Raw genomic sequence first — 72,089 nt, 5'->3', positions numbered from 1 at the left:
AGGTCATGATCTCATGGTCCATGGGTTCAAGCCCCGCATCAGGTTCCAAGCTCACAGCATGAAGCCTGCTTGGGAGTCTCTCTTTCCCTCTCTCTGCCCCTGTCCCGCTTGTGTGTGTGCGCTCTTGAAAGGAAGGAAGGAAGGAAGGAAGGAAGGAGAAAGAAAAGAAAAAGAAAGGAATGTTAATGGTGAGGTGATAGTATATAGAAAAAAAGAAAGACAACAATAGAGCCACACAATATCAGAGTGAATTGGGGTAATAATCAGTGATCATATATGTCTGGAGTGTAGCATTGGTGTATGGAATCATTCAGTGGGTGATGAGACTAGAGGAACAGTTCAGAGCCACTTTGTTGGAGCACAGAATGTCTCCTTAAGAACTTTTAACACTTCTGGAAGTCAGCAGAAAGTAGGGAAGTAAAATGGTCATATCTGCAAATTAAAATCTTACTCTAGAAGAAATATAAAGAATAAATTGCATGGCACAAAAACAGGCACTCAGATCAATGGAACAGAATAGAGAACCCAGAAATGGACCCACAAACATATGGCCAACTAATCTTTGACAAAGAAGGAAAGAATAAACAATGGAATAAGACAGTCTCTTCAGCACGTGGTGCTGGGAAAACTGGACAGTGACATGCAGAAGAATGAACCTGGACCACTTTCCTACACCATACACAAAAATAAACTCAAAATGGATGAAAGACCTAAACGTAAGACAGGAAGCCATCAAAATCCTAGAGGAGAAGGCAGGCAAAAATCTCTTTGACCTTGACCGCAGCAACTTTTTACTCAACACATCTCTGGAGACAAGGGAAACAAATGCAAAAATGAACTATTGGGACCTCATCAAAATAAAACACTTCTGCACAGTGAAGGAAACCATTAGCAAAACTAAAAGGCAACTGATGGAATGGGAGAAGATATTTGCAAATGACATATCAGATAAAGGGTTAGTATACAAAATCTGTAAAGACCTTATCAAACTCACCACCCACAAAACAATAGTCCAGTGAAGAAATGGGCAAAAGACATGAATAGACACTTCTCCAAAGAAGACATCCAGATGGCCAACCGACACATGAAAAAATGCTCCACATCACTCATCATCAGGTAAATACAGATCAAAACCACAATGAGATACCACCTCACACCTGTCAGAATGGCTAACATTAACAACTCAGGCAACAACAGATGTTGGCAAGGATGCGGAGAAAGAGGATCTCTTTTGCACTGCTAGTGGGAATGCAAACTGGTGCAGCCACTCTGGAAAACAGTATGGAGGTTCCTCCAAAAACTAAAAATAGAGCTACCCTACGACCCAGCAATTGCACTACTAGGTATTTATCCGAGAGATACAGGTGTGCTGTTTCGAAGGGGCACATGCACCCCAAAGTTTATAGCAGTGCTATTGACAATAGCCAAAGTGTAGAAAGCATCCAAATGTTCATCGACTGATGAACGGATAAAGAAGATGTGGTATACGTATACAATGGAGTATTACTCGGAAATCAAAAAGAATGAAATCTTGCCATTTGCAACTATGTGGATGGAACTAGAGGGTATTACGCTAAGCGAAATTAGTGAGTCAGAGAAAGACAAACATCATATGACTTCACTCATATGAGGACTTTAAGATACAAAACAGATGAACATAAGGGAAGGGAAGCAAAAATAATATAAAAACAGGGAGGGGGACAAAACATAAGAGACTCTTAAATATAGAGAACACATTGAGGGTTACTGTAGAGGTTGTGGGGGGGGGGGTGGGCGAAATGGGTAAGGGGCATTAAGGAATCTACCCCTGAAATCATTGTTGCACCATATGCTAACTAACTTGGATGTAAATTTAAAAAATAAATTAAATAAAATGGTAAAAAAGAAACAAAGAAAAAATTGCAAAGGTAGCAGAAAAGATACGAGGTAAGAGGTTGGTACAATGTTAGATAATACTACTTGTCACAGCTGCACCCCTTTATAATGTATTCTTTGTATTGTACTTGGCAGCATGCCTGTCATGCTGTGACATAACTTGTTAAAGCCACTTAAAATATTTTTGCAAGTAAATATGTGTACATAGGTGTGTAGATATAGATATCCATATATGCATTCAAGAGTTAATATTAAATATAAACACAAACTATATAATACACTGAGGTACCCTAACATCTAGAAATATTCTTTTTACTCTAATTATTAAAGGATTCAGATATATTGTCTGGAAAAGAGACAATATATGTCTAGCCTCACTGAGGTGACAGATGATGAATTAATATGATATATGTGCTTTTGGTCCTTTGAATAACATTTTCATAAAAATAAGTTAGTACAATGCTGTTACAAAGTTATGACCATAATCAACCACATTTATGAAAGTTTATATAAAATAAGCATGTACAGAGGCAGAGCAGCAGGAAGAGCTAGAGGCAAAATATTTTAATGAAAAAAGGTAAAATTGAAAATGCTCATAAAAATAGTTACTAAAAACCATGATAATATCCATTGCCCTGGGACCAGTACTCAACAATTATCTTCCCCAAACTGGAAACTGAGATTATTCCCATAAGGACAACTTAAAAAAATTCTAATTTATGGAGAATCACTTTGGAAAGGACACTTAATTTATTTGTAAGTTTAAAGGAGATTGATTTCTAGTGTGATTATTTAAATGGGAAAAATTATGGAATTTTTAGATTTCAGAAGTTTTTATTTATGAAATTCTAGTTACATTGCTTTCTTTCCACTTCACACGTTAAAAACTAAAGTGGAAGCTCATTCTGAGTTACCATTTATTCTAAGTTTGGTATACTATTCTTTCATTTTATAAAAAGAACATGAATTCTATTTTACTGAAGTATTTCAATAACACAGAAAAGACTTTTATCTATATCATTTTCCATTGTGCTACTAATATTATAGCAATGTGCCTTCTCAATGAGAATCCAAAACATTCTCTTCAGAATTAACTTGGATGCCATACATGTAAGATTACGATTCTTGGTAAAATATCCACATTTTCCCCACTTACATATGAATGGATCAGTGACCCTGAACCTATGGCTTTAGGAATGAAGAGATATTATATTACTCCTCTCCTAAAATTTAGAGTTGAGATACAGAAGGTGGAAGGAAAAATAGATAATAAAGATATGTAAAATGTTCAGACCTTTGTTCCAGTTATATTTGCTGTGTCTGTAAGAAGCCACTTCCCAAGCAAGCCCATTGTTCTAAGATGACTCTTCCCTCCTTCTAAGTTGGGAATGTCTCTGATTAAATGGGGAAGGAGCTGAAGGATAAAACTTATAGTAAATAAAAAATGTAATAGTTAAATATCTGTAAAATTATCTCCCTTTTAACAATAAACATCAATTAGAAGTAGCACCTATATGGAGCACACTTAATTCTTTGTGTTGATCAGATGGAGAGAAATACCCAAGAAGAGCTGCCACGTCCTTCCTGTTTGGGAAAGACTTGTCTTCTGACTTGAGTTTTAGGAGATGAAAGACGACATCTTTCTTATTTGTTTTTTCTCTAATGCATTACTCTGGGATGAACTTAACATTATTTTTAAATCATACAAAAATGGGGGAAATAGGACCATGATTTTAGACTGTGAATCTGTCAAGCTCTCCTACTTGACATGAGGAAGTGTGCTCTTCCAGAAGGCTGCAGTGAAATGTGGTAGGCAGAATTTGACAGATGGCCATAGGAGGGACTCAAAGATAGCCTTGATTGAAAAGGTTGGAACACTAGATAAGGTGCTTAAGAGGATTGTCACTTTTAATTAGTAACTCAATATGAATTTTCAGAAATGATCGAATACCAAATCATTTTATTATCAAAATAAGGACAAACATCATTTGTCAATTCATGTCATTTTATAAAAAGTGCAATGACATGGGTGCCTGGATGGCTCTGTTGGTTAAGCATCTGACTCCTGATTTCAGCTCAGGTCATGATCTCATGGTTTGTGGGATCCAGCCCCACCTCGGGCTCTGCACTGACAGCACAGAGCCTGCTTGGGATTTTCTCTCTCTTCCTCTATCTCTGCCCCTCCCTCACTTGCTCTCTCTCTCTCTTTCTCTCTCTCTCTCTCTCAAAATAAATAAATAAATAAACAAATATTTTTAAAAAGTGCAATGACAATCTAGAGGGTTGTTGCTTTCTATCACAGGCAGCTGCCTTCAAAAACTAGATGAACACACCACAATCATTTCTATATCAGTTATTTTTTGCAGCATAGCAAATCAGCCCAAATGTAGTGGCTTAAAACAATAGCATTTAATATTTTCATATTTATGTGCTCTTTTTGTTCTTATAGCCTGAACCACTTTGTGGGAACTGGATGGTTTATGAGGACCACATTCAGATGCCTGAGCCCTTAACTACCATGGCAAGGATGGCTAGTATACATGGGTGGCTGAGGCCTCTCTCCATGTGCTCTCTCATCCTCCAAGAGTATAGCCCAGCTTGTTGAGATGTTGACGGAAAAAAGAAGCAAGAAAGAGGAAGTCTCAATGTCCATGCCCTTTGCAAACCTCAGCTTGTGTCATGTTTGCTAATGGCCACTGGCCAATACAAGTCACATGCCCAAGCCTGATGTAACAGGTAGAACAATAAACACCATTTTTTATGAGACTCTTCAAATATGACTACTATCTTTTTCCAGTTTACCACAGTGTCCTAAAGTATAAAAAAATCAAGTATATGGTTTCCAAGTGTTGTAACAATTTTAGTAATTTGAAGGAGAATGTATCTAACAGTTCAACACAGCACTTGTTTTAGGCATTGCCCACCCAGATTTGACATTATTCTAAACTCTCAGAAAAAGGACATCATATTCACCAAAATATTGAAATTTTGGGCTAATGTGCTTTTCTTCTTGGGTATTTGCCATACTGTTGGCAGAATAATGCCTGCCCACTCCCCATTTCAGGTAACGCAAATGTTTTCTGGTTCTGCCCCAATCAAAAAGCAGACTCTGACCCTCTCCTCCTCATTGAGTGCTTCAGCCTCCAAGGGGACCCCATGCCACCCTCCTGGGATATCACTGGGACCTGCACCAAACAAGGATCGTAAGACTAGGCTAGATGTCATCTTCTCTCATGATCTCAGGTGATAACTGGATCCAGGGCTGATCAGGGGATCTGCCTACAGCAACCACATCTCAAAGTGGACAGCGGTTCATCATCCTGAGAGCTGTGGCTTGGGCATCTTATTTTTATTTACTTTTTTAAGAGTGAGATTTCACAGAGTTTAGAGGGGTTTTTATTTCCTTTATTAACATGTTTTTCCAGGTTGTTGTATTTGGGACATAGCAGTGACCTCAGCCTTAACCTTTTTTTTGTTTCTGCTCCCATTTGCAGAGACCCAGGTAGCATGGTGGGAATTTGGCCACTCCCTGCTCTGCTCTGAGTCAGGCACTACCACTGTATAAAAATTCTATCATAAATTGAACTGGTTTCTCCAAACAAACAAATAAACAAACAACGTACACTTGGCTTTTTGTTTTTATTTTTGTTTTTTGCCACCTGCTTCAAAGTGAGGTATAAAAGTATGTTATAGTCATCTATCTGCACATGGGACAATAGTAGGGGAAATGGGCTCATCTGCCTAGAAAGGTGAGCAGGGATTTCAGAATATAAAACTGACTCAGATCTAATTCCAATGGGTGCATATGCCTGTGAAGTGAACCATTCAGCTGTTATGATGTGTAGTTACTGCAGGTGGCCAGATTATATTGTCCTGTCGTCACCAAGGTCCCACAGGTGGAAGGGGGCGGTGCTGGTTTCTGGTATAGCCCCAGGGTTAGACTAGGGCTTCTTTTGTCCACTTCTTAGTCCCTGGAATTTATGAACGTGTTTATTTATATGGCAGAAGTGACTTAGATAATTAAGTTAAGGATCTTGAGATGGGAAGCTGATCACAAATTATCCTGTTGGACCTAATGTAATCAAGAGTTCTTATAAAAGAACAAGGTAGGCAAGAGAGTCAGCGTGACAGTTTGAAGATGTTTACCACCATCTTTGAAAAGAGAGGAAGAGGCCATGAGCTAATGAATATAGGTAGCCTCTAAATGTTGAAAAAGGCAAGGAAACAGATTCTTCCCTAGAGCTTTCAGAAGAAACCTAGCCCTGCCAACACTTTGATTTTATTCTAGTGAAACCCATTCTGGATTTCTGAGCTCCAGAAGTATAAGGTAACACATTTATCTTATTTTAAACCACTAAATTTGTGGTGATTCATTACAATGGCAATAGGAAACTAATACATATATCATATGTATTAACACAGTCTTGTTATTTATTCTGCCCTTGATAAAACTTAAAACATAAATTTCAAAACAAATAAAATGCATTGTCTTTCTGCTAAATCTACTATTCATTATATGCTCTATTGTTACAAGCATTCAAGAGATACTATTCTGATGCACAACCACTAAATCATCTTTAATTCTCCCTTTTCCCCTGCCATTGAAATCCAATCCTGCTGCTAGTATCATCCCCAGTGACTCAAGAATTCATCCTTTCTTTTGACATTCTAAATTTACTAGATCAGTCCCAGTCTCATTATGTCATGTTATGACTATGGCAACAGCTTTCTAAATGGTTTTCCTCTGCTTTTCTCCAATTCTATTTATTCCAAGCAGTGTTGTTATCAAGTTTTCTCCTGTAATTAGTATGATTACATCATGTCTCTGCTAAAAAAAGACACCAATGGTTATACACTGCCCGCTGAAATAACATTAAATTATTAAGACTGCCAAAGTGCTCCATAATCTGATGCCAAACTACTTTTCTTAGTCTATACAATTTTCCCTTCAAATTCCCTAACCAGACGGTAATGTTTCCTAAGCATCCTTCACTTTATTTTCTTTTTATCTTTGCCCACTTCCTTCAGTTTCTGAGAAGGTACTTTCCCACGTCACTATATTTCAAAGTTCCTCTTGGCCTAACTCAAATACTATCTCCATGATGCCTTTGCTCAAAACTATCTTCTTCCACCTTTGAACGTCCATAGATTCGTCTTTCCTTATGACAATTACGTCATATACCAGGTATCTAACCTCTTGTTGACATATATCTATCACCCTTTTTTTCTGGCAATAAAAAATCCAATTTTCTTCTATGAATTTACTGTTTCCCCTCTTCATTTCATTTACTTCAACTGGATTGTTTTATTCCTGACTCCAGAGGTATGTGAAGTTGGCTTAAACAAAGGTAACTTTTTTTTTTCACAGTGATTGGTTCATGACTGACCACATCACTCAGTCAGAATCAGAATCATCACTCAGTCAATGAGACTCAGTATGAATTTTGCTCAATCTATTAAGAGAGAAGTATGGGACTATAGTTTCTGGTTGCCTTGCCATTCCAGAATCTCTGAGAATGAAATAAACAGTGCAGAAACCAGAGCTGAGTGATGAAGCAATAGCATGTCTACTGACAGATTTGAATTAAAACCACCAGAGCCGGGACTCTTCAGTGATTTCAGCCAAGTTTCTTTTTATTTTTCATAAGCAACTTTCTCAGGTATTCTAGCACCTGTAACATAAAGAACTGAACTGTTACACACAAAATATAGTACCTCATATTTTATCTACTTAGGAACACAGATGGTTTCATCCAATAAACTAAACATCTCGAAGGTAAGGTTTATATACAATATACACTTGTATCATATTCCCTTGCTTATAACAGGAGTATATATATTTAGTGAATCAAGGGAGGACTCCATCAATAAGGATGACTTCCTTACAGTTAGCAGGTGTATAGGTTAAGGATATTAGAGTCAGAGATCTGAAAAATGATGTTTCCCTATCTGAAGATAGAAGAGTAGTAAACCATCCAACAGACTTAAACTATCTCTTGCTTTTAAAGATCTCCAGAGAAAGATTATATATTAATATCCTCTTACTAAGCAGAGTATTCCTAATAACTCATTTCGATGTGCAAATTTTACTATCTATAAATTCATCCCATATCTAATTTATAGTCCTTGTGCTACCATTTTAGATTACTTTTCAATTAACTTTATCGTTACATAATGTGATTATTAAGCTACTGTCTCCTAGCTCCATATTGTCTCCTTCATATTTTGCTTTGTGATTCTGTCCTGGGACTTTGTAAACTATATCTCTGCTTTGCCAGCTGGCTTCCTTTTTAATTCAGCCAATATGAGACATTAGATAAATTGGGCAGAAGGGGATATTAGACCGGAAGATGAGAATAGAGACAGAATCTTCTCCTCCCTCTCTCTATGCTGCTCCTGTCAGCATCACCAAAGCAGCACTGTAATAAGAATCTGGTGGTTCAAGTTGCTTAGATCATGTACTTGACCAGGTATACTATATACATACATATACAATTAGTCTAGGGCTGTGTGGCTTCAACAACAGAAATTTATTTTATCACAATTCTAGAAACTGGAACTCTGAGATCAAGGGGCTGGCAGGATTGCTCTCTGGTGAGACCTCTCTTCCTGGCTTTCAGACGGAGACCTTCTTGGTAAGTCCTCACATAGCCTTTTCTCTTTATATGCACTCTCTTGGTATTTCTTCCTTCTATAAGGAGAACAGTCCTTTTGGATTAGGGGTTCCAGTCTATGACCTCATTTGACTTTAATTACCTGCCTAAAAGCCTGATTTCCAGAGTAACATTGGGGGTTAGAGCTTCAACATATGAATTTGGGGCAAACATAATTTAGTCCATAACATATACATGAAGTAAAGAGATATATAATGTGTGTGTATGTGTGTGTGTGTGTGTGTGTGTGTGTGTGTGTGTGTGTGTGTTTACTGGACAATCTATGTATATAGTCTGCAGAGAAATAAAATAGTGAAATTATTTTATAGTCAAATGTTAAAAATTATATTAACTGTGCTACTTGCAGAGTTACATCTTTTTTTAAATTAATACACTCTATTTTATTTTTTTTAACGTTCATTTATTTTTGAGACAGAGAGAGACAGAGCATGAACAGGGGCGGGGCAGAGAGAGAGGGAGACACAGAATGGGAAGCAGGCTCCAGGCTCTGAGCCATCAGTCCAGAGCCAACGCGGGGCTCGAACTCACGGACCGCGAGATCGTGACCTGAGCTTAAGTCGGACGCTCAACCAACTGAGCCACTCAGGCGCCCCAATACACTCTATTTTAAAGAACCCTTAGGTTCATAGCAAAACTGAGAAGAAGGTACGGAGTTCCCATGCACCCCCTGACCCCACACATGCATGGCCTTCCCCACTGTCGCCATTTTGCACCAAGTGGTACATTTGTTCCATGAGAAGAACGCCTAAAGAGAACCAGCAGAGGACAGCGACTGCTGAGCAGTACTAAAACTATCAAAGTAACCATATCAACAGGGAGGAGGACTTGGATAGTTCAACTGTTGGACAATACCCTCAGATTACTATGACCGATTCAGAGAAGAGGTTCACAGAGGACCACACTACATGAAGGTTCATCAAGGATAGGGAGTAGGAAATTTTCCTCGCACAGGGACACTGGGAATCGGTGGCATATTCGAGTTTCATTTCACTGTATTTTTCCTGTTGCAGGATAGAATTACCTATTGAACATCTTTAATAATAATAATGTTCTGCCACATTATTAACATATTTGCAAGCTAAGATTCAGAATTTTGCCATACATAGGACTGTCAACTGGTAAAACTATTCTAGCTTTCTGGACAAGGAATTGATATAAAGCACCTTTCTAAACTAATCTGGTTTTATTTATTTCCCTTGTTTGTTTGTGGGTTTTGTGTTTGTAATATTGTCACTTTTGATGAAGATTCCTAAATAGTGGCTGCAGGTCCTCAAAGATATGAGTCCATTTTACTTTTTTAAGTTTATTTATTTATTTTAAAAGAGAGAGAGCAGGGGAGGGGCAGAGAGAGGGAGAGAGAAAGAGAATCCCAAGCAGGCTCTGCACTGTCAGCACAGAGCCCAATGTGAGGCTGGAACCTATAAACCACAAGATCATGACCTGAACTGAAATCAAAAGGCCCAACTGACTGAGCCATCCAGGTTCCCCCAGAGTCCCTTTAAATAAGATGTGTTAGGTGTGCCTGGGTGGCTCAGTCGGTTGAGTGTCCTACTCTTGATTTCAGCTCAGATTATTATCTCACAGGTTCATGAGATGGAGCCCCACGTTGGGCTCTGTGCTAAGAGCACAGAACCTGCTTGGGGTTCCGTCTCTCTCTCCCTCTCCCTCTCTCTCTGCTCCTTCCTCTCTCTCTTTCAAAATAAAACAAACAAACATGAAAAAAATTAAAGAGGTGTTTTAAACTACACCAACAGACTATGCTACAGAACAAAATTTACTTTGTTCTGTATTTACAATACCCAACAAATAGCTGAATTATGTGACTTCCTACCCAATGCAAATATATTAATGTGCAGGGCTGAAATCAGTTTCCAAAAAAAGCCTACCATAATTTGGGAGTAGGCTGGCATTAGAATAATTTCTCTAAATACATTGAATTTATGCTGCACTCTTCGTTCTCTGTTCATAAAGCTGACTTATGAGAAACATCATCTAGAAAACACTAACAGCCCTCCCATTTTACAGATTGAAAACTGGAATTGTGAGGAAATAAAATGCTTTGCTCTAATTCATCTTGCAAAATGATACTGAAATTGAATAATAAATATAGGTGTCCTAATTCTCATTTAATTTCCATTGTACCAGGCTCTCTTTGCTTGTGTATTACAATAAACTTACTCAGAACTGCTGGCTCAGGGAAGTTATTTCAGAATATTTTAATATCTGCAAAGAAAATTAATATTTCTATCCTACTAGGTGGATTTGAAAGTGAAAAGACCGAACAGACATGTACTGAACTAGTCACTTGAAGGCTAAATTGAAAGTAATAGAAGTGTCTATCCAGTACTTATGTTTATTTACTTCACACCCTCCATTATAATCTTGCTAAATGCACAAACTCTGCCTTCATTATTAAATTTTTGTTTCCTTTAAAAATAAGACTCCACTATCTTATTATATCTAAAGAGCAGTAAATATGGTTTGGATAAATGGAATATTCATAAGAATCAGAGTTGCATTTCATAAAGCGTGGCCCATGGAAAATTGATCCTCTGTAGTGACCTTATTATATTCGACAGGAGCCCTGTCTCTCTTAAGTAACTTTTAGGCTATTACTCATAAGCGGCTTGAGAATGTGGGGGCAACTCTGTGATACAGAAGTAGAAAATACCATGTTTGTTCACATAAAGTTGCTTAGCAATGCTGGATTTAAAGCTGCTGAAATAATGTTACCAGAATGGGAAGACGTAAGATTGGAGCAAACATGAAGGAGACTGGACAGAAAGGTAGGAATGGCTGACTGAAACTGAAAATCTACAGGAGGTTTCCATTGATTAAGTAAAGCTACTAAAACCACTGTCCAATAGGCGAGAGGTGGCTGCCGGAGCGGCTTTAAGAGATGCAGTCTTTCTGCATTAGTTTATCAAGTACTTTCCCCTACATACCTACTAAAACTGAAAAAAAAAAAAAAAAAAGAAAGGAAGAAAAAAGAAAATAAAAAAAAAACTATTGCCAGGTATCTAGTATCATTGAGTGACAAGAAGAAAAAAAAACAGAATTACAGCAAAAGTGAATTAATGGAAGGGTAAGTTAAATAAATTGGGAAAATAAGCTATCTATTTTAATGCATATAATTAATGAAAAGAAATTGAAGGCTATGGAGGGTCTAGTGCATTTTTTCTCCAATAAGAATGTCCTATAAAGAATTTCAAAATCAGGTTCTAGTTCAAAATGGTGATGTAAGAAGATCCTAAAGTCATCCCCCCTCATGAACACACTGAATGTATAGCTACATACGGAAAAATTTCCTCTGAAAAACAAAAACTAGCACTAAGTTAGTGGTACCTACCCATCGGGCAAATGAGATAAAACCCACACTGGAGTGGCTGAGAGAGGCTGAGACAGTCTCACCACCCACTCCACCCCCGGCACAGTAACCCACAATTGGATGGAACTCAAAACCCTGGGCTTTTCCATGAGGAGCAAAGGATTTGAACTTCATACAAGGCACCCCAACTTTTAAGACCTGCACCTGAGAGATGAGCCTCCAAAATATGTAGCTTTGAAAGCCAGTGGGGCTTGCATTCATGAGACCACAGGCGATAGCAAACTAAGAAACAATGAAAGGTTCTTGCACAGGGACTCATCTGACCCAGAGGCCAGTGCAGAGGCAGCTAATCGAAAAGTACCCAGACTTACTGTGAAAGAGGCTCATTTGATTTTCTTAAAGCACTGGCCTCTGAGGGACAAGCATCTAGTTTAACATACATCTAGGGGTTTGCCAAAATAATCTCTGGGGACAGAGGGTAGTGGACACCATCTTTGTGCTCCCTCTGCCTCCCTTCGGCTCGCTTGTATCTCCCAGGAAAGTGATATACAGTGGACAAGTAAATTGTATGAAAATATAAGCAACATCATTTGTCATTAGGCAAGTTCACATTAAAACAATGTTTTACATCATTTCATACATAATAGAATAACTAAAATCCAAAAATTTGACAATGTTAATTGCTGGCGAGGATATGGGAGCAACTGGAACTCTAATTCGTTGCTGGTGGGAAGACAAATGGTACAGTCATTGGAAGACTGTGTGTAGATTCTTACAGACCTAAAGATAGTTTTATCATGATGTTAGGTATTTACCCAAATGATTTAAATACTTACCTCCACACAAAACTCTGGACACGAATGTTTATAGAGCAGCTTTATTCATAATGACTAGAAATTGAGAGTGTCCGAGATGTCCTTCAATAGGTGAGTGGATAAACAAAGCATGGACATCTATAAAATTAAATATTATTCATCAATGGAAACAAATGTGTTATCAAGACACGGAAAACATGGATGAATCTTCTATAAATATTGCTAAGTGAAAGAAGTCAGCCTGAAAAGGCTACATACTGTAGAAGTTCAATTATGAGATGTTTTGGAAGAGGCAAAACTATAGAGATGGTAAAAAGAACACGTTTACAAGAGTTCAGAGGAAGAGGGGCACCTGGATGGCTCAGTCAGTTAAATGTCCAACTTTGGCTCAGGTCATGATCTCACGGTTTATACGTTCGAGTCCCGGATAGGGCTCTGTGCTGACAGCTCGGAGCCTGGAGCCTGCTGTGGATTCTGTGTCTCCCTCTCTCTCTGCCCCTTCCCTGCTCGCACTCTGTCTCTCTCTCTCATTAAAAAAATTAAAAATGAATAAACTTTTAAGAGTTCAGAGAAAGAGAGTTGAATGGGCAAAACAAGAGATTTTGGGGAGTGGCTTAACTATTTTGTATGATAGTGTAATGCTGGATACACGACACATTTATCAAAACCCACAGAAGTTTGCAGCATGAGAAATGAATCTTACCACATGCAAATTTTTAAAGGTATTCTGGATGTTGGAGAATTCCAGAATGGAATGAATAATGCACAAAATACAAGAAAACAATCTAACTGTATTACAAATCTATGAAACAACCTCACTTAAGAGAAGGGGGGTGGTGGCAGAAAGGTGCCAATCTAAGTAACTTTGGAAATGAGTTGAATAAGTAAGACCAGAGTGAAAATAACCTGTACTCCAGCTGATAAAGTATAATCCATGAGATTATGGATTAACAATTCTAATATTGCTACATGTGTTTACTGAAATTTAGCAATTAATCAAATGAATGGCAGATTGTGAGAGCCAGACTTCCCACTGTTTAAACAGGAGCTTGCAGATAAGTGGAGAAGGCTAGAATGGATCAAGACATCAATATGAACTCATGTTTACCTTAACATAGATCAATATGGTTACACATAGATATACTAATAAATATGTCCTATGCATGGATAATACATACACATATATGTGCCTGTAATGTCAGCTTAGAGAGACTAGAAACAATGATCCCCACTAGCCTTAAACACACCCAGTCCCTAGATCTTGGTTTCTAATATCATTCTCAATAAAAGGAACCAGAGATCCTTGAAGAATCAGTTGATTCTTTGCCCGGGGAAGGAAATATATGATATGAGCCTGAACTATATTCCAGTCCCACAAAGTAGGAAAAGGATAAAAAATAGTACCCAGTATGGTAAGGTATGTCAAAGTGACACAGGAGTCAACTGAAAGAGCTTCCGAGGGCAAAACAGTAAAAAAAAAAAAAAAAAAAAAGGGGGGGGGGAAGTGGGCATGATAAAATAAATTCTGTACTACTGAATGACACATCAAAGTATAAAATAAGTGTATGCTAGTCCATAGTGATCTAAATAAATGATTAAATCAATATAAATGGGAGAGAAGAGACAACTCTCTCACGCAGATGAATTCAAAAATTAATGTCAGTATTCTGCCCTCAAGGAGGGGTTAGCATAACTTTTTACTCATTAATTGAAAGATGTGCATAGTGACTTTCTTCCAAAGAGTACAGTATAGAAAAAGTGAAAAGAGAATAACTTTACAGCGAAGTAACCTGAAAAACACCACCTTAACCACCTCAACATTGGATGGTGTAAAATTTGATATGATTTCATGAAAATGATACTTCATCCCTGTGGTCTTTGCCTCAAAACCATAATCTTGGTCTAATCATGAGAAAAACATCAAAAAAAAATTCCAAATGAAGAACATTTTGCAAAATACCTTACCAGGACTCTTCAAAACTCAAGTTCATAAAAAACAAAGAAAGTCCCAGAAACTATGATGCCATGAGGAGCCCATGCAGACATGACTACTAAAGATAATGTGGTATCCTGGATGGTATTCTGGAACTGAAAATGGCATTAGGTAAAAACAACAGAAATACAAAGAAAGCATGTAATTTAGTTAATAACAATGGTATCAATATTGATTCATGGGTTGTAACAAATGTACCATATTAATATACAGTGTTAATAACAGAAGAACTGGGTATGGGGTATATGGGAACTCTGTACTATCTTCAAATTTTTTCTTTAAATATACTAATATTTTAGGATAGGTTTTTTAAAGGTTTATTTATTTATTTGGGGAGGGGGGGTCAGTGTGCAGAGAGAAAGGAAGAGAGAGAATGCTAAGCAGGCTCCATGCTGTTAGCATAGAGCCTGACATAGGGCTCGATCCCATGAACTTGAGGTCGTGACCTGAGCCAAAATCAAGAGCCAGGCACTCAACCAAGTGAGTCACCCAGATGCCCATAAAAGAGTTTTTTTTTAAGAATATATAAATCCACTCTTTATTATATCATAGTGAAATTTTAGAATATTGGGGTCAATACACTAAGATCTTCCAGAAGGAAAAGAATCAATTCCCATAGAAATAATAAACCAGAATGGCATTGGATTTCTCTAGCTGCAACATTAGAAATTAGAAGTCAATGAAACAATGTTTTCATGATGCTAAAGGAAAAGGATTCCCAGACTAGAATTATATAAATACCAATACTGTCATTTATTCATAGGCGTATAATGAGTATTTAATTAGACATGCAATTTCTCAAAAAAGTGATTTTCCCTGAATCCTTTGTCAAGAATCATGATCACTCCAACGAAACAAAAAAAGAAACTGAATGAAGCGGAAGGCACTGGCTCCGGGATACATGGGCTCTGACCCATGACAGAGATGAAGGAAAATCAATGATATCATTCGCGCTGCAGACTGAAAGATCATCTATACTAGACCAAATAAAGGAGACAGTGTTTCAAGAGGAATATCCTTAAGGGAAAAAAAAGATGAATTTTATTAATTTCCAAGTTTGTTAGCACACATGAAGAGGTGATGTGCTCTCTTATAGAGAATTTGGTGATCAACTGATGATAGAATAAAGAATTGAGCAAGTAAAAAAAAAAAAAAGAGACAATTAGTAACTCCTAGAAGAGCAAAGAAATGAAATCATCATACACTATTGATTCAGTTGTGGATAATACTTACAGAGTTTTTTTTTTTCTTTTTTTTTTTTCTAAATTTTTTTTTCAACGTTTATTTATTTTTGGGACAGAGAGAGACAGAGCATGAACGGGCGAGGGGCAGAGAGAGAGGGAGACACAGAATCGGAAACAGGCTCCAGGCTCTGAGCCATCAGCCCAGAGCCTGACGCGGGGCTCGAACCCACGGACCGCGAGATCGTGACCTGGCTGAAGTCGGACGCTTAATCGACTGCGCCACCCAGGCGCCCCAATACTTACAGAGTTTTAATAAGGTAAACTCAGAATTGTGATCTAAACAAAATTATATGATATAAAACTCATCAAGGAAACAAAATAAATTAAAAACATATATTTTGGGGAGGATAGTGTAAATGAACTAGATCCCCATTTTTCTGGGAAATCAGTAGATACTACCTAAAACTGAAAAATAACATCAAATATCATTGTAAGCATAATATTTAGAAATTTAAAGGCATTGGGGCACCTGGGTGGCTTAGTTGGTTGAGTGTCCAACTTCAGCTCAGGTAATGATCTCATGGCTCATGAGTTCAAGCCCAGCGTCGGGCTTTGTGCTGACAGCTCGGAGCCTGGAGACTGTTTCGAATTCTGGTTCTTCCTCTCTCTCTGCCCCTCCCCTGCTCATGCTCTGTCTCTCTCTCCAAAAATGAATAAACATTAAGAAAAAATAAAAAAAAGAAAAAAATTTAAAGGCATATGTTCAAGGAAACAGCTTGACAAGTGGGAAGTGTTTTCAGATGAACATGAAACTCGGAATGGGAGGGACTGAGGAGGGCCCTGAATCCTGGGCTCTAACCCTGTGCAGAGCTATTTCATTTTCTATACCTAGGAATATATGAGATTTTCATAAAAAATGTAAATACAGTTGAACATGCTGAGGTTCAATTCACCTAGAATTGTATCAATCTTTAGAGAAGAGATGTGAAGTCAAGGAGATTTTAATGTAATTAGAATATGAGGTCCTTATATTGATTAGCAAGATATAGTTTAAAAAATGAAAATAATGATATATTTTCATCACTTAATGACAGACACTAAGAAAAAAATTGGTGGGAGATTTCTTTATTAGGTAGCCAGGACACCATTACGTAAAGCATGAGAACGCTATTTAACATCAGTTGTTAATGAAATGGATTGTGAAAAAAAACTTCCATAATATGGGAGGAGAAGATACAGATCACAAGATTTGCAGCATATAATTCTACATTAGCATAAGTGATTTTCTTTGCTGAAAAGTTGGATAAGTGTAGGGAAAATAACAACCGAAGTGCATTTTTTTATTGCTTTCATTACTGAATTGAAAGTACACGTCTGGGTGGGGAAGCAAAAGTTCTGACCTCAAAATATAACAAGATCACATTTTAAAAGCTCCTTTTGTCTCCTAAAACCTCATACAAAAATTTCAGCCTACTTGCATTTCCATTATCCACCAACACAGTATACAACAACCAGAAATAAGTGCTATTCAAGATAATTATATTTGAAAGCTAAGAAGGAGGTAGAAGTAATTAATCACAGCTTCAAGGAACCATGAAGATATGTGAGCCAGCAAAGTATCCAGAGAGAGAAATGATGTTTAACTTATTAATATATAACCTGTGCATATGTAAGTATATTATTATTTGTGAGGTCATCTATATATCCTCTCCATACTCCTTTCTCAATTAGGAAATTACTTCTTAGGAAAGAGTATCCATACATTCATACCACAATACTCTAAAATTTGTAACACTGCTTCCAACAACAATTGAAAAAACATAAGTTATATTAAACAATTCTTTAATTGTATAATAGGTAAACAAGAAATTTATTTTCAAAACTTATCCAGGATCCAAATTTTGTTTCATGAAAGATCACTACCCATGTGTGATTTTATTATTCACTGTCAGAGGGAAGTAGTTCTACTGTTTTTGAAGTTTATGGCACAATTTATGGCCCAGATGGCTCCTATTCTGATTTCTGAACTGTCAAATGTCACTTTTCGAAAATTCAACCTTTCAAATATCTGCATTACATGGTTTTGTTACACATGGAGATGAAGATTCAGGTGGGTGGTATGTTTTCTCTTCATGGTGAGGTTTTTCTTATCTACAGTTATCCAGAGGCACAGAGGGAGCCTGGGAGGGAGTCAAAAACTCGAATGCAATTAACTATTTAGAGTTTTAGTCCAAAGACTTCCACATTTACTAAAACAAACATGTTTCACTATGTTGCTTCTTTTACCTGAAGCGTCATTCTAATCCATACACTTTCCTATTACTGACCACTTCATTACTTGACGATTCTTTTTAGGAACATCCTGCTGATACCCTTTCCAGCTTTTCCTCCATGTTCTATTAATGTGTTTTTATCATAACTTGTATGTTTAGCACTCCTGTCCCTAACAAAGTGACTGGGGGTTCTTTGAGAATAAGAAACCCATCCTGGTCACCTCCACCCCTACAGTGCCTAGCAATATACCTGTCAAATCTTTATTATCTAATTAAGAATTTCCCAACAGAATAAAAAATTAAGTTTGAAAATTACAAACATTATAGGTGTCTATTTATGCCATTTCCCCACTTAATCTGTTGGGTCATGGTGTTGTTCTTATCATTTGTAGGAGCTCTTACCGGAGTGCTACTCTAAATCAGAAAGATTTGTTGCAAACATTTAGAAAGTAGGATATTATTTCTGTCTGTGTAGTTTTAGTGTGCATTCATGACTTGCAAGAGTTTAGTTGTAAGCACTGGAATGAGCAGCACTTGCTTCCCAGCCATTGGGAAATGACCATTGGTGCTGTAGATGAGTATCTGAATCATGGTATTGAGCAAATTAACCCTCCTAACTGTAAGGAATTGTTTTCTCCCACTGATACTCATAGTCCTCTTCGTTCCATCTTTCCTGCTTTCTTATTCTCCTTCCTCTGTCTTGTATCAATGATGACTGTCGTCACTGCTTACCTCTATTGCTGGTAGTCACGGTTAACACTTAAATGGCAATACGAGCTTCATAAAATAGTGTTAGAGTGTCTCATAGGAATATTTAATGAACTGCAGCAAGAATACAACGCACCGTTGGAGGTGTCTAATGGTAAACCCTATCTTGACACATTCAATTTCATACTAAGCTCAAGGTTCTTCTGAATGAACTACAGGTCCTCTTATATTTATATTTGAGCACTTTGTCCTGCATTTATTCTGCAGAATTTATATTTTGTGAGAACTTTAGAATAAAGTAGATATCCACTGGTTGTTTTCTTTTCCTCATGAAAATCCAAACCCACAGTGGAATGATGCATTCCATCTGAATATATATATATATATATATATATATATATATATATATATATATACTTTTAAATAAAGCTGCAACATATCTATCTATCTATCTATCTATCTATCTATCTATCTATCTATACTTTTAAATAAAGCTGCAACAATTGTAACCACATCCATACAAGGAAAATCAATGCAGACTATACACAAATATGCTCCAACTTTCATCCCGACTCCATTTTATTTTCTTATAGAGAAAGACTCAATGAGCTACAAGGAAGTAAATAAATGAAGTTAGCATAAGTGCTTTTTCCAGTGAGCGAATACTTCTCTGATGCAATTCTATTACATTTACAGGCTCCACTGGGCTGTAGTATATGGTGTTTTGACATCGTCCAGTGTGGCTTGGAGTTCATGACATTTGTTTTCAGAGATGTACCCAAATATTAACACAGAGTTCAAACATATTAAAATCTTGTATGTCACTGTCATTGCAAAGAAACTGACCCTATAGCTTACTCTTCACAGTTTCTCCTTTCTTTGTCAATTGCAATAGCAGGGAAATTTAAGTAGGCATCCAATACTGAGGAATGAGAGCTAGTGCTAATTGGACCATTGATTAGGCCACTCACTAGCTGTTGATCCTATTACAAGGTCATCTATTACTAAACATGAGGAGTATTTCAAACCAGGAAACCAAGAAACATGTCATTGCTCTCTTTCACAGCCACCGTTTTTTGGTCATTTTCCTCACCATTTGTATTGTGAAGCCAACAGACTCTTTAGGTATCAAGGATATTTTATAGAGCCCTTAGGGGTCTAATAACTATGCAACAGGTAAGATCCATTCCTCACAGGCAGTTTGCTCTGACTTTAAAATGTCCCTTATATGCAGGCTGCCTTTTGGTTGTTCCATCCTGCTTTGGTCCGGGTAGAGTTAAGAGTGGCCTTCTCATTTAGAGCACCTAATTTAGCACATTTTTGGGAGTAGTCACTTCCAAACTCAGCACTGCCTTTCACATTGCCTTGTCCACTATTTTTTTTTTTTTTTTTTTTTGGGACAGAGAGAGACAGAGCATGAACGGGGGAGGGGCAGAGAGAGAGGGAGACACAGAATTGGAAACAGGCTCCAGGCTCTGAGCCATCAGCCCAGAGCCCGACGCGGGGCTCGAACTCACGGACCGCGAGATCGTGACCTGGCTGAAGTCGGACGCTTAACCGACTGTGCCACCCAGGCGCCCCGCCTTGTCCACTATTTTCACACACATGTGTAATGCCCCCATTACATTTAAGTTCCTTTAAAGACATATCTACTTCAACTTTGTGTTCACCAGAGCCTTGGAAAATCATTCATATACGGTAATACATTGAATATATATATATATATATATATATATATATACACACACACACACACACACACACACACACACACACACATTCCAAGGAGTCCTAGACAGGTCCTAGATGTCCCCAAGTAATTAACTCTATTAAAGTATTACCCTACTTTGGGGTTTGTGAGATCAAGTCCCGCATCCGAGGTTTGGGATTCTCTCTCTCTCTCTCTCTCTCTCTCCCTCTCTCTCTCTCATTCTCTGCCCCTCCCCCCACTCACCCTCTCTCTCCTCTCTCTCTCAAAATAAATAAACATTAAAAAAACAAAGTATTACCCCACTTAATTCTATAGTTCCTTTAGCATAGCTTTGCCTTGAATGTTGTGTCACAATTATGATGGTCTTTAAAATGCTGTTAATGGGCCTTGTATTAATTCCGCCTTGTTAGCTATGCTGGCAAGAGCTGCATGTTTTCCTGTGATGCTTTTAAATGAGGCCTGAGGCTAAAATGTAATTGGCAAATCCAATAAAAGGCTTCTACATTGTTAAGTTGCATTTCTATGACACACACAGAGAGAGGCTCTCATTTAAGACTTCCTGGCTCACACAGATAGCCTCCTCACATGGGATTTCTTATGTTTCAAGATGCTAACGCATCCCTAAACTGAAATCAATTTGTAAATTCAATTCATATTAAAAATACCAGGAAGTGAAAGCCAAGGCACAGAATTAGTGAGGCAGATGTAATACAAATATAAAATAGAAGTAATTTCGTTGTCAGCCTGATCTTCACACTTTTTATCTATGTTTATCTTCCTTATTCCAGTTAAGAACATTTGAAAATAATTTAAGCAACAGAGAAAGATTTTATGCTAAGCAATAATAAAAGGCAAGAAGAGGATCCAGAGGAGACATGACGACAAAGTGTAATGTGATATTCTGGATGGGATCCTGGAACAGAAAAAGGACATTAGGTAAAAACTAAGAAATCAGAATAACACATGGACTATAACATTTTTTTAAACGAAGACAAGAGCTTCCTGAATCAAACGTCACATCTCACCTCACAAATCTGTATTACAGATCACTAGGATGTTGTTAAATGCCACTTCAGTTTTTAGTAAAAAGCTATTCCAACGATATGATGAAAAAGGGAAAGCTCTGCTTTCTGTTATAAATGATGGAAAATTTTATAAAAATATATGTATCCCTATATTATATATAGCCTCCTTTTCCACTGTTATAACCATTAACCTGTCATTCTAGTAAGTTACAGCGCAGACTTTATGGAATGAATAATTCCATTGCTTATTATTTATAATTAGTTTAGGAAGTAAGACAATGTTTCAATACTTGCCAAAGCTCTGTCATGAATGGAACGTCCATTTTTCATCTAAGAGCAACGCCGAGGCACATATTCTGTGCTCTCTGTCTCACCACTTCTACAATGTGCTCTTTTTCACTTCCTTTAAAAAATATTTGGCTTGTCCAGTCAACTCTAAATCTTATTCCTCATTTATACCTTCTCTAGATTTTGGATACTCAACCTACGAGAATAGATTGCCAGAGGGGGGAAAGAATCCTTTGTTATTATTTTTATAGCTCTATTGGAATCTCTAGTTTTAGAATCTGCACAGATCACACTTTATATTAAGAAACCAGGCGGGACTACAGATTTATTCATGTCAGCTCCAAAATATTTAGATTCCCTCTATTCTTCTACAACACCAACACCTTTAGCACTCTTCTCTTTAGCCCTCTGAAATTAACTAGGTATCTCTAGAAAAAAAAAAAAAAAGAGTGTGGGGGCAACATGAGCTCCGGTCTGGGAGGCAAAACATCTGGCTTCTAAAAAAACCCAGGCCAGCATTGGTTGTTTATTCTTGGACCAGTTCTGTTCCCGAGTATCACTTTTATCACTAACCAGTTGAACCCAGTCCCTTCCTTCTAAATTCTATGGATCCGAGGTACAGCAAGCAAACAAATATGATTAGAGGAGAACCAGAATAAAAAGTTGATACCAGCAAAGGCAGAAAGGTGTGGATCACCTAACTGGTCTTTCCTGATACTCAGGTCAATCACAGCCCCCTCAAAAAGCCTTTGTCAACACACTCCTCATCATAACCACGCAGAAAGCCCTTCCTCGTGCCCCCACAAGAAGTAATCTCCCACTTTCTGATCTCAGCGTGCCATTCCTTTTATAATCACTTTAATGGTTTCTGCCTTTGATTATAATTGTTTATGCATATCTCATCTCGAAGCATGTGTTTAAATGAGGGAAAAAATGAATTAATATATGAAAAAGTATTACGTTAATCTTATTTGGGTATAGTAAGGAAATCAAAATTAGAATGCATCTGACTATGCCTTCCATGCCTGAGAAAATTAAAAGGTTGAACAAATTGTTTGAAAAGCATTACGAAGTCTTTTCATAAAGCAAAGAAGAAAACATTAGTATCCAAGCAACCCAGATAAAATGCTTTTTAGTCTGGCAGGCTTAAAGCAAAAAAAGATGAGACGTATGCTTTAAGAGAAAAATTACTGATAATTATACCCCTCTCTTAGATAAGCAAAACTAATTCTCAGCCTTCAGTCTATCACGCAGGCATGTACTGAAGTGCTGGGAAGGAGTCAAAATTGTACAAAACATAGCCCTTTCATTTAAGACACTTCTCAACTGATAAAGAAGATAAAATGAAGACAAACAGTTCTTTAAATCAGGTGGAGGGCAGATCAAGTGCCAGAGTAGTGGCTTGGGTCACAACGGTATGCCTTTCCAAGGATTAAGGCCTGATTTAGATTAAGCATGGGGCAAGGAATCAGAAAAGACTTCATAAAGAAGAGTAGCCTGATTCTTACCTTGAATAGATAATAAATGGGATTTGACTGAGGCAAGGAGTTGGGGTGTGTGTGTACACATGCTGATTTGCTTTCTTTGCTGTATATATTCTGTTTGCGCCTTCGGATCCCGGGTTAAGTTGCTTTCTTTTGGGAGAAAGAACTGGTTGGACGACAACAGAGGTTTCCTTAATGTTTCAGGTTGAGTTCAGCTGGACAATGCAGAGCCCGTGCTCAAAATCAGAGCTGGGAGAAGAAAGTTAGACTATTTATTCCTCTGGATCCCATACTGAATGGTTATCTCAGGCAAGTGGTACCCATGAACCAAAATAACAACATTTTTAAGAGACCTCTTCACACAACTCTTTGCTCCCAAGTTCTAATAATGACCCTATCTTCCCTCAATACCTAAAGTTAGTAATAGCTCCACTGTTACTAACCATAGGGTAGTTTATTATTCTTTGTGTATTCTCTGTAGCCTATCCAGAATCTTTGTAATTAGGTCTTAAATAAAACAATTCTTGAGTTATTCTAACATAAGCATGCCATTGCTTTTGTCCTGGAACACTGTCTGATATTGATGGCCCCTGTGATGAGTAGTGGGGGGCCAGGGAAGTGTGTACACCTGAAAGGATGATCAGAATCTAGAAGGTTCTACAGATTGGAGAAATCAGAAGATGTTAATTTACAGAAGGTAGAAGAACATGACAAATTCATCCCCAAACTGAATGACTGAATATTCAGGGACATGCTTGAACATGGGTGGACATGAGAATGAAGCTTTGCTAACTTCCTACGTTACTTATACCCCCTTCTCTCTTTCCTGAGCTTCAGATTCCTCACGTGCAGACCATGTGGCTAAAACTCCTCAGGCATTCATCTCCCTCTCACCTTACTCTACAATGTTCATACGTGAAGAGTTTTCTAAAGCAAGGCTATTAACCCAGTGACTCAAATGTCATGAAATCAACTAAAATTAGATATGAAAATGTGTGCATAAGTGTGTTTGTGAAGTTTTCTTGGGAGGGAGAATCATTGGCTTTCATCAGATTCTCAACTGGGCTTACAATCCTCCTCCCTGCCACACACACTGTTTTAATGTGAATGGTTTGTTGACTTCAGACACAAGGCACATGAAGGTATCTAGTGGTACATTTAACATAGTGGATGGGCAGTGCACACATTTTGTAGTACTGGTCTACAGAGCAATTGATTCTACCATGGTATTTGCATCAAAATAGCTGGGCTCAGATCATTAATCTAATTAGCTGGGAGCCATGGAAATTTTTCTTTACCTTTTTGATTCTAAACCTTCTCAGGTAGAAAATAAGCACAACAAAAAATGTTTAAGCAGAGGATTATTGTGGCTGAAAAGTGAGATAGTGTTCATGAAAACTCCTTGTAAACTCCAAAGTAGTAGCACCCGTCTAGGAATATTTTTATTTTAAATGGTACCCTTGCCCTTTAGCCCAAATAATCTCTAATGTTGGGTTCGAGCACCATTATTTTGTATATTTTAGTAAATTATTTCACATCATATTAAAAAAAGTTATTGCTAATTGATCCTGAAACTAAAGGTCTTCTGAAATTCTTCTCATGACAATTTCTTGACAATTAGCTGTAGTAATATAATCTTACTTCATTTGGAAGCATTATAAAAATTGGACTTAACAGGTCTGAAAATGTTTGGTCAGTAATAATATGTATTAAGTCCTATATTATCACTTTCTCACTTACTCTGTGAACATTTTTGAGATACTTAAAAACCGCATTTATTTTGTGTCAGTACCATACTGTCTTGATGATTACAGCTTTGTAATACAGCTTGAAGTCCAGAATTGTAATGCCTCCAGCTTTGCTTTGCTTTTTCAACATTACTTTGGCTATTTAGGGTCTTTTGTGGTCCCACAGAAATTTTAGAATTGTTTGTTCTAGCTCTTTGAAGAATGCTGGCAGTATTTAATAGGGATTGCACTGAATGTGTAGATTGCTTTGAGTAATATAGACATTTTAACAATATTTGTTCTTCCAATCCATGAGCCTGGAATGTTTTTCCATTTGTGTCTTCTTCCATTTCCCTCATAAGCTTTCTATAGTTTTCAATGTACAGATTTTTAACTCTTTGGTTAGGTTTATTCCTATGTATCTTATCATTTTGGGGGCAACTGTAAATGGAATAGATTCCTTAATTTCTCTTTCTGCTGCTTAATTATTGGTGTATAGAAATGCAACCGATTTCTGCACATTGATTTTATATCCTGTGACTTTGCTGAATTCATGTATCAGTTCTAGCAGTCTTTTGGTAGAGTGTTCTGCATTTTCCACGTAGAGTATCAGGTCATCTGCAAAGAGTGAAAGTTTGACTTCCTCCTTGCCGATTTGTATGCTTTTTATTTCTTTCTCTTGTCTGATTGCTGGGGCTTCCAGTACTAGGTCGAACAACTGTGGTGAGAGTGGACATCCCTATCGTGTTCCTGACCTTAGGGGGGAAAGTTCGCAGATTTTCCCCATTGAGGATATTAGCTCTGGGTCTTTCATATATGGCCTTTATGATATTGAAGTGTGTTTCTTCAATCCCTACTTTGTTGAGGGTTTTTATCAAGAAAGAATGCTGTATTTTGTCAACTGCTTCTTCTGTATCTATTGAGAGGATCATATGACTATTACCCTTTCTTTTATTAATGTGGTGTATCACATTGATTGATTTGTGAATATTGAACCAGCCCTGCAGCCCAGGAATGAATCCCATTTGATCATGGCGAATAATTCTTTTAATGTACTGTTGAATTTTATTTGCTAGTATCTTAAGAATTTTTGCATTCAGATTTATCAGGGACATTGACCTATAATTCTCCTTTTTAGCAGGGTCTTTATCTGGTTTTGGAATCAAGGTAATGATGGCTTCATAGAATGAGTTTAGAAGCTTTCCTTCCATTTCTTTCTTTCTTTTTTTTTTTTGGAACAGTTTGAGAAGAAAGAGTATTAACTCTTCTTTAAATGTAATGATGGAATGGGAGAAGATATTTGCAAATGACCAACATGATCATTTTGTTTATTGTTTATGATCAACAATAACCAAATTATGGAAAGAGCCCATGTGTCCACTGACTGACAAATGGATAAAGAAGATGTGGTATATATGCACAAGGGAGTATTACTCAGTAATCAATAAGAATGAAATCTTGCCATTTGCAACAATATGGATGGAACTAGAGTGTATTATGCTAAGTGAAATAAGTCAGTCAGAGACAGACAAATACCATATGATTTCACTTTTATGTGGAATTTAAGAAACAAAACAGATGAGGGTCACCTGGGTGGCTCAGTCAATTATGTGTCTGATTCTTGATTTTGGCTCAGGACATGATCTTGTGGTTTGTGAGTTTGAGCGCTCCGACTCTGCCCCTCGCTCTCTGCCCCGCCCCACCCTCTCTCTCAAAAATGAATAAAATATTAAAAAAAGAAAGAAACAAAACACATGAAAATAGGCAAGGGAAGGAAAAATAAGATAAAAATGGAGAAGGAGGCAAATCACAAGAGACTCAAATACAGAGAACAAACTGAGGGATGCAGGAAGGGAGGTGGGTGGAGAATGGGCTAAATGGGTGATGGGCACCAAGGAGGGCACTTGTTGGGATGAGCCCTTGGTGTTATATGTAAGTGATGAATCACTATTTCTGAAACCAATACTACACAGTGTATTAACTAACTTGACTTTAAATAAGTAAATCTGAAAAAAATTATAAATACAAAAAAAAACCCCACATTGATTCTAGTGCCTTGAATCAATTCATTGTTGTGAATCTGAGACATCATTATCATCATGAAGAATTAAAAATTTTTCAAATTCAACTTCTGACCTTCATTAGTGTGACTTTGAGCAATTTGCTAAACTCCCTTTAGTTTCTTCAACTAAATTTTGGATACTAATGTTTACCTCATACAAAGAACACAGATAATTCTATGGATCTTCTTTCTGTTTTCTTTACACTCCCCACCCCCCCTAATTGTTTGACTACTTTGCCACACTAAAGGCTTGGAAAGCCTGGGAGTTTACATTCTTCTCAAGAAGTACTTTAAACGATGACTGACTGGTGCCTGGTCCCTCCTATACAATAGGCATTACTTTCTCTGCAGACTTCCATAGGATCAGGTTTTGCCCCAACTGCATTTGGGTTGCCTTCCTTCTATTTTCTCCCCCTACTTCCTCCCCCATTCCCTTAGTGGCTTCACCTAAGAGCCCTTATTAAGTCACTGGCACAAGGATCTTCATCTCAGGGTCACTTCCAGGAAACATGGGCTAAGTCATAGTGTCTAGAATATTATACACAATCTACAAGCAGGGGCTGCTATAATAATACTAACATTAATTTCATTAGTTCTAAAAATAAAGCAACTTCCAAATATGCCTATTTTATGTTCACCAAATAACTTTTGGAGAACATAGATTACTACATTTTAGAATCAATTAACTGAATTCACCCAAAGCCAGATACATATTTAATAAAAATGTAAGTTCTGTGACAGGAAGGGATATGTGGACCAAATATGTGGATTAAATGCCATGTCTCTGATGATCTTTATAAAAAATTCTCTAGCATCTGGTGAAACTTACATGATTCTTCCTCTGTAAGTTAATATAATTATCTCTATAGCTCTCTCTACAGATTAATCAGATAATCAAATTTTGGGCTAGATTTCTATTCAGAAAACAAAACCACAAAGAATCTCCATGTAGTTAAAGATATAAGGCAAAAATAGGGCGCCTGGGTTGCTCAGTCATTAAGCATCTGACTTTAGCTCAGGTCATGTTCTTACAGTTGGTGAATCCCACATCAGAGGAGCACGAGCCCCACTTAGGGTGAGTTCCAGCCCCATTTCTGGTGAGCTCCAACTCCACTTCAGGTAAAAGCACGAGCCCTGGGTGAGCCCCACTTCTCTCTCTCTCTCTCTCTCTCTCTGCCCCTTGCTCACTTGCATCCCCCCCTCTAAAAAAATAAATAAATAAAAATAAGAGGCAAAATACTGCTTGAGAGTAAAAGGGCCATGAATCAGGATTCTTCAGTCCTATTCCATCTGTTGACTTCATATGCTCTTAAGCCTATTATTTAATAAAATTTGGCGAATATTTTGTAAGGTGAACTCTGCCCTTTATATCCAAGGATAAGCAAGTTTCAAATAATAATAAATTGATTAAATTTCTCTGCTAGCAAGTGTCACATTAAGCTTTAATATGAATCATGATTTATGGGTAATTAAATACATTTGCAGATTACATTATTCTGAACAACTGCAAATTTTATCTGATTTATTGAATTGATTCTGAGGAGAAAGGTTGAGACTTGAATTGGCCAGGGACCACTGTGGGTTCTGAGGCAGCAAGGATCTTGAATCATAAGAGTTTTTTTTTTTTTTTTTAATGTTTTCCTATGTAGTTCAGCAGTAGGAAACATTGAAAACCTCTATAATCCAGCATTTTAAATATCTACTAAATAAGTCCACCCAGTTGTAATATATATTCCAATTTGTCTTAGAAGTTGTGCTTTTTTTCTTTCCACCATTTAGATATTTAATTGGCTTACTGATACTGGACATGGGAAAAGAAACTAAATGACCTTGATGTCAAGCTGCTGAGGAGAAGCAACTGGGAAACCAAATGTGCTCATGAGCTACATGTTTCTGTAACTACATAAAGCGCTGAGAGCTCACAGACTGCAAAGAAAACCTTCAAGAAAAATCCTTCAAGAAGCCAAACCACTGACAAGATCCCTCCTCCTGTCCCTACTGCTTGTCACAGGAGGTGGGGTTATTTTAATGACAAGTAAAAACCATTCTGCATTTATTCTATGTGAACCATTGTGTGAAACACCTTACCTGAAATAACTTATTTTTTTAATTTTTTAATGTTTATTTATTTTTAAGAGAGAGAGACAGAGCACGAACAGGGAAGGGGCAGAGACAGACAGAGACACAGAATTCGAAGCAGACTCCAGGCTCTGAGCTGTCAGCACAGAGCCTGATGTGGGGCTTGAACTCAAGAGTCATGAGATCATGACCTGAGCTGAAGTTGGACACTTAACCAACTGAGCCACCCAGGCGCCCCTTGAAATAACTTATTTAACCTTCGTGAGGTAGACAAATTTATGATTCCTGTTCCATAGACTGGAAAACTGAGTTTAACTTGCCCAAGGTCTCATAGGAAGTAGGTGATGGAGGTGGGATTTAAGTCTAGCAGTTGGAGTACACAGTTTATGCTCTTATCCGTATAATGTTCCAGTGGAAGGAAGGGTTTTTGACTGACATAAACACTGGTCAATGTTATGCTGGGGCATCCGTCACCTTGCTCTAATAATTCAAGTATGCATCATGACTTTAATAAGGTAACTCTGTTAAGCATTAAATTTTCTTTCCTCTCTATGTCATAACAAGTCTACAAAAAGCAGATGCTTAAAGTGGGGTTCCTGAATTTGTAATAGATTTTGCATATTTTCTTTCTTTCTAAAAATGTGATTTAGGGGTGCCTGTGGGTGGCTCAGTTGGTTAAGTATCCAAACCTTGGTTTGTGCTCAGGTCATGATCTCGCAGTTTTGTGGGTTCGAGCCCCACATCAGGCTCTGTGGTGACAGCATGGAGCCTGTTTGGGATTCTTTCTCTTCCTCTCTTTCTGCCCTTCCCCAACTCACACTGTCTCTGTCTCTCTCAAAATAAATAAATAAACTTAAAAAAAAATTTTTTTAATTAAAAAATGTGGTTTATTCTACCATCATGAATGCTTTGTCAAAATTTCAATTATTCTATGACCTAAACATTTTACTGATTGACTTAATGTTTTAAAAACCACATGAATTCCTACTAGATTCCCAAAGGAGCTACAATTCCAAATATCATATTTCCATGGCGCTGCACGCCTGCTGGGAGGGAGTTTCAGTCATTTCTTTTTTTCTCTTGTTGCTTTTGGGGTTTGTTTTGTTTTGTTACATTTGTATTTTTCTGAAAGAAATTACTAAAAGATTGCTAAGAGATATAAAAAGATTTACACAGGAAACCAAGAAGTGGCCTGGGAGGAAAGGAAGAAAATGAAATGTCAGGCTATTGCATCCTGAAATAGAATATTCCTGATAAACTGACGTGACCTGATCTGAGGTCACGGGCAGGAAAAGCACGAGAGGCTGTCAAAGGTAAATTCTTCATGCGTGAGGGGATTCCGAACAAGTGACTCGGATTCAATACCAGGCCTAGTTTGTTACCAGAGAAGGTTGGTTTCTACACAGTACAATCCCTCCTGTTTTAGCCACCCTGCCCCTGTGGGATTATTGCTTGCATGTATAAATGAAAGGAGCTGTGTCAGGAAAAAGCTCAGAAGCAAGGAGTCCAAGCCTGCAGTGCCAGACTGGCAGGGGAGATCGCAGCTGAACACAGGAGTAAGAAAGGTCTCTCCTTTCTCCTGCATCCTAAAATGAAGCTGGATCAGCAATTAGAGCCCGTGACATCACACTTTTTAGAAGACAGTAACAGCACTGGACTACCAGAGTTATGATGATTACAGGAAGGAAGAGATTTCAGAAGAGATGGATGGGGGAATTCAAAGCTGCTAAATTTAATGATTAAGATAGATGTGATTTTAATTAATACTCTAAGTTGGTGCAGGAGACACATACATTACATCAGTAAGGCATAATAATATACACTTTAAACTACAGTTGAGGCATTGGATCTGAAACCTGAAGTTGTGGTTTGAGTTTAAGTGCTACACTGAGAGCCCAGCCAGGTCAGAAGCCATCAGTGCCTAACAACAGAAACTTCTAGAAGAAATGATGAGGTCTGCGTCAACCAGCCTGCAACCTGTGCCAATACAATGACTGCCAAACGAAAATGTTACAGGGCCTCACACAGAAGGGGAGAAAAACTCTTACTCATAAAATCTTAGCCAATGCAAACTAAAATGCCCGTAATATTCTTTTGATGACAGATTTAAGCTTTCTGTACATTTCACCAATTACTAATTCAGAGGAAGGTAAATACTTTGCAGTGGTTTATGGAAGAAAATTCAATGTGGAATAAGTTTATAATTTAAATTATTCAGTCAACTAAACGTAGACATTCAACTAATGCAGTTTGTCTTAAAATCAAGTTACGCATGGCAACAAGTTTGTATAACAAGAAAGCCTTTATTATAGAAGAAAATGAAGCTTAATCGCAGTCCTGACCTATGCAACTCACCAATAGTTCCCAGCTTGCTTTTAAGAGAACTGCATGTTTAATGGCCTCATGCTCCACTGCATGACAAAATTTCAAAGGTTACTTCTAGCTAATATGATCAGCCCAACAGATCTGCAAACAACTTTCACAGCGGCAAAGCTAATGAACTGCTGGGTCCTGAGAACACAGAACAAGCAGAAACAAAGGGTAGATATTCAAAGTAGCCAGTTAAGGAAAAGTTCTACACCTACATAGTAAAATGGAGTTTGAACAAAAAGAATTCAACAAAATTGGCAAGTTTTACTTGTCTATGTACTAATAAATATCTGTACTAAACAGCTCACGTGTCAACATAATATCATTTTCTCCGTATTCTCTGGCCCTTCAAAATGTGTTCTGGGTTCCCTTAACCTAAATATTTCCAATCATGCGAGAGACATCCAATTAAGCCTTTTCATTGGACTGTGGATGTCTTAGGGGTGTGGACTCGGTCTAATGGGTCCCGTGCTTAGCAGAATGCCCTGCAATAAGAGTGATGTTTTCATTACTGGATGAACTGAAATACTTTAGTTCTCTTACTTCTTTGATTTCTGCTCTTTCCCATTATCCTTTTCTTCCTTCTTTTTTCTCTTCCAATCCTCTAATTTTAAACATTCTTTAACATGCTATGCTGGACCTATTTCTCTCATATGTGATGTCTTTTATCAATGCCATCCCTAATGACGGATCAAACTTGAAATGCCATTTCTTCTAAGAGTTCTAAGAGATCTTTCCATTTCTTCCTCAATTAGATGAATTTTCCTCTCTTCTTTAACCTATACTATTCCATACTCCACTTATGCCACTTAGTTGTTTTGGCCCTACAATATAATAGGAACTGAAGGGCTTGACACATATCTTTAAGTCAAGAGTTACTGCTATCAAAAATTAGAACAAAAGCTAACCACTGATTCAAAACTATATAAGCCACGCTATTTCCTAAATCTTACCATTAAAGTCCAATTTTAGGCTAAGGAATCATTTCAAACCAGAACAAAATGCATACAGTCCTAAAATCACTGACCAAGAACAAAACAGGAACTGAAAATTAGTCTTTTTTTTTTTTTAATTTTTTTTTTCAACGTTTATTTATTTTTGGGACAGAGAGAGACAGAGCATGAACGGGGGAGGGGCAGAGAGAGAGGGAGACACAGAATCGGAAACAGGCTCCAGGCTCTGAGCCATCAGCCCAGAGCCCAACGCGGGGCTCGAACTCACGGACCGCGAGATCGTGACCTGGCTGAAGTCGGACGCTCAACCGACTGCGCCACCCAGGCGCCCCTGAAAATTAGTCTTAAATAATTTTATTTGACTACCAGCTTCCTAAAGTTTCTACATTCCAATTTCTCCTTCTGCTTGCCCTCAGCTGACCACATTGTTCCTTATTTTAATGAGAAAAGAGAAGTAATTAGCAGACATTTTCCATAGGATGCCATGACTGTAACTATCACGCTAGCTCTGCCTTTATACACATAGCTCTCTCTTTACTCCAGTTATCATCGAAAAGCTGTCAGTGCTTCTATCTAGAACCAATTCCTCCACTGCTGCACTGAGCCCATCTCCTCTAATTACTCAGACATTACTCCAGTAATTGTCTCCATTCTCCTGAATCATCAATTCTTCACTTTTTAATATATCCCATCAACAAATGTGCTGAAATACCTCCTATCTTAAAAAGAGAGAAAGAGAGGGGCGCCTGGGTGGCTCAGTCGGTTAATGTCTGACTTCAGCCTAGGTCATGATCTCGCTCTGGGCTGACAGCTTGTAGCCTGGAGCCTGCTTCAGAATCTATGTCTCCCTCTCTCTCTGCCTCTCCTCTGCTCATGCTTTGTCTCTCTCTGTCTCTCAAAAATAAGTAAATGTTAATTTTTTTTTTAAAAAAAACAGAGAAAGAGAAAGAAAGGAAAGAGAAAGAAAAGAAGGAAAGAATAAAGAAGAGTCCTCTAGATTTCCTATGTGGTATCACTAATTTTTCTTTCACTTCAAAAATTCCTTCTATTGTCTCTACTGGTTTTCTCCACTTATCTCTGTGCCCTCTCAGATTTGCTTTAATCCAGATTGGACCTCCTTGCTCCACTGAAACATCCCATCTTAGGGTGACAAACTCATATTGATCAATCCAGTCATTATTGCTCAGTTCATATTGGTAACTTATTTGCTGCATTTGACACAACTGAAACTCTGTCTCCACTCAGTATTCACTTGTTTCAAGTCTAGTCACTTGAAGACTGGCCTCTTGGGAAAACTCCAAGAAAATGGGGTACAACAGAGTACTTAACGCAATCAGTCCAGGTGCACTCTCTCAACCATGAATTTGCAGGAGCAGAACAGGCTGTTGGCCAAGGTTCTACCAAATCATACAGCTGTAACAACAATATATGTACCCCAGCCTTTCCTTGTGATGTTAGGGGAGACCTAGTACCCCCCCCCCCAGCTATGCAACTTAAAAGCTCCACCCTCCAAAAGCCAGGATCCCTCTCTTCAAGTATCTGTCCACCAGGTCCTTGTGTCTTCCCTAAGAATAATGTGTGGTCTTTTCTTTTCTTTTTTTTTCTTTTTTTACTATTTTATTTGGTAAGAGCTTATTTAAATGTTGTATCTATATTTACCAGAGAACTGGTATATAGTATTAAATTTTTGTGTATTGTATGTATCAGATTTTGATATTAAAGATAAGTTGGCATAATAAAATCAATTATTTCCTAAATAATAGTGCTTACTATCATTTCTGTCAGGAGTAAATGGGAATCAGGAATTGGCATTGGGTAGTCACTTTTCCAGAATTCTCTACCTGATCCCAGTCACAGTAAAATGTACTTGAATCTATTTTCTTTGATCATAATCAGAAAGTTTCTCAAGGAAAAACTATTCCTTAGTATGTTGTGAGGTTCTTTACTAAGCCCAGACTCTTGCTTTCATCTTTAATGCTTTATTAATGAGTACCTAGTATAAATTTTATTTTGTTCACATTTTCCACTAAAATGCTCAGAGGGGCTCATGGGTGGCTCAGTTGGTTAAGCGTCCGACTTTGGCTCAGGTCATGATCTCACGGTTCGTGAGTTTGAGCCCTATGTCAGGCTCTGTGCTGACAGCTCGGAGCCTAGAGCCTTTCAGATTCTATGTCTCTCTCTCTCTCTCTCTCTCTGCCCCTCCTCTGCTCTCTCTCTCTCTCTCTCTCCCTCTCTCAAGAATAAATAAACATTAAAAAAAATTTTTAATGCTCAGAGCTGTGAAAATTGTCCTCAGATTAAAGAGGTCTAAACCATTATTTTATTTGACCCTGTTAATAAAGATTTCTTTCTCTAATAGTTTCTCTGTCTCCCAAATATTTCTTCAAACTCCTTGTATATATTTATAAGTGTGTATTTTGGGCTCAAGAATGGAGAACCAAACTCCATCTTTAGAAACTGTTATCTGCAGTGGTAAAGTGAAGTAGCCAGAGTAATTGACTGACATATTTGCACTAGAAAATCAAAACCTACTTCCCCTTTAAATATAAGAACTTTGTTCGTAATTGTATAAAAATTATATTTCACTGTCCCTAAGTGGAAATTACTACATAATAATCATTTTTTCACTTGTTTTATTCTATGAAATTGAAAGTTTTTAGAATTTGTAACTTAATATTCACAAAGTAATTCAGAGTTTTAGTGTAATTTTAGAAAAGCATTTTCCCTGTGTTCTCTACTATGCATCTACTCACAGATAAGATCTCATAAGAGAAGGAACTGTAGATTTAATATTCTAGTGCAAATAAAATGCAGAGTATCAATTTGGGGGCATTCAAAATGGAGCTAATAAGACTTTCTGAATCACTGAATCCAATCTCAATATAATCTACTTTAGGAAATGCTAAGTGAATTGCCATTAGCCACTTTAATATACAGTGTCTTCAATCATGTTTTTATTTAAAAAGGTCAAAATGAAATTGTATTATGACCTTACTCAAAACTTCAGGGAAAGTACACGAATTTCCCAAAATAATACGAGTCAAATTTAAATACATATTTACACAAATACACTCTTGCTGGTGTTGAGAGGAAATGCAATCTCACTGCTTTGCCGTGTTCATTGAGATGACAACCAGGCCAGTTGTGGGGATTGATCATCTATTTAGAAAATAGTTATTTGGTAATTGATAGTAGATAAATTTACTCATCAAGATGAAATGAGAATGTTTATCCTAAGTGAGGTAATACTATTTTTACTTGATTTAATTGGGCTTGCTTTCTCAGTATTAGACATGCTGGGAAATGGGAAATACCTGATCCTACTCCCTGCAGAGATGGGAACAGAAGACACAACATAAGTTAACAAAGACTTAGTGGCTAACAACTAAATAAAAGAAGGGTAAAGTAATATGCTGAGCTGAGGGATAAGCATGAGGTGAAGGGGAGTCCAAATATATTGTTACAACAGCAAGGAGCAGAGGCAAACACTGCGATGTGAATACAAGGTCAGAAGGATACTGGAAGCTGCCAAAAGTATAGAAGAGAAAAATACAGTTTTAGGAATTTAGGAGACTGCCTAGTATATACTTAAGATGGGATACATTGTTCTCTGTATTAATTTGTGTGCAAGACTCATATATTTACAGAGTGTGGCATGCAGGAAAAAAAAAATAAAACAGCCTTCCTACCATTGTGATTAGGCATACTGACAAATTCTCACTTTATTGAGAATAAACCCTGCTTTTTCACCTGAGAACTTTCTTTAGAGAGTGTTCTTATCTTGCACACAGAACGGCCTAGAAATACTGAAACTTTATATTCCAGGAAAAACTCTCAAAGATGGACTTTAAATGGTAAATAAATACCCTAGTACCTATACCTCTGAGGGACAATTATTTCTGAGGTAAATTCAACATACTTTTCAGTGTCCGATGAGACAGAACCATAGTTGCCAAAATCAGTAACGTGCTTATTAATGCCCTTTCTAATGATTTTTCTCCTTCCCTTGTTTCACTTTCCCAATGCTTCACTTATGCTTCAAAGGATCAATTCCCAAATAAACACAAGTCCTTGAGTTAGCATATGCTCTTGGGGAATTCCAACTAGACACTCATAAAGTGAAAGACACAAGTAAAAATCAGAAGTAATACACTTTTTATTAATTCCATTATTTAATATAATTATTACCCTGAAAGAGACAGTGGTTGACCTTTTTTTTTAGAAATATGGATTACCTATTCACATAAGATACTTACAAGATTTTGGGGTGGGGGGGGAAGGGGATACATCCACATTCAAAAATAAGTTTCTGAATTTTTACGTAAGTTCAGATCTTCCGGTGTTAGTTTCACATAGCATCAATAAAAACTTCACATAGGATAAATAAAAATAAAAAATACATAGCATCAATCAAAAACTTCATAAAGAATTAACAGAAAATTAGCAAGGCCTCTAAAATTAGGTGAGCCCAGAAGTATCCTCTCAAGAGCACTATAGATAGATATTATGATGCCAGAAGACAGAAAAATGGTCAAACAGTTTTTAGGTTAAATAGATTTTATGGGTTTCTCATATTCAAAGTTTTAAAAATGATACAATGGAAACTGAAATAGAATACATGATGAATCTTAAATAACATCCATTGGATATGTAATTATTTCCTTCTAAAACTGCATGCCTCCTAAAGAGACAATCTCAACTTTAAATTCTCTAAAAATTCTTTTAAAATAATTCTTTATTGGGGTGCCTGGGTGGCTCAGTCAGTTAAGTGTCCAACTTTTGCTCAGGTTGTGATATCACGGTTCGTGGATTCGAGCCCCGCGTTGGGCTCTGTGCTGACAACTCAGAACCTGGAGCCTGCTTTGGATTCTGTCTCCCTCTCTCTCTGCCCCTCCCCTGCTCGCGCTCTCTGTCTGTCAAAAATGAATAAGCTTTAAAAAAATAAATAATCCTTTATTTACATTTTCTATTCAGTTAAAAAGTGTTGCTTATAGGATCGATAATATGCGGCTATGCTTCTTATCATATTAAAGTTTTTTTTTTTATTACCTTAATTCATAGGGTGATTTATCCATATAGGATCATCCAACAAGATTGAATCTCTTCCAGCATTGTGATATAAACTGTACAGATCCTAAAATTCATTGGCTGTTTTTAAAACTCCCCAAAGATCATAATTTTATCTTGAATGATTTCATTCAAATTTCCTTTACTAAGTATAGATCATCCAATATGAGGTAACTATAGAACATTTTTAATCTTAGACTTCTCACACATACATGCTATCAGAAAACTCTAAGGTTTTCTTGCAGGTACATAAAAAAATTAGAGAAAAAAACAGTATAGGAACTAATCAACAACAGTCTTTTAATATATTAGAAAGCTACAAACTAATGAAATTGTATCACCCTTATTTTATATACATCCAACTCACTGAATTCTTGGAATTAAGAATCCAGATGTGTGAAATAGCAATGCTTCAGATGCAATGATGATTTCAAATCTGCTAATTTATTGATGAGCATATCCACAGACTTTCATTGACATTATTTTTTAATTCAATTATTTTCTCTATAAGTTGTTTCACTTCTCAGAAGCCAAATCACAATTTATTTTAACATACTTTTCAAAAATCAATAAAGATAGTGTGTTCTCTTATGAAATCAACTTAAGATAAATAACCACAGTTTATAATCAAAGATGAGGTACAAAGAGAATGTACATTTGGAAATTTTAAAAATGGAAGAGATAAAGTAAATAAGCATTCCAAGTGAGATGATACAAAAATTAGAAAATGGCCAGAATAGTACAATATTTTGACCTTTCAAAACAAGATTTTCCAGTCACAAATGCCATTTTAAAAAGAAGCATTACTATTTTCAGGCAGCTATTTTTGCCTATGCAAGGGAGGTTAAGAACACTACGCCTTCTTCATCCCTTAAAACCTCCCTCTCAAAAGAATGCATGTAGAGACATGTTGAAAATGGCAGTGGTGCAAAGAATGGAAAAAGAAAACACTGTTTACTTATTCACAAATGAAAGTTTGGGATTTCAATCATAAGCGTGTATCTCCCATGCAAGCTAAATAAATATCTCTACACCCAGTTTTGTGAGATTGCATTTCTATTTCAAAAGACTAAAGTAGACAATACATAACTATGCTCTCAATAATCATGATGATTCATTTTTTTACTCAACAAGCTTTTGAGTGCTTGCTCTATGCTAGGCAGTTTTCTTTTCTTTTCTTCCCCCCCCCCTTTTTTTTGGAAGTGAAAGAAGAGTTTATTGAAGATACATCTATAAAGACAGAGATGTGGGCAGACTGTTCAGGAGACTCAGAAAGGATAAGAGCATGAGTCTATACCGTAAACAACTAAGCACACGGAATCACACTGCATTCATGTACATTCTAGTTACAAGAGATGTACAATATACAAACATATAAGGTCAGAGGGAAATGAGAGCTACAGATTAAAATAAAACAAAGTAAAAATGATGGAGCAGAAGGCAAGCAGGACAGAGGAGACAAGGTGGAGAGCTGTTACCAGATGTAGAAAGTGGCGAAGGGATACCATGAAAATACTTTCATGCATTTTATTTTAGTACTTTTTATAGCTTTTTAAAGATTCAATTATTTTATCTTGCCTTTTTTAATGAAATAGAGCCTATCTATTTACCGAATAGATAGTACCTAATGCCATATATTGAACAAGCTATCTTTTCCTTCCTGATATGAAATGCTAATGTTATCACATGTTAAATGAAGTTCCACAGCACATATAGGTGTGCTTCCAAATTTTCTTTTACTCCCCCTAATCAATTTTGGTGCCAAAAGTGTATCTTTCAATAACTCTAAATTTACAACATAATTTGTTTTCTGGCAGGACATTACCAACAAAGGCTATAAATGTTGAACACTAGGTTTCTTACAAATGAACCTGAGAATGATATTTTAAAATTTCATAAACTGTTTTATTAAGATTAGGATTGAAATTGCACTAAATTTACATATAATTAGAGGGAAACAATGTGCAACAATGTTATGGTGAGGTATCTTTCTTTGTTTTAACTTACACTTGGAATTTCAGTGATATTTCTTTTTCCAAAATAATGTGGTACTGATGAAAAGTACATAGATGTACCCAGCATATAAATTAGTGTATATGTACATGCACGCACACAAACTGATATAACAGCAACAACAAATTTTACACGAAAAATACATAAAATATGAAGGAATTCTGATTTATACTAGGAAAGCATTTGTAAAAGCTTTGTGCTGTTTGTTTTATTTTACCTATGTTTAGTTTGTTTTTGTTTTTTCGCTTTGAAATCATTCTGTGGATGCTCTGGATCTGAATTTTCATGGCTTTTTCCAGATCTGAGTTCTTCTATTGCCCTCCTCCTCCTCCTCCCTTCCCCTTTTCTTCCTTCTCTCCTTTCATGTGCAGTGCTCTTTCTTTTTCTAATTTCTATTAAACATATTTTGGAATATAACCTCTATGTCTATTAACTTTACTCTCACGTTTTTGTCTTTTTTCACCACCCACCAAGGCAATTTATTGTCTCCATCCTCCAGTTCACTCTTTTTTCTTCAGTTGTGTCCCTTCTACTATTTGTCCACTGACGTCCATTTAATTACAGTACATATTTATTTTCAAAAAGACACTGTTTGTTTTTTAATAATTAATTATTCCGCTATGATATCTTCTCAAATATCTCAATGAAGGTTAATTAGGTATACATAAAAATTTTCTCTTTTCCTCAGTGGAATAGTTACACTGTTTTATTTGTTCAGTATTCTTTTTCACTGTGTTTTATCCCCAAAGAACTATTGATTCTAACTTGCCTGTTCATATTGAAAGCCAAGGGCCTAGGTCAAGCATTAACATCTTGAATTTATTTGCTCTTCCCAATTGGGAATTCATGATACTTGGATGTATTGTCCTATGTCTCAGGAAGGCTCTAGTACAAATTTGGGGAGCACATGCTATCAAGAACTTCCACTTAAGAGAAAAATCTTTTTGAATTCATCTTAGGGGAAAACTCCATAGTCCATCAAGGACTGTCAATTTTCTCCCACTGCCCCATACCCACACTATTCTGTGGAATTAGTGTAGGCTTTGCTATGTATCCCTATAACCCCCTAATTACACTTGGATCATTAAGATAAATGTTTTCATGTTTTTTAGAATTTAATATCACGGTTTTATTACAGATTATATGACATAGGCCAAAAATCTCAATAGCTACAGGAAGGCAGAGGCAGATACAGATCTGGTGCTAGTGCTCTAAATATGAACTTTTAATTCATTTCTTCCGATGAGCACTCCAGACGTCTTCTATTATTTATATTTGTTGACTCTGACCTCACAATTTCTCTGAGGTTTTTTAACTTGCTCAGTTCCCTTCTTCCCATTTAGTCTGGTGTTAATATATTTCTTACCTATGTCTTTACATTTTTATAACATATTTATGTATCCATACAGAACATGTAACTTTTTCTCACATGCTCTTAAATTTTACATGCATTATATCATACCAAACTTAATTATCCGCTAAACATATTTCTGAAACTTCCTCATGAGGATACATTTACCCCTAGTTCATTCAATTTAACTTTGTGATTCTACCATAATTTGTTTTTTATCCTCCTACTGAAACTTCAGATGTTTCTTCTTTTCCTCAATAAAATTAAAACTTCTATTAACCACATAACCCATGTCTCTGTGCACATTTGCAAGAGTTACTCTGAACTATCTGTTCTCAAAGTTTGATCTGAAAGCCCTGAGAGTGCCCAAGATTTTTTAAGAGTATATGTAAGCTCAAAAACATTTTAATAATAAAACCTCTCTGCCTTATTCATTCTCATAAGTGTACAATTGTAAGATGTGCATAACTCAGTAAACCAATATTTTCTACATATTCAGTGGCTAATGTAACATAATTAAGCAAGGTTATAAAACATATTCAAAGTATAAGAAATTTAATCAGTAATCAGAAATTTCCCAACAAACAAAAGTCCAGGGCCAGATGGCTTCCCAGGGAAATTTTACCAGACAATCAAAGAAGAGTTAGTACCTACTATTCTGACACTGTTCCAATAAATATAAATGGAAGGAAAACTTCCAAACTCATTCAAAAGAATGAGTCTATCTTGAGTCTAAAACCAGACAAAGACCCCACTAAAAAGGAGAATTACAGGCCAATATCCCTGATGAATATGGATGCAAAAATTCTCAACAAGATACTAACAAATCGAATCCCCAATACATTAAAAGAATCATTCAGCACAATCAAGTGGGATATATTCCTGGGCTGCAAGGGCGGTCCAATATTCACAATCAATCAACGTGATACACCACATTAATAAAAGAAAGAACCATATGATCCTTTCAATTGATGCAGAAAAAGCATGTGGCAAACTACAACATCCATTCCATTCTTGAGAAAAACCCTCAACAAAGTGGGGATCAGCATCATAAAGGCGATATACAAAACACCCACAGCTAATATCCTCAATGGGAAAAAACTGAGACCTTTTCCTTTGTAGTCAGGAACAAGACAGGGATGTCCAGTCTCGCCATTATTATTTAACACAGTATTGGCAGTCTTAGCCTCAGCAGTCAGACAACAAAAAGAAATAAAAGTCATCCAAATCAGCAAGGAAAAAGTCAAACTTTCACTATTTGCAGATGACATGATACTCTATGTAAAAAACCCAAAACACTCCATCAAATATTGCTAGAACTGATACACAAATTCAGCAAAGTCACAGGATACAAAATCAACGTACAGAAATCTGTTGCATTTTTAGACACCTATAATGACACACCAGAAAGAGAAATTAAGGAATCAATCCCATTCATAATTGCACCAAAAACCGTAAGATAACTAGGAATAAACCTAACCAAAGAGGTAAAATATCTGTACACTGAAAACAATAGAACACTTAAGAAAGAAACTAGAGAAGACATAAAGAAATGGAAAAAATTCCAGTTCGTGGATTGGAAGAATAAATATTATTAACATGTCTATACTACCCAAAGCAATCTACACATTCAGTGCAATCCCTATCAAAATACCACCAGCCATTTTTCACAGAGATAGAACAAACAATTCTAAAATTTGTATGGAACCACAAAAGACCCCAAATAGCCAAAGCAATCTTGAAAATGAAAGGCAAATCTGGGGGCGCCTGGTTGACTTACTTGGTAAAGTGTCCGACCTCAGCTCAGGTCATGATCTCACAGTTCGTGAGTTCAAGCCCCAAGTCAGGCTCTGTGCTGACAGCCTGGAGCCTGCTTCAGATTCTGTGGCTCCTTCTCTCTCTGCCACTTCCTGCTCACACTGTCACCCTCTCTCTCAAAAATAAGTAAACATTAAAAAAATTTTTAAAAAGAAAGAAAAGCAAATCTGGAGGCATCACAACTCTAGACTTCAAGCTATATTACAAAGCTGTCGTAGTCAAGACACTGTCACAAAAACATCAATGGAACAGAACAGAAAACCCAGAAATGATCCCAACTAATCTTCAACAGAGGAGGAAAGAATATCCATTAGAAGAAAAGACCATCTCTTCAACGAATGGTGTTGTTAATACTGGACAGCAACATGCAAAAGAATTAAACTGGACCATTTTCTTATACAATACACAAAAATAAATTCAAAATGGATGAAAGACTTACCTGTGAGATAGGAAACCATCAAAATCCTAGAGGAAAACACAGGCAGCAACCTCTCTGACCTTGGCCACACCAACTTCTTACTAGACATATGTCTGGAGACAAGGGAAACAAAAGCAAAAATGAACTTTTGGGACCTCATCAAGATAAAAAGCTTCTGCATATCAAAGGAAACAATTGACAAAACTAAAAGGCAAGCTTCAGAATCAGAGAAGATATCTGCAAATGACACATCTGATAAAAGGTTAGTATCCAAAATCTATAAAGAACTTATCAAACTCAACACCCAAAACACAAATAACCCAGTTAAGAAATCGTCGGAAGACATGAATAGACACTTTTCCAAAGAAGACATCCAGATGGCTAACAGACACATGAAAAGATGCTCAACATCACTCATCATCAGGGAAATACAAATCAAAACCACACTGAGATATCACCTCACGCCAGTCAGAGTGGCTAAAATTAACAACACAGGAAACAACAGATGTTGGCAGGGATGCAGAGAAAGGGGATCCCTCTTACACTATTGGTGGGAATGCAAATTGGTGCAACTACTCTGGAAAACAGTATGGAGGTTTCTCAGAAAGTTAAAAATAGAACTACTCTACAACCCAGTAATTGTACTACTAGGTATTTACCCAAAGGATACAAAAATACTGATTTGAAGAGCCACATGCCCCCAATGTTTATAGCAGCATTATCAACAACAGCCAAATTATGAAAAGAGCCCAAATGTTCATATATATACAATGGAATATTACTGGGGCATAAAAAAGAATGGATTCTTGCCATTTGCAACCACATGGATAGAGCTAGAGTATTAGGCTAAGTAAGTCACGCAGAGAAAGACAAATACCACATGATTTCACTCACAAGTGAATTTAAGAATTTAAGAAACAAAACACATGAACACAGGGGTGGAAGAGAGAGAAGCAAACCATAAAACAAATTCTTTTTTATGTTTATTTATTGTTGAGAGAGACAGCACAAGCGGGGAGGGGCAGAGAGAGAGAGGGAGACAGAGATCCTAAGCAGGCTTCTCACTGTCAGCACAGAGTCCAAAGTCGGGCTCAAACTCGTGAACTGAGAGATCGTGAACTGAGCCGAAATCAAGAGTTGGATGCTTAACAGACTGAGCCACCCGGGCGCCCCCAAAAGAAACTCTTTTTTTTAATGTTTATTTATTTATTTTGAGAGAGAAATAGAGAGTAAGCAAGGGAGGGGCAGAGAGAAAGGGAGAAGAATCACAAGCAGGTTCCACGCTGTCAGTGCAGAGCTTCATGCTGCACTTGAACCCAGGTACTGTGAGATCATGATCTGGGCGAAAATCAAGAGTTAGATGCTTAACCGACTGAGCTACCCAAGCACCCCCTCTCCAAAAGAAACTGTTAACTATAGAGAACAAACTGAGGGTTGCTGGAGGGAGGTGGGTGGGGAACAAGCTAAATGGGTGGTGGGCATTAAGGAGGGAACTTGTGATGAGCACTGGGTGTTATATGTAAGTGACGAATCACTAAATTTTACTCCTGAAACTAATATTACACTATATGCTGACTAACTAGAATTTAAATCAAAACCTGAAGCAACAAGAAACAAGAAAACAGAATGAAATCCTGCCATGTGCGACAACATGCATGGACCCTAAGGGTATTATGTTAAGTGAAATAAATCAAAGACAAATACTGTATGATTCCACTTACATGTGGAATCTAAAAAACAAAACAAATGAACAAACCAAACCAAACCAAAATCATAGATACAGAGAACAGAGAAGTGGTTGCTAGAGGGGAGGAGGATTGGGGAGTGGGAGAAACAGATGAAGAGAGTCGAGAGGTACAAACTTCCAGTTATAGAATAAACAAGTCCTAGATATGTAATGTACAGCATGGTGACTATGGTCAATAATATTGTAGAGCATATTTGAAAGCTGCCAAGACTGTAAATCCTGCAAGTTAACTTTGGATGGTGATGGTAAGTAACTAGACTTATTTTGGTAATTATTTCACAATATATACAAATATCAAATCATTATGCTGCACACCTAAAACCAATATAATGTTATATATCAATTATACTTCAATTTTTTTATTTTTTAAATTTTTAATGTTTATTTTAGAGAGAGAGAGAAAGCAAGTGGGGGAGGGGCGGAGAGCGAGGGGGACAGAGGATCAAAGCAGGCTCTGTGCTCACAGCAGAGAGACCAATGCAGGGCTCGAACCCACAAACTGTGAGATCATGACGTGAGCTGAAGTCAGACGCTTAACTGACCAAGCCATTGAGTCATCCCGATAAAAATTTTTTAAAAAACACAAGGTAGATTAATGGATTTTAGTGTAAAAGAGTACAAAATGTTTATTGACATGACTATAGAATCCACATTGCAAATATTAACATTTAACGGGTATTATTTAGGGGTGCCTGGGTGGCTCAGTCAGTTAAGTGCCTGATACTTGGTTTCATCTCAGGACATGATCTCATGGCTTCGTGAATTTGAGCCCACATCAGGCTCTGTGCTGGAAGCATGGAGCCTGCTTGGGATTCTCTCTCTTCCTCTCTTGCTGTCTCTCCCCAGCTTGTGCTGTCTCTGTCTCTCCCAAAATAAGTAATCTTTAAAATAAATAAATAAGTTGTTTTTAAAAAAGTAATGAGCATTATTTATTGAGTCCTGATATAGTATGAAGAATAGGTGATTATATGAAAAAAATATTCAAATGCACCTTGCTTTTTAAAATAGGTATTTTCTGGGGCGCCTGGGTGGCGCAGTCGGTTGAGCGTCCGACTTCAGCCAGGTCACGATCTCACGGTCCGTGAGTTCGAGCCCCGCGTCGGGCTCTGGGCTGATGGCTCAGAGCCTGGAGCCTGTTTCCGATTCTGTGTCTCCCTCTCTCTCTGCCCCTCCCCCGTTCATGCTCTGTCTCTCTCTGTCCCAAAAATAAATAAACGTTGAAAAAAAAAAAATTAAAAAAAAAAAAAATAAAATAGGTATTTTCTTCATACAGTTCAACCCAAACATATTGAATCAGCATGGATGCAGAAGCAGATATAAGAATCCAAATGTGTTCCTTTAAGGCAGAAAAAGGGACATAAACAATGACACTCTTCCCAGTAATCTGTGAAAATAATTGATTTAATTTTCATGAATATGTTATTTTAACATATAATGAGTGTATTATGTTGTTTTAAAAATAAACAATAAACAATTAAAATTTTCTGATTTAATTTCCACATATCAAATACATATTTATATATAAATTATATATAAATTTGGGTGTTTATATGAATATATGCATATAAAAATGTATATATATATATATATACACACACAAATATATGTATATACACATATGTAGGTATATAAATCCACAAAAGTAAAGTTTTCTGATTCTCAATAATTTGTTAGAGTTTAAAGGTATCCTGTAATTAAAAAAGCCTGAGAATCAAAGGGTATACAACTAGCAGTAAAAATAATGAGGTATAGACTACATATCAATTTTAGCACATACTACAAAATTTTTTTCAGTCCTTTTATACCAAATATAATACCACCAGCAGTTTGCAAGGATCCTTATTTTTTTCCACATCTCTAATAACATTTGGAATCTTGGAAAATTTTATTTTATTTTGCAATACGATGGGTGTGAAACAATATGTTTTATTTACTGTCTTCCTGCCTGTGATAAAGTACACATTTCCTTTTAAATCAGAAAGCCTGCTCCAGTTCATAACAGCCCAGTTAGCTACGGGAACATCATGCACTGGCTTTTCAAAAAGTACAAGTTTCCCTCTCCACCATTTTCATACATTGGAGCACACCAAAATGTCTCCAAAATGTGTGGTAACAGAGAATTTTAGATAGACCAGGGAGATGGCTTCATGAACATGCTTCACCTGGACTAGATTATGTGCAGCCCTGTTTTCCTTAAATAGCCTAGATAATGCAAGATTAGCTGCCTGTCCTCACTGAAGTGATGCTTTAGTTTGTCTATGACAACTAAGTAGGTCAGGCTACATTATTAGAGACAGCAATATGGTCTAGAAGAAATAGTGTAGGCTGCAGAGATAGGAAACCTGCTTCTGGTTTCATTCCTTAATTCTCGAAAGCAAATGCTGAGAAAAGCAAAATAATTATTTTACAATTTAGAGTTGTTAAAATGAATCAACATTTTACCGTGGGAAAAAAAAAAAACAATTAGAATGTTAGAAAAAAATATAAGTTGAAGTAAAAGTAAAATGTTTAAAGGAGAGTACCAGCATTTAAAAGTAAGAAGAAGAAAATGTGCAATCAGTAAAAAAAAAAACTAATGAAAACTAGACATTTTAAAAGACTAAACATAAAAGAAAGATAAAATTTAGTGCCATCCATAAAATAATGAGTCACGATCAAAAGAGTAATTAAGATTTGAAGAAACAATTAAAAGATGAAGAATGAAATGAATGTTAAGATTTTTAAATTTTTAAAAAGTAAATAAAAGTAAAAATCGTATGTTATGTTAAAATGTAAAAAAAAAAAATCATTCAAAAAACCTAATGTTAAAAAATGAGAAAATTTTATCATCGAAATGTGCTCCTGATATTTAGATGGATGATAAATAGATACACAGACAGAAATACATAGATAATATGAATATGCACAACATAACTTCTTTAATTACTGTTTTTTGTATTAAAATTACAAATTAAAGTCAAAAGATATTTCTGGATTAGGTCTATCTTCCTCTTGGGCAACAGTTGAGAAAGCAGGATGTCCCTGTGTTAAATCCAGCTTACTACCTAGGTCATGACTGATTTTACTCCTCTGTCTGTCCAGTCCCAGATACCATGGGGTTCAGGTTTCCTAGAACAGGCAATCCCTCAGCATGAACCCAGATGGCTAAACCTGATTATGCTTCTTCTAATCTGAAGTCATTTGGAAAACAGTAGAAACAGCATCACTAATAAGCTGAGGGTACTGGCAGTGTTAACAAATGTACTCTCTATTCTGTTCACTCCACTTCTCCCCTCACCTGCTCCTGAAAACACAGACATTTAGGTAAAAATAACCTAACACAAATTCAAAACCACTTCCAAAGGTCATCAATCAGCATCAGTGTTACTTTTCCAAAGACAGGGACTCAGCCTTATGTACAGATCATGTGTTTATATTCTGGAGGCCATGGGGCTAAACTCAGGTCAAGAACTATATTTTGACTGTTTTTAAATTTTAGTCTTTATTGTACTTACATGTTTAAAAATGAACCTATTTTCTGCTTATACATTACACAGTCTATATGGGATTTGATTCCACAGACATTATGAGTACAATACTCAATTCATTTAAAGAGAGCTGAAAACCATTTAAAAACAGTCCGCCTTAGTGATATTAGAAGTTGTATCATCAAAAATAATTCAGTATGAAAAGATGCTCCACATCCTACATCATCAGATAAATGCAAATTAAAATATAAATTAGATGCCACTACACACTTATTAGAATGGTCAAATCCGAAACACTGACAACACAAAATGCTAGAGAGGATGTGGAGCAACAGAAACTCTCATTTATTGCTTCTGGAAATCAAAATGATACAACCACTATGGAAGATAGTTTGGCAGTTTCTTACCTAATGAAACATTCTCCTACCAGACAATCTAGCGATTGTGCTTCTTGATATTTACCCACAGGAAGTGAAAAAAGTTACGCACACGAACACTTGCACATGGACATTTACAGCAGCTTTATTCATAATTGCCAAAACTTGGTAGCAAGCAAGATGTCCTTCAGTAGGTGAACGGATAAATTTTGGTGCTTCCAGCAATGGAATATTGTTCAATGCTAAGCCATAAGAAGACATGGAGGAAACTTAAATGCATATTCCTAAGTAAAAGGAACCAATCTGAGAAGGATTCATACTATGTGGCATTCTGGATCAAGGAAATGACAACTAACTGTCATTCTGGATAATGGAGACACTAAAAGGACTAGTGGCTGACAAGGATGTAGAGCAAGGGAGATGAAGATGTAAGTGCGGTGAAAATATGATATAAAACACATCCATGTCATTATACATTTACCTAAACCCACTGAGTGCACAACACCAAGAGTGAACCCTAAAGTCAACTATGGACTTTGGGTGATTATGATGTGTCAAGGTAGCTCAATCTTGCTAAAAATGTCCGATTCTAATGAATGACGTTCATAAAGGGGAAGGTTATGCATGTATGGAGGCAGGCTATATATGGTAAATCTCTGTACCTTCCTCTCAATTTTATTGTAAACCTGTAACTGCTCTAAAAAATGGTCTGTAAAATATACATATAATTCAAAATACAACTAAAAATAATTATATCTTGCTGCTACACAAAATAAAGGCAAACAACCGGTGTTTGAATTCATTTAGCGCTCAGTAATACATGAAAATTAACATCATAATCACTGCACGAAATCATCTACAGCAAAGTGTAAATAGTACTCTATTATTTTTAGGATATTTTAAATTTTAATTCACTAGAATTAAAATAATTCTGTGATTAGGTCATAGACATCCCAGTTGTATTCCATGGCCAAATTTTTGTTTTTCTCCCTGTGGATCTTCAGTTGTGTTCTGCCTATGGAAAAGCACCCTGCAATGCAGAAGATGAGGATTTAACTGATTAAACCCTGTCAAAGATGGAGAGTTTCTGTATGTTCCAATTATGTCAATATCCACTAGATCTAACAGCTAAAAATAACACCAAGTCTCCCCTTGTCAACTTGGGTTTTCCAATATTAGCACAGATTGTAAGAACCGACCATTTGCATAATTGACCTACCATTGATCATGTGTGTGTGTGTATTGTCTGTGTGTGTGTGTGTGTGTGTGTGTGTGTGTGTGTGTACACACATGGATAAGGGAAAGAAAACAAAAACTACCTACTTTTTAAAAGTGCAGGTAGTTGCACATATTTTGATTTTTTCCCCAACACTGATGCTGTCAGTGTTTTGGGTTTTAGCCACTTTAATAAGTGTATACTAGTTATTTTGAACTTCAAAAACATTGTTCAGAAATGTAATAGACAATATATAGGCATAAGAATTATATAAAATCTTTAAACAAAACATTTATCACAAGGATGTCAATTCAATGTATTTAATGAATTGGTCTTTAACATAAATGCAATAAAGTACAATAACGGCAAGGATTGACAGACTATATTTGAAAGAACTGCAAAAAGTATTCTAAATCCGGGTCTCCATTACAAGAAGATGAAATTAGCCCACTCATTTACTTCTCTTGTCCTAAAAAATCCCATTGAGGGGGCGCCTGGGTGGCTCAGTCAGTTAAGCAGCTGACTTCAGCTCAGGTCATGATCTCACGGTTCATGGGTTTGGGCCCCACATCAGGCTCTGTGCTGACAGCTCAGAGCCTGGAGCCTGTTTTGGATTCTGTTTCTCCCTCTCTTTCTGCCTCTCCCCCACTGGTGCTCTGTCTCTCAAAATAAATAAATGTGAAACAAAAATTTTCAAAAATCCCACTGAAATATCCAAAGAAATAAAAAGGATAAGAAAGAAATTTATAGTACTAATGGAAGGTGTGAAAAACCCTGATTTACCAAAACGCTGAAAATTTTCTGGAAGAAATACACAAGATCTAATTGACGGAAGAAAACAACTAAAGCTGGGCATAACTGTGTAGCGTCATAAGCGGAGAGTCTCAATGAGAAATAAATAGAAAGGTCAAGCTCAGAAATGTTGAAGCTGAGGTACTTGAGCCCTGGGTGGTCAGTGAGGATAACTGAAGGACTTGTTAAATTACACTAGTGTCCAGGACGATTTTACACAGTGCATTCTAAATGCACCAAGACATTTTCCTTAACATGGGTAGTAGGGCCAGGAAATAGTCAAGACAGAAAGGGAAATGCCTCATTTATATTTGGGCATCCTCAAGGTATGAGAAAAGCACACACTGCACAGTATAGAAGCTATATCCCCCATATCACCATAGTTGCTTCCATAACTCCCACTGGCACTAAAGGGTCTAGCCACACACTGCCACAACCATCATCCGGCCAGCAGACGCTGGAAGATGACTGGACTCGAGAGCATGATAACGACTGGGGATGTGGTGGGAGTCATAAAAGAACTTGAAGGGGCCTCCAGCTGAATACTCCCTAGGCTCTAAATGTGTCAATCTGTTAAATGTCTGAGGACCAGGAAGTTAGGCTCACTGTCATTCAGTGCCCACTTGGTATATACAGGGTGAAACTTGCTCAGGAATTTCCACAAACACCTTCTCATTCCAAGGGGACCCTCAGAAGATTAAAAAACAGTAACTGAAAAAGCTCTATAGGGCATCACGCACCACCTCCCACTTCTGCTACCACCAACCTGAAATGGGTGAAAGTAGTCAAAAGGTGCAAATTTTCAGCTACAAAATAGGCAAGTTATGGGGTGTGATGTATAACATGGTGACTACAGTTAATAACACTGTATTGCATATTTAAAAGTTGCTAAAAGAGCAAATCTTAAGAATTCTCATCACAATAGAAAAATAACTATGTATGCTGACGGGTGTTAACCAGACTTATTGTGGTGATCACCTCACAATATGTATGAATATTGAACCATTATGTTGTTCACCTAAAAACTAATATAACGTTATATGTCAGGTATATCTCAAAAAATTGCATAGAGAATTCACTCTGTTTATTAATATGCATTGACACAAACCTTAATTACATGCAAGCAAAAGTAAGCTAATTTTTTAAGTGTAAACTTTAAAAAATCTAATTATATTGCCAATGAGATTTAAGAGGATATGACATCCATTAAAAAAGTAGGATGAACAGCAAGGAGCATGACTGCTGAATCACGTGGCAAAGAATACGTTTAGTTTTATAAGAACTGGCAAATTGTTTTCCAAAGTGACTGTACCATTTTGCATTCCTACCAACAATGAATGCGAGTTCCTGTTACTCTACATCCTTGCCAGCATTTGATGCTGTCAGTGTTTTGGGTTTTAGCCACTTTAATAAGTGTATACTAGTATCTCATTGCTTCAATTTGTAACTTTTAATTTGTAATTCTCTAATAACAAGCCTCCTTAGATATACGTATTTGCTTTTTGTATATATTCTCTAGTGAGGTGTTTCTTCAGATCTTTGTTCATTTAAACACTTTTTTATTGTTGAGTTTTCAGAGTCCTCTGTATAATTTGGATACCAATTTTTTATCAGGTAGTGCTTCATAAATATTTCCTCCTAGTCTGTGGCACTCCATTCTCATTCATAGAGCAGAAGTTTTTAATTTACTCAAATGAATTTAAAACTTATGTCCACACAAAAACCGCACACAAATGTTTACACAACTTTCTTCACAATTGCCAAAACTTAAAAGCAACCAAGACATCCTTTAATGGGTGAATGGATTAAAAAAAAATGGGGCTTCCATAAAAAGGAATATTATTCAGTGACAAAAAAAGAAATATCTGGTCACAAAAAGACATGGAAGAACCTCAAAAGCTTAGTGCTAAGTGAAAGAAGTCAACCTGAAAAGGCTATACCCTGTAGGATTCCAAATATATGACATTTTGAAAAAAGTGAAACTATGGAGAAAATAAAAAGGTAAGTGGTTGTCAGGGGCTAAGGGTCAGTGGTGTGGAGAAGGGAGAAGAAAGGACATATAGGTGGAGTACAGGAGATCTTTAGGGCAATGAAACTATTCTCTATGATACTGTAATGGTGGACACATGTCACTATGTATTTGTTATAGCTCATAGAATGTAAAAGACAAAGAGTCAACCCTAATGTAAACTATGGAATTTAGATAATAATAATAACTTACTAATATTGACGCATCAATTATGGCAAATGTATCACACCAATGCAGATACAAATAATATGTAAGAGAAAACCTTAAAAAGAAAAAAGGAAAATTGAAGAGATACAAAAACATTTGACAGGATTGTCAGAAAAAGAGATTGAACATAATGAAGAAACATTAACAAAAATGTGGTTTCAGTGACCAACAATGAAAAGATACGTACCCAGATATATTTTTGGTGAATCCTACAAACTCCAATGATAAAAGAAAAAAACCATGGCCAAATAAATTACCTATTAATGAAGATAATAAGATTAATATAAGTCTAATGCTTACCACGGTAAATTCTGGAAGACAATATAGTAGCACTTACAGTGTTGAAAACCAGTGACTTTGAATTTAGATACCCAGCCCAACTATCATTCACAAAGAAGGGCAAAGGAAAATACCAGTCAACTTGCTTGTATAAAAACTGAAAATATATTATAGCTAAATCAAAACAAAAATATAAAAGACAGGATACAGGAATCAAGAAATGGTAGTGCGGCATAAATGGTATATAAACAAATAATTGTAGCAATGTATAATATTGTTATACAAATAAGACGCTATGGAAATCGAGGAAAATTTCAACAATGCACATATGAAAGTGGTCACCATGTATAAAGAATTTCATACTGAACATTAATTCCCACAAGAAACCATCCACAATGAAAGAAACACTTGAAAAGCTAAGTAGACAAAACAGTTCTACCAGTCGACAATCTTTACCTACTGGTCATCCTTAAACAGGGACGATGGGCATGTGAACTATCTACGGTGGCAGAGATGAAAGTTCTGAATCAATCCAATGGTGTGGACTTCTACTTACCAAAGTTCATCTAGCTTCTGGCCATTTTAAACAGCAAAAGAGATCAATGCTGAAGCCCTAATGTGGCACTCTTCCTCAAGATACCAATTTGCCACTAGACAGCAAGGTGAATACACTACACCTTTCCCTGGAAATAATCAGAGAGTTTTTTCCTCATTGTGATAAATATCTATGCGAGGCATTTGTTTGTCTTTCCTGTCTACAGAATGTCATCCAGCACCACTCTCTGGAGGCTGACCAAATACCTGGTTCACAGGCATGGAACTCCACACATATACAGTATCTGAGATGTTGAAGTAGCCACATAACCATCAGATCCAACGGTCAAATCACAAATCATACCATCCCAAAGCAGGCTGGTCTCATGAGCATTGAAACAGCCTTCTAAAGGCACATCTAAAGTACCACTTCAGAGGCAACACTGTAAAATAGGTGCCATCCTTCAGGGTGAAGTATATGCAGTAAATTACAGACTTCCATATAGCACTCTGACTCCTATACAAAGAATCCACAGGTCCAAAGACAAAGAAGTGAAAGGAGGGGTGGCATCAATCTCTATTCCATGCAATGACCCATTGGGAAATTTGAGTTTATTACCCTGGCAACTCTGTCCTGGAAACTTTAGGATCTGGAGGTTTAGAGGTTCTGGTCCCCCAGGGAATCATACTCTTTCCAGGTTGCACAGCAAGGATTCCATTGATTTATAAGCCATGGTTGCCACCAGACATTGTGTACTCCTCGTGTCCAGAGATCATCAGTCAAGAGAAGTCATGATTGTGAGAGGGCTAACAGACTCTGAGCAGCAGAAAGAGAATGGCTTCTTTTACATAACAGAATTAAGGAGAAATACACACAGAATCCAAGTGATCACTTGAGCACCTCCTGGTTTGAAAACTTGTCTTATCTTAACTGTGAATGGACACATGCAGCAATCCAGCCTGAAACTGAAATAATTTAGTAAATGTTCAATTATCTCAAGTAGAAGTTCTAGGTCATTATATTAGCTAAGCCAGCTGAGGTGATAACTGAGGGTAAATATAATATAAAATGAATAGTAGAGGAGAGAGGATGAGTACCAGTTTCAGCCTTGAGCCCAGCTGCAACAAGAAGACACGCAGTTTATCCCACCAACCTCCCCTTTCTAAATTTGCCCGCAGGGGAGAGGTCATGGTAACCATGGAGAAGCTGCTCCCTAGACACGCACAGCAAAGTAGACCTGCACTGTGGGGTAGACTCTGGTGGCCATGAAAATTCACCATTTCCGCTCCAGGGAGCATGACTAACAGCCCAGATGCTGCCCTTCTGAATCCACCAATATTTGTATTGAGGCCATGCTTCCTGCAGGCTGCCTGTAGCCAATGACTGAGCACAGTGGGGATACTGAAGGAGGCCTTTTTCTGCATGATGTTGCACTCTTTTAACAGATGGCCATGACTTGAGGACATCTCATCCCACCACCTGGCCAAACTTTCTTAGACTCTTTAGAATTGTCTTAGACTCCCAGAGTCTCACACTCTTCCTTTCCAATCCTCTTTCCTTTCCCTCTACCTCAAATGTCTCAAACCTGCATCACAGTCTGAAGGCTCTCCCACTTATTCCAACTCCCTTTCCTTCATCCTTCACAAGCATTCCTCATTATAAATGTATTGCTCATTTAATTTCATTTGGAAGACCCAAATGGTCACAGAGGGGATCATGTCCTATTCATCCTTACATTTTCAGCACTTTAGAGTGTCAGGTACATAAAGACGCTGTGGCAATCCCATTTTATACTTAGAGGCCAACAGAGGCTCTGGCATACAGTACATAATCAGTACATATTTGCTGAATGAATGAATAAATGAATGAATGAATGAATGAATGAATAAAATCAACAAATATGTATTGAATTGATGAGTCATATTTTAAGCAGTAACTAAATATAACATAATAAATAAAATTTTTAGCTTATGGCAATTTATTTGGCTAACAAGTACATCTCAATGAACATGAATTCTAAATACTTGGTAATTTTTCATATAAGAAATATGCATATGTAATAGATGGATAAAAGTAAAGGTAATTGAGTATTAAAAATATTACATTTTATGACATTGATGGAACCCCAGCTCCTAAGAGATCTTTTGTGGCCCCTACATTTGGCATTTGTTAATGTTTTTAAAGAATATTCTGATTTGTTAATGTTTTAAAAGAATGATCAAATTCCTTGTACTAAAATATAGCAATTTATGATTTCCCCAAACACTTTCACATTTTTCTGGATGAAAATCAATGTTATTGACATGTTAAAATTATCACGGTCACGAAATTTCTATAGATGTTAAATACTATCATTAAAACCAACAAGAAAGCATAGGAGTAATAACATAATCTGTAATGAATAATACAGCACTAACTTAATATAAAACCAACAAAAACTTAGTAATACTTAATAGACGATCAAAGTTCAGTCTAGCTTTTCTTGGGCCTGTGGTTATAGAATTAGTGTTCATTTAAATCCGACAGAGAAGAGGGAAATATAAATAGTTTTACGACAGCATTAAAGGGAAGAAATGCTGCACGAAGGGAGCTGAATATACGTGCAGGGTCACTGGTCAATTGCTTCATTGCCAGCCTAGCAAGTTATCCATTTTACATTATTAGGTCAAGGTTTTTGGCTTCCTGGTATCTCTGTATTTTCTATCTCTTTATCTTCATTCTCTCTCTCTCTCTCTCTCTCTCTCTCTCTCTCTCTCTGGGCTGCATTCTTATTTGAAAACTCTGACAAGGAATTTGCTTCCAAGCTTTTTCCTGTTGTTGGCAGAATCCATGCAGTGGTAGAGCTGAGATCCCTGGTATTTTACTAGCTGTGGATGGGGGACAGCTCTCAGCTCCTAGAGGTCATTCTCAAGTGGCCTTGTCCATCTCAGCAACAGAAAATAGCCTTTGTATCAAATCCCCCGCATACTTTGAATGTCTCTGATGTCCCTTTCTGAGACCATCCAAAGAAAAAATCTCTGCTTTTAAATGGCTCCAAATGATCTCCATGTGTTGAGTTTAACTGTGCCATAATAATCATCATAGAAGTAAAATCTCTCACATTTACAGCTCTGGAGATCATACGTGATCTGCACACCAGCAGTGGGCAATCTGGGGGGCCCACCTAGAAATTTTGCCTATCATAATCAGAGGAAAAATGACAATGTTTGAAGATTATCAACAAATAATACCCAAAATCCTACCTTATTGTCACAAATATGTCTTTCCAAACAAGTCACTACTTACTTTTTTGTGTGTGAGTAAAACAGTCTGTTTTGTGTGTGTATGTAAAACAGTCCGTTTTGTGTGTATCATTTCTTCATTTCATGAGCTGATATACATAGACAATTTAAAAAATAATTGGAAACACTCAAGACTAAGTCCAACTGCATAACTTCTAGGCCTAATCTTCATTTTGGACCATTTTGCTCCTTGCTCACCTTTCTGGATTTTCTACCATGAGAAAAAGTTTGTTTATTATGATACATGATAGCAATGATTAGAAAAGAGAGATTTTCCTGCTTGAATGTGCATAGTCCAGCATAACATTTTACTCAGAAAAAATTATATAAATGTCAATTCTAAAATGGTACAAATTGTCCACATACATTAACATCAATAGCTATAAAGATAATACTTGTATCACTGTTTTTTTATTATGAATATTATGTAAGACACTTTAACACACTCAGTTCTTGCCTTCAAACTATTGCTCTCACACTTCCCACTCTCAACTCTGAGTCATATTCATTTTTATACTAATCTTTTTAACTGTGAAGTAATTTATTTGAGCTGACATTCAGGTACTTCAAATGAAGTCATGTATGTAGTTTTATTTTTTTAAAAAATCTACCAAAGATAATACACTCATTCTAGACTCTGAAACCTTGCATAAATGACTACAGTGGATTTTCCTTTAATTTGTATTCTCAGCTCTAATAATACTGGAAATAACACTGGATTTTGAAATAACACTGGAATTTCATACCTTGGATGGCTATGACCAAATTGCTATTCTCAACTGGGAGAAGATGCCTAGTTCCCATGGTAATGGGCCAGAACTTGTACTTCTCTCTCATTTAATAAAGCACCCAGAATTAATTCTGGCTAAATGGCATCCCATGGTATCTCCCTGGGATTGGATTAGAACTATGTCCAGTAATACCTTAATCCAAAGACACCACCAATGGCCTACTGTGATCATCCTGTACCATAGCGAACATGCTCAAATTTGGAAGGCTTCCTCGAGGACTGCATAAAATGAGTTCTTAATATCTCATCCCGCTATACTTTTGGAAATGTGAAAATACAACAAGAACAACAAATCTTTTCTTTGTGAAGAAGGACTAAATCATTAAAATTCTTTATTTGGAGGCAAAAGAGGTTAGGCTACAGATGCTGCTTAGCTGGGTGTAAGCAGACTGAGGTGAAAAGATCAGTATTTTCATCTTGATAGCAGCTTCAGAACACTGTGGGGCATGTTTCTATTTACATCAAGATTACTTTCGTTATTCTAGAAATTTTGGCACTAGTAACACAAGAGTGAGAAATCCCATGACTGTGAAGTAGAACAATTCTTTTAAGTATCAGTTAACAGGGCAAACGGAAGACAAATAAAACTTTCTAGACCTTGTGAAACTTGATTAAAAACTTACTTGGAGTAGTATTTTCTTAAAGGAATGTACATAGATTAAAGCAGAAAGCCCAAGTTTTCCATTGAGAAATGAAGGAACTCTATACTAAGAGTAAGTTCCATAGAATAAGATAAGTCTTTAACATTATGGAGGTAAATAAAAATGTTTGGGCTAGAAAATGCTTAGCAATGCTGACAGTTTGAAAATACTGCTTCATAGTTACAAAAGGGGTGATAAGTATGTATTGGTGTTCTAATGACAGGATCAAACTGCAAATTATTTTTAGTGTTTTTCCCTGGGTAGGCCCAATAATTTTTAAGTTGTTTACCTGTTTCCTCATTTATTAATTGTCATAACATTTACTCTAGAAGAAAGTCTTTTGTCATGATCAGCATCAGCATTTTACAAAGCACATATGAATACTTTTCTTGGCGTGCTTTGCCAGGCACTGTAGAAAATCAGTCCTAAAACTCACAAGTATAATAGACTATGCTGATGGGGATTGATATTTTCAAATGGGAACTATTTATCCAGCATTAAATAAAGCAGATATTTACTTTATATTTTGGTGTTGCAGTGAATGTAGAGTAATTTGGTGTTGCAGTGAATGTAGAGTAAATCCAAAGCAGAGCTTCCTGAAAGGCCAGGAAATTGGTGGTAAACACAGATAATTCCTATTCTCCTGAACCTGGGGTCTAAGTGTGTGAAAGCAAGTTGCCCAGACTTGTTCTGAAAGGAGCACACAGGTGAAGTATAAGGTTCCTGATGGATGAAGGGCATGAATCCTATAATATGAGGCCTTCTTCAGAGAAATTCATTCAAAAATCCAACCTAAAACAAGTAGAGAGATGGAAAGAGCAATTGAGTGGATGAAGAGGGCATGTGAGAATTGTGTTTGTGAGAAGTTATTTAAAATATATTTTAAAGTGTTCTGGCATAGGGACGCCTGGGTGGCTCAGTCGGTTAAGCGTCAGACTTCCTCTCAGGTCATGATCTCACAGTCAGTTGGTTCAAGCCCCAAGTCGGATTCTGTGCTGACAGCTCAGAGCCTGGAGCCTGCTTCAGAGTCTGGGTCTCCTTCTCTCTCTGCCCCTCCCCCACTTGTGCGCCCTCTCTCTCTCTCCCTCTCTCTCTAAGTACATAAACATAAAAAAATTTAAAGTGTTCTGGCATTAATGAAGAAAATATTTCATATGCATTTCAAAATAATAGACGACTGAAGACTCCTGATTTTCCACAGAGCCCCTTTCCTACTAATCTATTCTGGAATTCTCTTCAAAGGCTAATCATTAGCTCTCATTAGAACTGTTTATATACGTGTGACATTCACATATCATGCCAATATTTGGATAAATCTCATTCGCTCTTTCGTTCTTGTTCTCACTCTCTCTTTAGTCAACCATATTATAATACCATCAAGACTAGTGGCTCTGTCTTGTTTTTGGATACATATAGAACCTATCTCAGTAACGTATACATGAAAAGATTTAAACAAGTGTTTGATGGATTGCATAGTTTATGCAACTGTTCCATATAAAATAGCAAAATATTTTCCCTAAGTTTTGTCATAATGTATTCAACTTTCTTAGATTATATGCATTGAATTTGCACCTTCAAATTTTCCAAAAATGTTTTTCCCAATAAAATCAGAGTATTTATTAAATAAAAAATTATAGGTGGATTATAGGAGAACCTGATAAAATTTCAAGGGTCTCTATCAAATAGATAACATGTAATTCAGCACTTCTAGTTTAATGATTCCAAAGGGAGATACTATAAAGTTTAATTTATATAAACCTCAATATGTGAATCCATCTGTATCTGCCTTCTTTTTTGGAGAAAGAACACAAAGAGAAACTTCCTTGATACTAATAAAACATAAGAGCTTCATAGGTTGAGAAGGAGGCAGAGGAAAACAGAAGAATATGTGGCTAGAAAACTTGTGTGAAGAAGAGGTCTGCATCTAGAGTGGTCAAAAAATATCACAAGCAGAGAAAAATGATAGGAATTCATGTGGGATGATTATGTGTAGAGCAAACTGACCTACGCAAGGAACTGAGATGGAGTGCATTTTTTTCCCTCCTAGGTCTTGGGTAGTTCATCTTTATGTCACTGTGACCCAACTAGTTTCCCTGGATACATGCAAGGAGGGCTGAAAGGCAAATGAATCTGCATTTGTGCTCCTGGCACACACAAAAAAGGCAACCTAAATTTAAAAAGCAAGCGCATGTTTTTAAAATGTGCTGTAACAGAACTCTATCATACCAACCAAATGATCTTTATAGTCACTGCTAGCTCTAAAGAATAAAATCATTTCTACTAAGTGGCTAAAATGTCTCATTTTATCACTGTCCTCAGCTCTATCTTCCTCATTCCCTGAATTGCAATCTGTTTTTTTTTTTTCCTCTCCCTCTTACAGATGTTCTTTGCCTCAGTTCAGGCCCCATCATCCTTATTACAATAGTTTTTTTAAAAAAAAAAAAAAACTGGTTTCTTCGAGTCCAGTCTCTCCCTGACCATGTAAACCAAACTTACCAGTCTCTCCCCATCTCTTCCACTAAGGTCACTTTCTGTTAGACACGTCTAATTGTGTCCTTTCACAGTTAATAACCGCCGATTAGCTTGCCAACTGAACAAAGTTAATATCCCTTAGACAAAGCCCTTCCACATATGATCCTATATTTTCTCCCCAAATTCATCTTTACTCATCTTCCGCTATCACAATTCCAAGCTGGAACATGTTGTCTACATTTGCACTTCCACTCCGTGTGTCCTTGACTGTGTTCTTCCAGTTGCTTAGAATCACCTCCACCACCTTGTCCTCCAGTCTTCCCCTTTAAAGGATTCCCTATTGCCCCACATAGAGTTTGCTGTATATTTTTTTTCTGCACCCACAGCATTTTGTACATAGCAATATTGTTTTACAGTTATTGGATTGCCTTATATTTTTATTTATCTTTTATCTCTATGAGATAGTAGCCTTTATAAGTACAGAGCTATCTAGTCATCTCTGAATTCTTGGTCTGCAAAACAGTAAGTGATCAAATGTCATTTAACTGAATAAATCTATTGTTTTTGTTTGAAATGTGCCTAATCTGATAAACTTCTCAAACACTTTATTCATGGCAAAGTTTTTTCTAATCTTTTACCAAATAATTCTATATTATTTGAAACTCCAAAGGCACAATGACAACCAGGTAGAAACTTTATAAAAAGCGTCTGCAATCTTACAATTCTGGAACAACTGAGTTTGGGGACGACCTTGGGAAAGGAGGTCTTTCCTACTACTGAACTCTACAACCAAAAAAGGAAATTTAGGTCTCACAACAGTAAGAGTATCAGAAAGATTCTAAATTTCAAATGGGGTAAGAGTCTACCTCTGGATTTTCAATATAGTCCAGGCTTCCCTATAAACCAAGTGTGGTGTGGCAATAAGCAGCATGAATATCATCTTGGAGTTTATAAGAAGTACAGAATTTCAGCCTCACACAGACCTACCAAATCCAAATCTGCATTTTTACGAGATCCTCAAGTAATTCGAACAGATTTTAAAGTCCCTGGGAGAGACCAAAAGGTATCAGCTGAGCCATATTCCTATGCTCCTTAGAGACAGTGTACATTGAACAGAAATCCTAGGGTGTCTCAGAAATGACCATACCTCTAAAGATCCCATTATCGGGCACTAAATCCTTCATGGCTACTTGAAGCAGCATCAGTACCCAGAGATTCCCTTGGACCCATCTACTTCCGCTAGAGATGGGCAGTTATGAGAGGCCAGAGATGCAAGGGCACCTTTGCCAACACAAGAATGGAAAACACCCAGCTTTTGCAAGAGCATGTGTAACACAGTTCAGGGGGCTCATTGTTTGCACAGTGTTTCTTAGAGCTGTGCCTGAGGGTACCAGGCACATTATAATCTAGGTATGTGTTATCTCCCTGGGGTAGCACAACAAACACATCCTTGTTCGAAGTCAAATAGATCTCCATTTAATCCTCCTGATCCTTGGGCACATGGCTTACAACTTTTTTCTCCTTTAGTCTTCTCACTTGCAAAGGTAAATGAATTAGCTTGTTTATTGGGCCAAGCAAAGAGAGCCAACAAATGTTACTGACTACTCCCCACGTGCCAGGCTTTGGGAATACAGAGACACAAATGACTTGCTACCTCAAGCATTTTATTGTCATCATAAAATCTGGTGACTGAATTTCAAGGTCTGTTGTATAAAAAATTGTTCACATACAAAATATTCCACTTAAAAAAGTTCATGTGGCCAAATGAATGTGAAAAGTACTATTGTATCAGAGAAAGTGTGTGTGTTCGTGTGTGTGTGTGTGTGTGCATGTGTGTGTGACTGTTTATAGGTAAAAACTTATTAACATCCTGAAGTGATAATCTGGGAGACTTTCTTTTTGTCTCTCAGACACAAAGTATGACTAGATCGTACTAGTCATTATATAGTCCTGTTCCTTTCTTTCTTTTATCAAATAACCTGTTTACTTCATTTTTATTTACTTCATTTATCTCAGCTGTTCAACTTTTATTCAAATATGTCCATCTTTTCCCTGACCCAAGAACCAAACGTGACTAGGAAATAACTATAAAAGGTAAGCTCAAGTTTGGAGGTTCAAGTATTTACTTACTGAAGAGTAGCACATCTCGGTGTCCTTATCACTTGGTCCTCGATTTTCTGGCTCCACAGTCCTTTTCTCAAAGTGGGTCTAAATTTTCTTGTTATGATGTTCATTTTATCTTACCAATTCTACTGCCTCACTTCACAAATCTGGATGTTTTATTTCCATAGAAACTGTGGCTCTAGGAAACATCTTTTCTCTGCCCTAGCATAAAAGTCATTGATAAGCTCAGTCTTCCACTGAAAATCCTTCTCACCGGAAAAGGGAAGTAGTAATATAATAAAATCATTTACATTTAAATTATACAGTTGATCATTTTACATAAATAAAATAGCTCTGCCAAGGTAAGATGTAAGAACTTACAGTACATGGTGTCAGCCCTCATGGAGCTGAACAAGCCCAGAGTAGAACTGTGAGCCACACTTAGTAAAATTTCATAAAGACTTACATAATAACAGCCCAAAACTTTTCCATTTCCTTTCTTTACTAATTTTTTTCTTGGCTTAGAAGAATAGCAAAATGCTCTTAACTCAAGATCCCACTTTTATACATGCATTTGCAGTATAAATTCAAGATAAAATGGTTTATTTTAAAGCAAATGTTATGTTCAATAATGACAAATGATGTTTTCATTAACAGTGTCTTTAAACAAGTGAATACAAGAAAATTTAATATATCAGTTAGTTTTATAGTAAATTCAACATAAACCAGATATCCTTTCTTCTTGGCTAAAGTTGCTACTAATCTCATCATTTCTTTTTTTTTTTTTTTTTCGTTTATTTATTTATTTTGAGAGAAAGAGAGAGAAAGAATCCGAAGCAGGCTCTGCACTATTGGCACAGAGCCCAATGTGAGGCCTGAACTAACTCATGAACTCTGAGATCATGACCTGAGCCATAAAGAGTTAGATGCTTAACTGACTGAGCCACCCAGGTGCCCCTAATCCTGTCATTTCAATTAATAACTAGATGCAGTGAATTATATAGCAAATCATTTACTCACAGATTAGGACACAGCTGTCACAGCGTTAAAAAGTGTTTTTGATAAACCTCTTTCCAAGCAAGATAAAGATAGTTGGAATTGAGGAAAAGCCTGAGTGCATTATTTGATCTTTCACAGGGACAGCTACTCAAAAGTAAATCTCCAACCCACCTTGAGATAGATAACATCAAGTGAGGCTTTAAGAAAGCCAATGAAATCATCCATCTTTCCCTTCTACACTTCCTTTCTTTTTCAAAAAATTTTTTCTAGCATAATCTGAATACAAAAGCTTGGATATGAATTAAGCATTAATTGTAATCAAGAATCAATACAAGTGCCCTGGTTGGGAAGCCTGAGTAGCTCAGTTGGTTAAGCATCCGACTTCAACTCAGGTCATGATCTCACGGTTTGTGAGTTCGAGCTCCACGTTGGACTCTGCGTAGACAGCTCAGAGCTTCGGATTCTGTGTCTCCCTCTCTCTCTGCCTCTCCCCACTCACGCTGTCTCTCTCTCCCAAAAATAAACATTAAAAAAAACTCACAAAGAAAAAAAATATATAAATACCCTGGTTAAAATAAAGGATATTATTTTGAAATGTGACATTTTCGGCATGTATTTGCTACAAGACTAAATTTTTAAAAATTAAATGTTTCACTTATTTCTCTGAAACTGTAGCATATAATTTTCTTGACTTCAGATATTATATTTTAGAGCCCACAAAATTTACAGCTGTCTTGAACCATATAATGCTGGAATGAATTACTGTCAAATACTCTTTAACTTTGTTCTTTCTGCCAAACTGCAATCCAAGTCTTTGTTATTGAATCTTTTTCCTATTCTCTAATCTCTCTGAAGGAGTTGAGGAAAACATCAAGAAGATGATATTTGAAGTCATGAAGGATAAACAGAAATGTGCATATATAGGAATAGTTCATTCAATATCTCAAATCTCCAAAGTGCCACAATATAAAGTCTGTGCATTTTTAGCCTGCTATCCTAGTCAGCTTGGAATGCAATGACCAAAACACCATAGATTGGGTGGCTTATAAACAACAGATATTATTTCTCACAGTTCTGGAGACTAGAGGTCCAAGAACAGGGTGCCAGCCTGGTTGGGTTCTGGTAAGGGCCCTCCTCTGAGGTTTGGACTGACTTCTTATCGTATCCTGACATGGCAGAGAGTAGAGCAAAGCAGCAAACTCTCTCATGACTCATAAGGGCACTAATCCCATTCATGAGGGCTACACTCTGATGGCCTCATCTAATCGTCTCCCAATGATCCCACCTCCTAATACAATCCCACTGGGAAGGCAGAGTGTCAATATGTGAGTTGGAGATGTTGGGGAAGGATAAACATTCAGTCTGTACCACTCGCCATGTTAGAGCCTTGACAAATGTAATCACACCCTTCCAAATGAAGTTTCTTATCTAGTCAAACTGGCCAATTTGCTGTTTCTTAAATATAACTTTTGCATTTCTGCTTTTTTGTCTTTTGCATATGTCATATCCTCTTCATGAAGCAACTTCTTCCATACTTTCTTCTTCTGCCTCCTTTCTCTCCAAACCCTTAAGGAACCATTTACATCCTATTGCTCCTGAGAGGTCTTGCTCCATTTACCCTAACATTCCTTATTATCAATATCTCTCATTTGATACATTAAAAACTCTAACTTACATTGATATTTATCCTTTTATGTTTAAGTTGTGTGGTCTTTCAGCTGCCAGAGTCAGACAACTTTTTCTGTAAAGAGCTAAATAGCAAATATTTGAGGCTTTGTGGACTAAGGGTCAAAATCTAGGATATTATCTGGCATATTAGTTGTAAAACATAGAGGTATTTTTTCTAAAATTTTTGATGAAATTTAAATATAATAGTAATTGGGTGCAATTTTTTTGTAATACAGATCTATTAAGAAGAATACAGGTATTTGCAAGGGAAGGTAATATTTCGCTTATTTGGGGTTCAATGTTAATGTTCCCTATCATGAAAATTAGTAACAAATATCATCTATTAGTGTTCATCTGTCATAAGGTTTCATGTATTTTATCTTGAAAAATGTCTTTTCACATCAATAGATATTGCCGAACACTAATGATACTGATACAAATCCATAAGCATGTGATTTCAATTGAGTATATTCACCACTCAGAAGGTATTTATGGAATTCTATTAGGTTCTTCTCTTGATATTTGCCTTTTGGCATAACTGCATTATAGATTAATCCTTCCATTTGAAGATTAGGTGGGTTCTCCTCAATTGCAAAGCTAAACACATTTTGAAATACATAAATCTCTTTTGCACTTGAGTTGAAGTATGAAAAATGTTAATGGAACTGTGATTTGAACAAATACAGTCACTATAATTTTTTGTGTGAGAATGGAGATTTTGCTTCCTGTCTTAACTTTTGTCAGCATGGGAAGTGTATAAAACAGCATGACATTACTTGTGATTCATAAATGTTAGTTGTCAAAATGACTTTAATGTAGTGTGAATTTCACATATAAGCATTGTCATTTTGGTTAAATTTCTTAAAAAATATTAACAAGTCTGAAGTAAAAACTAATTTCCAAAGCCATTTAGTATTTTTTTTTAACATTTATTATTGAGAGACAGATAGAGACAGAAGATGAGCAGGGGAGGGGCCGAGAGATGGGGAGACACAGAATCTGAAGCAGGGTCCAGGCTCTGAGCTGTCAGCACAGAGCCTGATGCTGGGCTCGAACTCACAAACCACGAGATCATGACCTGAGCCGAAGTCGGACGCTTAACAAATGGAGCCACCCAGGCGCCCTAGTAATTCAATGATAGTATTGGAGGATGGTTTTTCCCCTTCAGGAAAATTCTACCTCATTGTTAAGCTAAAAGCATCACAAAAGAGAGAGAGACAGAGACATACAGAGACAGAGACAGAGAGCCAGAGAGAGAGCAAACCATCAAACTGCTGCCTGGTGAAGGAAGTCAGAATATTTGAGACCACAAGAATAAATGAAGTTCATTATTGGTGCTATGGGTTCAATAACACATGATTCATTCTAATATTTTTTATCAAGTACCTATTAATAATGCAATGGATAATGACAGATTTTACATTCCTTACATTTTTCACAAGATTTGTAAGTTATTCAATTATGTCTTTTTCTGCTTCACACATATTTTTAACACCATCAGTGCAAAATCTTAGCAGATCCCACTTAAGTATATACTGAATTCGAGTTTCTAAACTTTGAAAATATTCTCACAGACTATTCTTGGGGGGAAAAAGTGACAGTGTTGGTAACATTGGGCAACTCTTCATGAACTGAAGACAATTACTCAAAATAATTTCCTTTATTTTCCTTTTGATGTTCTTCCCAATGTCCTTAACAATTCAGACAACTATTCGTGCCTAAAGGCTAATAGACTTAAACGAGTTTTTGGTAAGGACAAATTTCTCCAGCTCCTGCAATCAAACATGATTAAATCAACTCACTATTGGTAAATTATTTTATTTGGTTGATTGACAAAAGAGACACTTGGAAAATTTGGTTATAGCCTCATTTTCTTTTTTTTTTTCTTTCTTGGAAAAAAAGTTCTGTCCTGGTAAGATATTCCATTTTAAATACTCTATTTTTTTTTAATCATCATTTTCCTATGAATTGGGCATATTACGATGGGTGCTTAGTCTGGTAATGTTCTTTTAACCCAGCATCATTGCTTCATAAACACAATGCTTCACCATATAATTTGCTAACAAACTAATCCACATTCCACTCTTCCTCAAAAGGGCAACACTCAAAGCCCACTTTTCTCTTCTTTCCTTGACATCATGGATGTGCATTGGTAATACATATAAACATATATACATAATACAAAATAACATGCTGCAGCAATTCACATGATACTTAACACAACGCTGAATTACAACTGTGCCCCTGTAATTTTATAGCACTCTGAGCAGCAGTGCACCGTGATGACAAGAGACCAGTGAGTCAACTCTGCCATTGTAGTTCGAAGATGGCCACAGACAACATGTAAATGAATGAGTGTTGACCTGTTCCCCACAAAAGTTTATTTGTGGGCTCTGATATTTGAATTTCATATAATTTTAATGTGTCAAGAAATGTTTTTGTTGTAATTATTATCATTCAACCAATTAAAAATATAAAAACATTCTTAGCTCACGGATTATGCAAAAAAAAAGTGGGCTACACTTGGCCCTCAGGCCATAGTTTGCTGATCCCTGAACTATACCACTGTGCTTAATAGAGACCCATCCACAGAGCAGGCAATCAAGAAATATTAGTTGTTTCTGAAAATGACATGCTAATGTATTCAATTAACATAATTTCTGTGAACAGAAATATACCCTCTCATCTGTATATTAGCTAAAAGGCTACTGTCTATTAGGGAGGAAACAGAAATATGCTCAGAAGTATCTGTTAGTAAATAGAAGCAAGCTACCTGCTATGGACTAGTAAAGTCAGTTAAGACTAAGGTAACTTGAGCTCATCTTCATCTACATCTACCTACCTATTTGGAAAGGATTATACTGGTAAATGTTAGGTTGTTTGAAAACATACATGGTCAAAGCTTTCAATGATTGTGTCTAAACTTAGATAGATAGATAGATAGATAGATAGATAGATAGATAGAATAATGTTTTCGATTTTTGCTTCCAAAGGAACTCATAAAATAGTAACTGCAACAACTGGAATTCAAATATGTTTTACTTACTTTACTGTTTTTCTTATTTCACATTTGCATCCTTGTAAAGCCCACAAGGTAAATAATTTATTTCTGCATATTGGGACATTGAGTTCTGTTGAGACAACTAGGAATTTTGTTCTGCCCTAAAAACCAATTGTTAATATACAGGCAGCTTGGAACATTTTCTTTTCCAGTGCCTGTCGAAATGAATACTTATTTAATAAATTATCCCCATGGAAGTAAACATGTGGGGGTTACTTATAACATGCTTCCAGATTGTAACTCTTTATCATCTACCTTTATAATAAGCCAGAACCTGAAACATTCTTTTTTTAATATGAAATTTATTGTCAAACTGGTTTCCATACAACACCCAGTGCTCATTCCAACAGGTGCCCTCCTCAATGCCCATCCCCCACCCTCCCCTCCCTCCCACCCCCCATCAACCCTCAGTTTATTCTCAGTTTTTAAGAGTCTCTTATGGTTTGCCTCTCTCCCTAACTTTTTTTTTCCTTCCCCTCCCCTTCTGTTAGTTTCTCAGGATCCACATAAGAGTGAAAACATATGGTATCTGTCTTTCTCTGTATGACTTATTTCACTTAGCACAACACTCTCCAGTTCCATCCATGTTGCTACAAAAGGCCATATTTCATTCTTTCTCATTGCCACGTAGTATTCCATTGTGTATATAAATCACAATTTCTTTATCCATTCATCAGTTGATGGACATTTAGGCTCTTACCATAATTCGGCTATTGTTGAGAGTGTTGCTATAAACATTGGGGTACAAGTGTCCCTATGCATCAGCACTCCTGTACCCCTTGGGCAAATTCCTAGCAGTGTTATTGCTGGGTCACAGGGTAAATCTATTTTTAATTTTTTGAGGAACCTCCACACTGTTTTCAAGAGTGGCTGCACCAGTTTGCATTCCCACCAATAGTGCAAGAGGGTTCCCATTTCTCCACATCCTCTTCAGTATCTATAGTCCCCTGATTTGTTTATTTTAGCCACTCTGACTGGCGTGAGGTGGTATCTCAGTGTGGTTTTGATTTGTATTTCCCTGATGAGGAGCGACGTTGAGCATCTCTTCATGTGCCCGTTGGCCATCTGGATGTCTTCTTTACAGAAGTGTCTATTCATGTCTTCTGCCCATTTCTTCACTGGATTATTTGTTTTTCGGGTGTGGAGTTTGGTGAGTTCTTTATAGATTTTGTATACCAGCCCTGTCTGATATGCCAGCATTACTTTGATTCCTAAACCAGACAGAGACTCAGCAAAAAAAGAGAAGTACAGGTCAGTATCCCTGATGTAAAAATTACATTGAGAATGTAAAAATTCTCAATAAGATACTAGCAAATCGAATTCAACAGCATATAAAAAGAATTATTCACCATGATCAAGTGGAATTCATTCCTGGGCAGCAGGGCTGATTCAACATTCGCAAATCAGTCAATGTGATACATCACACTAATAAAAGAAAAGATAAGAACCATATGATCCTGTCAAGCGATGCAGAAAACTCATTTCACAAAATTCAGCATCCTTTCTTAATAAAAACCCTCGAGAAAGTCAGGATAGAAGGAATATACTTAAACATCATAAAAGCCATTTATGAAAAGCCCACAGCTAATATCATCCTCAATGGGGAAAAACTGAGAGCTTTCCCTCTGAGATCAGGAACACGACAGGGATGTCCACTCTCACTGCTGTTGTTTAACACAGTGTTGGAAGTGCTCCATCAACAGTCAGACAACAAAAGGAAATCAAAGGCATCAAAATTGGCAAAGATGAAATCAAACTTTCACTTTTTGCAGATGACATGATATTTTACATGGAAAACCCAATAGACTCCACCAAAAGTCTGCTAGAACTGATACATGAATTCAGCAAAGTCGCAGGATACAAAATTAATGTACAGAAATCAGTTGCATTCTTATACACTAATAATGAAGCAACAGAAAGACAAAGAAACTGATTCCATTCACAATTGCACCAAGAAGCATAAAATACCTAGGGATAAACCTAACCAAAGATGTCAAAGATCTGTATGCTGAAAACTATAGAAAGCTTATGAAGGAAATTGAAGAAGATCCAAAGAAATGGAAAAACATTCCATGCTCATGGATTGGAAGAATAAATATTGTTAAAATGCCAATACTACCCAAAGCAATCTACACATTCAATGCAATCCCAATCAAAATTGCACCAGCATTCTTCTCGAAGCTAGAACAAGCAATCCTAAAATTTGTATGGAACCACAAAAGACCCCGAATAGCCAAAGTAATATTCAAGAAGAAGACCAAAGCGGGAGGCATCACAATCCCAGACTTTAGCCTCTACTACAAAGCTGTAATCATCAAGACAGCATGGTATTGGCACAAAAACAGACACATAGGCCAATGGAATAGAATACAGACTCCAGAACTGGACCCACAAAAGTATGGCCAACTAATCTTTGACAAAGCAGGAAAGAATATCCAGTGGAAAAAAGACAGTCTCTTTAACAAATGGTACATGGGCAGCAACATGCAGAAGAATGAAACTAGACCACTTTCTTACACCATTCACAAAAATAAACTCAAAATGGATAAAGGACCTGAATGTGAGACAGGAAACCATCAAAACCCCAGAGGAGAAAGCAGGAAAAATCCTCTCTGACCTCAGCCGCAGCAATTTCTTACTTGACCCATCTCCAAAGGCAAGGGAATTAAAAGCATAAATGAACTATTGCGACCTCATGAAGATAAAAAGCTTCTGCACAGCAAAGGAAACGATCAACAAAACTAAAAGGCAACCAATGGAATGGGAAGAGATATTTGCAAATGATATATCAGAACCTGAAATATTCTAAAAATGTTTAGAAAAGAAAAACAGATTATATGCTTAATTCACTTTACATTTATGCATATAAATATTAATTTGGTATGCAAACTCATTTTTGTTCTTCTGTCTGATCATCTAATTATTTTGCTAATTGATATTATTAAAAATATTAGGGGCCAAATTAATGTTGACTCTCCAAAAGCCCACCACAAACCCTGGTGCTCGAACAAAACACACTTTCTGAAACCTACTGCATAAGAGAAGACACCACCTTGACAGTTTTACTGAGATATCAAAAGGAGGAAGTCAAGGAAAGATATTTATGGAGTTTTAGTGCCTGGGCTAAGTGTTTGTAAGGTAGGTCTTTCATGGTAGGAAACTGGTTGGGTTGGGCAGAGTCTACGATACAACAGCTTTGGAGTTACAAG

Source organism: Leopardus geoffroyi, chromosome A1 (genome assembly GCF_018350155.1).
Source record: "Leopardus geoffroyi isolate Oge1 chromosome A1, O.geoffroyi_Oge1_pat1.0, whole genome shotgun sequence".
Classification (NCBI taxonomy): Eukaryota; Metazoa; Chordata; class Mammalia; order Carnivora; family Felidae; genus Leopardus; species Leopardus geoffroyi.
Note: the sequence above shows the minus strand (reverse complement) of the source record.